We start from the raw sequence: 72,089 nt of genomic DNA on the forward strand, positions 1-72,089 counted from the left end.
TTCTCACCCCCCTAAAAGATTTAGATGCACTATTGTAAAGTGGCTGTTCCACTGGATGTCATAAGGTGAATGCACCAATTTGTAAGTCGCTCTGGATAAGAGCGTCTGCTAAATGACTTAAATGTACATGTAAATGTAAATGTTAATATAGCTGGTTAATAACATGTTAATATAGCAGGTTAATAACATGTTAATATAGCTAGTTAATAACATGTTAATATAGCTGGTCAATAACATGTTAATATAGCTAGTTAGTAACATGTTAACATAGCTGGTTAATTACATTTTAATATAGCTAGTTAATAACATGTTAATATAGCTAGTTAATAACCCTGTAGCCTCCACATTGACTCTGTACCGTAATACCCTGTATATAGCCTCCACATTGACTCTGTACCGTAATACCCTGTATATAGCCTCCACATTGACTCTGTACCGTAATACCCTGTATATAGCCTCTACATTGACTCTGTACCGTAACACCCGGTATATAGCCTCCATGTTGACTCTGTACCGTAATACCCTGTATATAGCCTCCACATTGACTCTGTATCGTAACACCCTGTATATAGCCTCCACATTGACTCTGTACCGTAACACCCTGTATATAGCCTCCACATTGACTCTGTACCGTAACACCCTGTATATAGCCTCCACATTGACTCTGTACCGTAACACCCTGTATATAGCCTCCACATTGACTCTGTACCGTAACACCCTGTATATAGCCTCCACATTGATTCTGTACCGTTACCCCCCTGTATACAGCCTCCACATTGACTCTGTAACGGTACCCCCTGTATATAATAGCCTCCACATTGACTCTGTACCGTAAGAGGTTAAATATTTCTAAGAATATTTTTGCATTCCATGCATCACCGTTCCAGCTGAACGTGGGAGGGGTCGTTCCCAAAAGGTACCCCCGTCAACAGGTTAAATCCCATCATCATGATTTATAATGTTGAATCCCATCATCATGATTTATAATGTTGAATCCCATCATCATGATTTATAATGTTGAATCCCATCATCATGATTTATAATGTTGAATCCCATCATCATGATTTATAATGTTGAATCCCATCATCATGATTTATAATGTTGAATCCCATCATCATGATTTATAATGTTGAATCCCATCATCATGATTTATAATGTTGAATCCCATCATCATGATTTATAATGTTGAATCCCATCATCATGATTTATAATGTTGAATCCCATCATCATGATTTATAATGTTGAATCCCATCATCATGATTTATAATGTTGAATCCCATCATCATGATTTATAATGTTGAATCCTATCATCATGATTTATAATGTTGAATCCCATCATCATGATTTATAATGTTGAATCCCATCATCATGATTTATAATGTTGAATCCCATCATCATGATTTATAATGTTGAATCCCATCATCATGATTTATAATGTTGAATCCCATCATCATGATTTATAATGTTGAATCCCATCATCATGATTTATAATGTTGAATCCCATCATCATGATTTGATCCTGTTGAATCCCATCATCATGATTTATAATGTTGAATCCCATCATCATGATTTGATCCTGTTGAATCCCATCATCATGATTTATAATGTTGAATCCCATCATCATGATTTATAATGTTGAATCCCATCATCATGATTTGATCCTGTTGAATCCCATCATCATGATTTATAATGTTGAATCCCATCATCATGATTTGATCCTGTTGAATCCCATCATCATGATTTATAATGTTGAATCCCATCATCATGATTTATAATGTTGAATCCCATCATCATGATTTATAATGTTGAATCCCATCATCAGGATTTATAATGTTGAATCCCATCATCATGATTTATAATGTTGAATCCCATCATCATGATTTATAATGTTGAATCCCATCATCATGATTTATAATGTTGAATCCCATCATCATGATTTATAATGTTGAATCCCATCATCATGATTTATAATGTTGAATCCCATTATCATGATTTATAATGTTGAATCCCATCATCATGATTTATAATGTTGAATCCCATCATCATGATTTATAATGTTGAATCCCATCATCATGATTTATAATGTTGAATCCCATCATCATGATTTATAATGTTGAATCCCATCATCATGATTTATAATGTTGAATCCTATCATCATGATTTATAATGTTGAATCCCATCATCATGATTTATAATGTTGAATCCCATCATCATGATTTATAATGTTGAATCCCATCATCATGATTTATAATGTTGAATCCCATCATCATGATTTGATCCTGTTGAATCCCATCATCATGATTTATAATGTTGAATCCCATCATCATGATTTATAATGTTGAATCCCATCATCATGATTTATAATGTTGAATCCCATCATCATGATTTGATCCTGTTGAATCCCATCATCATGATTTATAATGTTGAATCCCATCATCATGATTTATAATGTTGAATCCCATCATCATGATTTATAATGTTGAATCCCATCATCATGATTTGATCCTGTTGAATCCCATCATCATGATTTATAATGTTGAATCCCATCATCATGATTTATAATGTTGAATCCCATCATCATGATTTATAATGTTGAATCCCATCATCATGATTTATAATGTTGAATCCCATCATCATGATTTATAATGTTGAATCCCATCATCATGATTTATAATGTTGAATCCCATCATCATGATTTATAATTTGAATCCCATCATCATGATTTGATCCTGTTGAATCCCATCATCATGATTTATAATGTTGAATCCCATCATCATGATTTATAATGTTGAATCCCATCATCATGATTTGATCCTGTTGAATCCCATCATCATGATTTATAATGTTGAATCCCATCATCATGATTTATAATGTTGATTTGATTTATAATGTTGAATCCCATCATCATGATTTATAATGTTGAATCCCATCATCATGATTTATAATGTTGAATCCCATCATCATGATTTGATCCTGTTGAATCCCATCATCATGATTTATAATGTTGAATCCCATCATCATGATTTATAATGTTGAATCCCATCATCATGATTTATAATGTTGAATCCCATCATCATGATTTATAATGTTGAATCCCATCATCATGATTTGATCCTGTTGAATCCCATCATCATGATTTATAATGTTGAATCCCATCATCATGATTTATAATGTTGAATCCCATCATCATGATTTCCCATCATCATGATTTATAATGTTGAATCCCATCATCATGATTTATAATGTTGAATCCCATCATCATGATTTATAATGTTGAATCCCATCATCATTTGATTTGATCATCATGATTTATAATGTTGAATCCCATCATCATGATTTATAATGTTGAATCCCATCATCATGATTTATAATGTTGAATCCCATCATCATGATTTATAATGTTGAATCCCATCATCATGATTTATAATGTTGAATCCCATCATCATGATTTGATTTATAATGTTGAATCCCATCATCATGATTTATAATGTTGAATCCCATCATCATGATTTATAATGTTGAATCCCATCATCATGATTTATAATGTTGAATCCCATCATCATGATTTATAATGTTGAATCCCATCATCATGATTTATAATGTTGAATCCCATCATCATGATTTATAATGTTGAATCCCATCATCATGATTTATAATGTTGAATCCCATCATCATGATTTATAATGTTGAATCCCATCATCATGATTTATAATGTTGAATCCCATCATCATGATTTATAATGTTGAATCCCATCATCATGATTTATAATGTTGAATCCCATCATCATGATTTATAATGTTGAATCCCATCATCATGATTTATAATGTTGAATCCCATCATCATGATTTGATCCTGTTGAATCCCATCATCATGATTTATAATGTTGAATCCCATCATCATGATTTATAATGTTGAATCCCATCATCATGATTTATAATGTTGAATCCCATCATCATGATTTATAATGTTGAATCCCATCATCATGATTTATAATGTTGAATCCCATCATCATGATTTATAATGTTGAATCCCATCATCATGATTTATAATGTTGAATCCCATCATCATGATTTATAATGTTGAATCAAATCATCATGATTTATAATGTTGAATCCTATCATCATGATTTATAATGTTGAATCCCATCATCATGATTTATAATGTTGAATCCCATCATCATGATTTATAATGTTGAATCCCATCATCATGATTTATAATGTTGAATCCCATCATCATGATTTTTGATCATCTGTTGAATCCCATCATCATGATTTATAATGTTGAATCCCATCATCATGATTTATAATGTTGAATCCCATTCATCATGATTTATAATGTTGAATCCCATCATCATGATTTATAATGTTGAATCCCATCATCATGATTTATAATGTTGAATCCCATCATCATGATTTATAATTTGAATCCCATCCTCATCATGATTTGATGTTGAAATCCCATCATCATGATTTATAATGTTGAATCCCATCATCATGATTTATAATGTTGAATCCCATCATCATGATTTATAATGTTGAATCCCATCATCATGATTTATAATGTTGAATCCCATCATCATGATTTATAATGTTGAATCCCATCATCATGATTTATAATGTTGAATCCCATCATCATGATTTGATCCTGTTGAATCCCATCATCATGATTTATAATGTTGAATCCCATCATCATGATTTATAATGTTGAATCCCATCATCATGATTTGATCCTGTTGAATCCCATCATCATGATTTATAATGTTGAATCCCATCATCATGATTTATAATGTTGAATCCCATCATCATGATTTGATCCTGTTGAATCCCATCATCATGATTTATAATGTTGAATCCCATCATCATGATTTATAATGTTGAATCCCATCATCATGATTTATAATGTTGAATCCCATCATCATGATTTATAATGTTGAATCCCATCATCATGATTTATAATGTTGAATCCCATCATCATGATTTATAATGTTGAATCCCATCATCATGATTTATAATGTTGAATCCCATCATCATGATTTGATCCTGTTGAATCCCATCATCATGATTTATAATGTTGAATCCCATCATCATGATTTGATCCTGTTGAATCCCATCATCATGATTTATAATGTTGAATCCCATCATCATGATTTATAATGTTGAATCCTATCATCATGATTTATAATGTTGAATCCTATCATCATGATTTATAATGTTGAATCCCATCATCATGATTTATAATGTTGAATCCCATCATCATGATTTATAATGTTGAATCCCATCATCATGATTTATAATGTTGAATCCCATCATCATGATTTGATCCTGTTGAATCCCATCATCATGATTTATAATGTTGAATCCCATCATCATGATTTATAATGTTGAATCCCATCATCATGATTTATAATGTTGAATCCCATCATCATGATTTATAATGTTGAATCCCATCATCATGATTTATAATGTTGAATCCCATCATCATGATTTATAATGTTGAATCCCATCATCATGATTTATAATGTTGAATCCCATCATCATGATTTATAATGTTGAATCCCATCATCATGATTTATAATGTTGAATCCCATCATCATGATTTATAATGTTGAATCCCATCATCATGATTTATAATGTTGAATCCCATCATCATGATTTGATCCTGTTGAATCCCATCATCATGATTTATAATGTTGAATCCCATCATCATGATTTATAATGTTGAATCCCATCATCATGATTTATAATGTTGAATCCCATCATCATGATTTATAATGTTGAATCCCATCATCATGATTTATAATGTTGAATCCCATCATCATGATTTATAATGTTGAATCCCATCATCATGATTTATAATGTTGAATCCCACAGTCATGATTTGATCATGTTGAATCCAATCCTCATTATTTATTTTGTTGAATCCTCTCATCATGATTTATAACGTTGAATTCCATCATAATGATTTGATCACATTGAATCCTATAATCATGATTTGATCATTTTGAATCTCATCATCATGATTTATAATGTTGAATCTCATCATCATGATTTATAGTGTTGAATTCTATCATCATGAATAATAATGTTGAATCCGATAATCATGATATAATAATGTTGAATTCCATCATCATGATTTGATCACAATGAATTCCACAATCATGATTTGATCACATTAAATGTAAAGGTTCATTAGTGATATAATATGTTGAATCCCATCATCATGATTTATAATAAATTTGAATGCCTTCAACTCCCTACAAAACATTCCAGCCAAATCTTCTTGACGTTTCTCTATCAGCTCCATGGACGAATGCCTCCAACAAGGGCAAGTCTCTGAAGGTAGATTTTTTTATTTTTGATGAAAAGGTTGGCTTTTTAAAATATTTCCATGTCTATAACCAATGAGGAAGCTCCAGGCAATTCAAAAAGCGTCAATCTGATCAAGGTAATATCACTGTTTGGAGTGAGACTGAAGAAAGCCTGGGGAGAATATATGTAACAACATGAAAACAGCAGGTTTCAACCACAATCAGTAGTCCATAGAAACACATCAGTAGTCCATAGCCACATAAACAGCAGAGCTGGAATCATAAAGTGATAAGAGATCAAAGCGTGCGGCTCATTAAAAGGACATTTGTCTTGGTGTCTGTTTCTGATTCTATCTATATGTTTATCCTGACACCACTATCAAAGCGTGACATTTTTAATACATATTTCTGTGTACTAAAATCTTTCTGTGAGAAATCTCTTCCTTAAAATTCAATTAACTGTGTTGATAAATGAAAGTGTGAAGGATATCATCTGAAAGCAGATTTCCACGCTCTGTTTTCTGCTGTTTGGGGGTGAAGAAACATCTGGAACAGGACACTTCCTTACAGGCAGATTCTAATCCACTGTTCAGAATGACGTCTAACATCTGTCTAACATCTGTCTAACGTCTGTCTAACATCTGTCTAACATCTGTCTAACGTCTGTCTAACGTCTGTCTAACGTCTGTCTAACGTCTGTCTAACGTCTGTCTAACGTCTGTCTAACGTCTGTCTAACGTCTGTCTAACGTCTGTCTAACGTCTGTCTAACATCTGTCTAACATCTGTCTAACGTCTGTCTAACGTCTGTCTAACGTCTGTCTAACGTCTGTCTAACATCTGTCTAACGTCTGTCTAACGCCTGTCTAAAATCTGTCTGACATCTGTCTAACATCTGTCTAACTGTCTAACATCTGTCTAACATCTGTCATCTGTCTAACATCTGTCTAACATCTGTCTAACGTCTGTCTAACATCTGTCTAACATCTGTCTAACGTCTGTCTAACATCTGTCTAACGTCTGTCTAACGTCTGTCTAACGTCTGTCTAACGTCTGTCTAACGTCTGTCTAACATCTGTCTAACATCTGTCTAACATCTGTCTAACGTCTGTCTAACGTCTGTCTAACGCCTGTTAACATCTGTCTAACGCCTGTCTAACATCTGTCTAACATCTGTCATCTGTCTAACATCTGTCTAACATCTGTCTAACGTCTGTCTAACATCTGTCTAACATCTGTCTAACGTCTGTCTAACATCTGTCTAACGTCTGTCTAACGTCTGTCTAACATCTGTCTAACATCTGTCTAACGTCTGTCTAACATCTGTCTAACATCTGTCTAACATCTGTCTAACGTCTGTCTAACGTCTGTCTAACGTCTGTCTAACGTCTGTCTAACATCTGTCTCGTTGGAATCAAACTGTAGGTCTCGTTAGTAACAGTAATACACATTACAGGTCTGATCATAGTAATACACATTACAGGTCTGATCACATTACAGGTCTGATCATAGTAATACACATTACAGGTCTGATCACAGTAATACACATTACAGGTCTGATCACATTACAGGTCTGATCACAGTAATACACATTACAGGTCTGATCACATTACAGGTCTGATCACAGTAATACACATTACAGGTCTGATCACATTAATACACATTACAGGTCTGATCACATTACAGGTCTGATCATAGTAATACACATTACAGGTCTGATCACATTAATACACATTACAGGTCTGATCACAGTAATACACATTACAGGTCTGATCATAGTAATACACATTACAGGTCTGATCACAGTAATACACATTACAGGTCTGATCATAGTAATACACATTACAGGTCTGATCACATTAATACACATTACAGGTCTGATCACAGTAATACACATTACAGGTCTGATCACAGTAATACACATTACAGGTCTGATCATAGTAATACACATTACAGGTCTGATCACATTAATACACATTACAGGTCTGATCACATTAATACACATTACAGGTCTGATCATAGTAATACACATTACAGGTCTGATCACATTAATACACATTACAGGTCTGATCATAGTAATACACATTACAGGTCTGATCACAGTAATACACATTACAGGTCTGATCACATTAATACACATTACAGGTCTGATCACAGTAATACACATTACAGGTCTGATCACAGTAATACACATTACAGGTCTGATCACATTAATACACATTACAGGTCTGATCACATTACAGGTCAGATCACATTAATACACATTACAGGTCTGATCATAGTAATACACATTACAGGTCTGATCACATTACAGGTCTGATCACATTAATACACATTACAGGTCTGATCACATTAATACACATTACAGGTCTGATCATAGTAATACACATTACAGGTCTGATCACAGTAATACACATTACAGGTCTGATCACAGTAATACACATTACAGGTCTGATCATAGTAATACACATTACAGGTCTGATCACATTAATACACATTACAGGTCTGATCACAGTAATACACATTACAGGTCTGATCACAGTAATACACATTACAGGTCTGATCATAGTAATACACATTACAGGTCTGATCACATTAATACACATTACAGGTCTGATCACAGTAATACACATTACAGGTCTGATCATAGTAATACACATTACAGGTCTGATCACATTAATACACATTACAGGTCTGATCACAGTAATACACATTACAGGTCTGATCACAGTAATACACATTACAGGTCTGATCACAGTAATACACATTACAGGTCTGATCACAGTAATACACATTACAGGTCTGATCACAGTAATACACATTACAGGTCTGATCACATTAATACACATTACAGGTCTGATCACAGTAATACACATTACAGGTCTGATCATAGTAATACACATTACAGGTCTGATCATAGTAATACACATTACAGGTCTGATCACATTAATACACATTACAGGTCTGATCATAGTAATACACATTACAGGTTTGATCACAGTAATACACATTACAGGTCTGATCACATTACAGGTCTGATCACATTACAGGTCTGATCACAGTAATACACATTACAGGTCTGATCACATTAATACACATTACAGGTCTGATCACATTACAGGTCTGATCACATTAATACACATTACAGGTCTGATCACAGTAATACACATTACAGGTCTGATCACAGTAATACACATTACAGGTCTGATCACATTACAGGTCTGATCATAGTAATACACATTACAGGTCTGATCACATTAATACACATTACAGGTCTGATCATAGTAATACACATTACAGGTCTGATCACATTAATACACATTACAGGTCTGATCACAGTAATACACATTACAGGTCTGATCACATTACAGGTCTGATCACATTACAGGTCTGATCACATTAATACACATTACAGGTCTGATCACATTACAGGTCTGATCACAGTACAGGTCTGATACACATTACAGGTCTGATCATAGTAATACACATTACAGGTCTGATCACATTAATACACATTACAGGTCTGATCACATTAATACACATTACAGGTCTGGTCACAGTAATACACATTACAGGTCTGATCACAGTAATACACATTACAGGTCTGATCACATTACAGGTCTGATCACATTACAAGTCTGATCACATTAATACACATTACAGGTCTGATCACATTACAGGTCTGATCGCAGTAATACACATTACAGGTCTGATCACAGTAATACACATTACAGGTCTGATCACATTACAGGTCTGATCACATTACAAGTCTGATCACATTAATACACATTACAGGTCTGATCACATTACAGGTCTGATCATAGTAATACACATTACAGGTCTGATCACATTAATACACATTACAGGTCTGATCACATTAATACACATTACAGGTCTGATCACATTACAGGTCTGATCACATTACAGGTCTGATCACAGTAATACACATTACAGGTCTGATCACATTAATACACATTACAGGTCTGATCACATTACAGGTCTGATCACATTAATACACATTACAGGTCTGATCACATTACAGGTCTGATCACATTACAGGTCTGATCACAGTAATACACATTACAGGTCTGATCACATTACAGGTCTGATCACATTACAGGTCTGATCACAGTAATACACATTACAGGTCTGATCACATTAATACACATTACAGGTCTGATCACAGTAATACACATTACAGGTCTGATCACATTAATACACATTACAGGTCTGATCACATTACAGGTCTGATCACATTACAGGTCTGATCACATTAATACACATTACAGGTCTGATCACATTAATACACATTACAGGTCTGATCACAGTAATACACATTACAGGTCTGATCACATTAATACACATTACAGGTCTGATCACATTACAGGTCTGATCACATTACAGGTCTGATCACATTAATACACATTACAGGTCTGATCACATTACAGGTCTGATCACATTACAGGTCTGATCACATTAATACACATTACAGGTCTGATCACATTACAGGTCTGATCACAGTAATACACATTACAGGTCTGATCACATTACAGGTCTGATCACATTACAGGTCTGATCACATTAATACACATTACAGGTCTGATCACATTACAGGTCTGATCATAGTAATACACATTACAGGTCTGATCACATTAATACACATTACAGGTCTGATCACAGTAATACACATTACAGGTCTGATCACAGTAATACACATTACAGGTCTGATCACAGTAATACACATTACAGGTCTGATCACAGTAATACACATTACAGGTCTGATCATAGTAATACACATTACAGGTCTGATCACATTACAGGTCTGATCACATTACAGGTCTGATCACATTACAGGTCTGATCACATTACAGGTCTGATCACAGTAATACACATTACAGGTCTGATCACAGTAATACACATTACAGGTCTGATCACATTACAGGTCTGATCACAGTAATACACATTACAGGTCTGATCATAGTAATACACATTACAGGTCTGATCACATTAATACACATTACAGGTCTGATCACATTAATACACATTACAGGTCTGATCACATTACAGGTCTGATCACAGTAATACACATTACAGGTCTGATCACATTACAGGTCTGATCACATTACAGGTCTGATCACATTAATACACATTACAGGTCTGATCACAGTAATACACATTACAGGTCTGATCACATTAATACACATTACAGGTCTGATCACATTACAGGTCTGATCACATTACAGGTCTGATCACATTAATACACATTACAGGTCTGATCACATTACAGGTCTGATCACATTACAGGTCTGATCACATTAATACACATTACAGGTCTGATCACATTACAGGTCTGATCACATTACAGGTCTGATCACATTAATACACATTACAGGTCTGATCACAGTAATACACATTACAGGTCTGATCACATTAATACACATTACAGGTCTGATCACAGTAATACACATTACAGGTCTGATCACAGTAATACACATTACAGGTCTGATCACATTACAGGTCTGATCACATTAATACACATTACAGGTCTGATCACATTACAGGTCTGATCACAGTAATACACATTACAGGTCTGATCACATTAATACACATTACAGGTCTGATCACATTACAGGTCTGATCACAGTAATACACATTACAGGTCTGATCATAGTAATACACATTACAGGTCTGATCACATTAATACACATTACAGGTCTGATCACAGTAATACACATTACAGGTCTGATCACAGTAATACACATTACAGGTCTGATCACATTACAGGTCTGATCACATTAATACACATTACAGGTCTGATCACAGTAATACACATTACAGGTCTGATCACATTAATACACATTACAGGTCTGATCATAGTAATACACATTACAGGTCTGATCATAGTAATACACATTACAGGTCTGATCATAGTAATACACATTACAGGACTGATCACATTACAGGTCTGATCACATTAATACACATTACAGGTCTGATCACATTAATACACATTACAGGTCTGATCATAGTAATACACATTACAGGTCTGATCATAGTAATACACATTACAGGTCTGATCACAGTATTACACATTACAGGTCTGATCATAGTAATACACATTACAGGTCTGATCACAGTAATACACATTACAGGTCTGATCACATTAATACACATTACAGGTCTGGTCACAGTAGTACACATTACAGGTCTGATCACATTACAGGTCTGATCACAGTAATACACATTACAGGTCTGATCACAGTAATACACATTACAGGTCTGATCACATTAATACACATTACAGGTCTGATCACATTACAGGTCTGATCACATTACAGGTCTGATCACATTAATACACATTACAGGTCTGATCACATTACAGGTCTGATCACAGTAATACACATTACAGGTCTGATCACTACAGGTCTGATCACATTACAGGTCTGATCACATTAATACACATTACAGGTCTGATCACAGTAATACACATTACAGGTCTGATCACATTACAGGTCTGATCACATTACAGGTCTGATCACAGTAATACACATTACAGGTCTGATCACATTACAGGTCTGATCACATTACAGGTCTGATCACATTAATACACATTACAGGTCTGATCACATTACAGGTCTGATCACAGTAATACACATTACAGGTCTGATCACATTACAGGTCTGATCACATTAATACACATTACAGGTCTGATCATAGTAATACACATTACAGGTCTGATCACATTACAGGTCTGATCACATTAATACACATTACAGGTCTGATCACAGTAATACACATTACAGGTCTGATCACATTACAGGTCTGATCACATTAATACACATTACAGGTCTGATCACATTACAGGTCTGATCACATTACAGGTCTGATCACATTAATACACATTACAGGTCTGATCACATTAATACACATTACAGGTCTGATCACAGTAATACACATTACAGGTCTGATCACATTAATACACATTACAGGTCTGATCACATTACAGGTCTGATCACATTAATACACATTACAGGTCTGATCACATTACAGGTCTGATCACATTACAGGTCTGATCACATTAATACACATTACAGGTCTGATCACATTACAGGTCTGATCACATTAATACACATTACAGGTCTGATCACATTAATACACATTACAGGTCTGATCACATTAATACACATTACAGGTCTGATCACATTACAGGTCTGATCATAGTAATACACATTACAGGTCTGATCACATTAATACACATTACAGGTCTGATCACATTACAGGTCTGATCACATTACAGGTCTGATCACATTACAGGTCTGATCACATTAATACACATTACAGGTCTGATCACATTACAGGTCTGATCACATTACAGGTCTGATCACAGTAATACACATTACAGGTCTGATCACATTACAGGTCTGATCACAGTAATACACATTACAGGTCTGATCACATTAATACACATTACAGGTCTGATCACATTACAGGTCTGATCACATTAATACACATTACAGGTCTGATCACATTACAGGTCTGATCACAGTAATACACATTACAGGTCTGATCATAGTAATACACATTACAGGTCTGATCACATTAATACACATTACAGGTCTGATCACATTAATACACATTACAGGTCTGATCACATTACAGGTCTGATCACATTACAGGTCTGATCACATTACAGGTCTGATCACATTAATACACATTACAGGTCTGATCACATTACAGGTCTGATCACATTACAGGTCTGATCACATTACAGGTCTGATCATAGTAATACACATTACAGGTCTGATCACATTACAGGTCTGATCACATTACAGGTCTGATCACATTAATACACATTACAGGTCTGATCACATTACAGGTCTGATCACATTACAGGTCTGATCACATTAATACACATTACAGGTCTGATCACATTACAGGTCTGATCACATTACAGGTCTGATCACATTAATACACATTACAGGTCTGATCACATTAATACACATTACAGGTCTGATCACATTAATACACATTACAGGTCTGATCACATTACAGGTCTGATCACATTAATACACATTACAGGTCTGATCACATTACAGGTCTGATCACATTACAGGTCTGATCACATTAATACACATTACAGGTCTGATCACAGTAATACACATTACAGGTCTGATCACAGTAATACACATTACAGGTCTGATCACATTAATACACATTACAGGTCTGATCACAGTAATACACATTACAGGTCTGATCACATTACAGGTCTGATCACATTAATACACATTACAGGTCTGATCACATTACAGGTCTGATCACAGTAATACACATTACAGGTCTGATCACATTACAGGTCTGATCACATTACAGGTCTGATCACATTAATACACATTACAGGTCTGATCACATTACAGGTCTGATCACAGTAATACACATTACAGGTCTGATCACATTAATACACATTACAGGTCTGATCACATTAATACACATTACAGGTCTGATCACATTACAGGTCTGATCACAGTAATACACATTACAGGTCTGATCACATTACAGGTCTGATCACAGTAATACACATTACAGGTCTGATCACATTACAGGTCTGATCACATTACAGGTCTGATCACATTACAGGTCTGATCACATTAATACACATTACAGGTCTGATCACAGTAATACACATTACAGGTCTGATCATAGTAATACACATTACAGGTCTGATCACATTACAGGTCTGATCACATTACAGGTCTGATCACATTACAGGTCTGATCACATTAATACACATTACAGGTCTGATCACATTACAGGTCTGATCACATTACAGGTCTGATCACATTACAGGTCTGATCACATTACAGGTCTGATCACATTACAGGTCTGATCACATTAATACACATTACAGGTCTGATCACAGTAATACACATTACAGGTCTGATCACATTACAGGTCTGATCACATTAATACACATTACAGGTCTGATCACATTACAGGTCTGATCACAGTAATACACATTACAGGTCTGATCACATTACAGGTCTGATCACATTAATACACATTACAGGTCTGATCACATTAATACACATTACAGGTCTGATCACATTACAGGTCTGATCACAGTAATACACATTACAGGTCTGATCACAGTAATACACATTACAGGTCTGATCACATTACAGGTCTGATCACATTAATACACATTACAGGTCTGATCACATTACAGGTCTGATCACATTACAGGTCTGATCACATTAATACACATTACAGGTCTGATCACATTAATACACATTACAGGTCTGATCACATTAATACACATTACAGGTCTGATCACATTACAGGTCTGATCATAGTAATACACATTACAGGTCTGATCACATTAATACACATTACAGGTCTGATCACATTACAGGCTTGATCACATTACAGGTCTGATCACAGTAATACACATTACAGGTCTGATCACAGTAATACACATTACAGGTCTGATCACATTACAGGTCTGATCTGTAATACACATTACAGGTCTGATCACATTAATACACATTACAGGTCTGATCACATTACAGGTCTGATCACATTACAGGTCTGATCACAGTAATACACATTACAGGTCTGATCACATTACAGGTCTGATCACATTACAGGTCTGATCACAGTAATACACATTACAGGTGATATTGGATCTCTCAACCTAAAAATGTTTTCATTACTATTGCCAGACCTGTAATACGTATTAAATTCCCAATCTGGCCCTCAAACCATCACGGTCACCTAATAATCCCCAGTTTACAATTGGCTCTTTCATCCCCCTCCTCTCCCCTGTAACTATTCCCCAGGTTGTTGCTGTACATGAGAACGTGTTCTCAGTCAATTTACCTGGTAAAATAACGCATAATAAAAAAATTATATGAGAGTAATCTAATGAGGTGTACATATTAATCCTGTAAATCACTGGCTAATTTCATCACTCCTCCAGTAACCAGCCACTGGCTAATTTCATCACTCCTCCAGTAACCAGTCACTGGCTAATTTCATCACTCCTCCAGTAACCAGTCACTGGCTAATTTCATCACTCCTCCAGTAACCAGCCACTGGCTAATTTCATCACTCCTCCAGTAACCAGTCACTGGTTTATTTCATCACTCCTCCAGTAACCAGTCACTGGCTAATTTCATCACTCCTCCAGTAACCAGTCACTGGCTAATTTCATCACTCCTCCAGTAACCAGTCACTGGCTAATTTCATCACTCCTCCAGTAACCAGTCACTGGCTAATTTCATCACTCCTCCAGTAACCAGTCACTGGCTTATTTCATCACTCCTCCAGTAAGCAGTCACTGGCTTATTTCATCTCTCCTCCAGTAACCAGTCACTGGCTTATTTCATCACTCCTCCAGTAAGCAGTCACTGGCTTATTTCATCTCTCCTCCAGCAACCAGTCACTGGCTAATTACATCACTCCTCCAGTAACTAGTCACTGGCTTATTTCACCAGAGTACCACTGGTAGCCATCCACTGACAGACCAGAGGACCTCCAGTAACCAGCCCCTGACAGACCAGAGTACTTCCAGTAGCCAGCCTCTGACAGACCAGAGTACCTCCAGTAGCCAACCTCTGACAGACCAGAGGACCAGTCACTGGCTTATTTCATCTCTCCTCCAGTAACCAGCCCCTGACAGACCAGAGTACTTCCAGTAGCCAGCCTCTGACAGACCAGTGTACCTCCAGTAGCCAGCCCCTGACAGACCAGAGGACCTCCTGTAGCCAGCCCCTGACAGACCAGAGGACCAGTCACTGGCTTATTTCATCTCTCCTCCAGTAACCAGCCCCTGACAGACCAGAGTACCTCCAGTAGCCAGCCTCTGACAGACCAGAGTACCTCCAGTAGCCAGCCTCTGACAGACCAGAGTACCTCCAGTAGCCAGCCTCTGACAGACCAGAGTACCTCCAGTAACCAGCCCCTGACAGACCAGAGTACCTCCAGTAACCAGCCTCTGACAGACCAGAGGACCTCCAGCACTCTGCCTTGATGTTCCTTCTCAGGATCTAATGAGATAATCATCAATCAAATCAGCCACTAATCTTATTTGCTCTCCATTTAGATGGGTTGTAGTTTCCAACAAAAACACCTCTCTATCTTTGTATTAGAAGGACACTTTCCAATGTGCAACGAATGTGTTTTATCAAAACAGACACACATTTCGGACCAAAGTAGATCTGTTTGATTATCACAAATGTCCAAAGCAAAGACTTCAGAACAATCCAGAAGAATGTCCCTGTTGGAAAAGGCCTACATAACCCAGCATGCATTTTTGCTCGCCTTCCTTCAATTCAGATGAAAATGTTTCTGTAGACTATGGGTAATGTAGGCTAAATGCAAAGAATTTGGATGGAATGTAGCTTCACAAAATTCTTAACTTACAAATGTTTTCTTATTGTACAACATTGAAATTGTAACAAAGTGAAAGCAGAGGGCAGGATTTATTTCAGTGCAATTCATCCAGATGTGAACCCAGATTAGAACCCAGATGTGAACCAGATGTGAACCCAAATGTGAACACAGATTAGAACCCAGATGTGAACACAGATTAGAACCCAGATGTGAACACAGATTAGAACCCAGATGTGAACACAGATTAGAACCCAGATGTGAACACAGATTAGAACCCAGATGTGAACACAGATTAGAACCCAGATGTGAACACAGATTAGAACCCAGATGTGAACCCAGATGTGAACCCAGATGTGAACCCAGATTAGAACCAGATGTGAACACAGATTAGAACCAGATGTGAACCCAGATGTGAACCCAGATGTGAACACAGATTAGAACCCAAATTTGAACCCAGATGTGAACACAGATTAGAACCAGATGTGAACCCAGATGTGAACCCAGATGTGAACCCAGATGTGAACACAGATTAGAACCCAAATGTGAACCCAGATGTGAACCCAGATGTGAACACAGATGTGAACACAGATGTGAACACAGATGTGAACCCAGATTAGAACCCAGATGTGAACACAGATTAGAACCCAAATGTGAACCCAGATGTGAACCCAGATGTGAACACAGATGTGAACACAGATGTGAACCCAGATGTGAACACAGATGTGAACCCAGTAACCAGATGTGAACACAGATTAGAACCCAGATGTGAACACAGATTAGAACCCAAATGTGAACCCAGATGTGAACCCAGATGTGAACACAGATTTGAACCCAGATGTGAACCCAGATGTGAACACAGATTAGAACCCAGATGTGAACACAGATGTGAACCCAGATGTGAACCCAGATGTGAACCCAGATTAGAACCTCAGATGTGAACACAGATGTGAACACAGATTAGAACCCAGATGTGAACCCAGATGTGAACACAGATTAGAACCCAGATGTGAACCCAGATGTGAACCCAGATGTGAACCCAGATGTGAACCCAGATGTGAACACAGATTAGAACCCAGATGTGAACACAGATGTGAACACAGATTAGAACCCAGATGTGAACCCAGATGTGAACACAGATTAGAACCAGATGTGAACACAGATGTGAACACAGATTAGAACCCAGATGTGAACCCAGATGTGAACACAGATTAGAACCCAGATGTGAACCCAGATGTGAACACAGATTAGAACTCAGATGTGAACACAGATGTGAACACAGATTAGAACCAGATGTGAACCCAGATGTGAACACAGATGTGAACACAGATTAGAACCCAGATGTGAACCCAGATGTGAACCCAGATGTGAACACAGATTAGAACCCAGATGTGAACCCAGATGTGAACCCAGATTAGAACCCAGATGTGAACACAGATGTGAACCCAGATTAGAACCCAGATGTGAACCCAGATGTGAACCCAGATGTGAACACAGATTAGAACCCAAATGTGAACCCAGATGTGAACACAGATTAGAACCCAGATGTGAACACAGATTAGAACCCAGATGTGAACCCAGATGTGAACACAGATTAGAACCCAGATGTGAACCCAGATGTGAACACAGATTAGAACCCAGATGTGAACCCAGATGTGTACCCAGATGTGAACCCAGATGTGAACACAGATTAGAACCCAGATGTGAACCCAGATGTGAACACAGATTAGAACCCAGATGTGAACCCAGATGTGAACACAGATTAGAACCCAGATGTGAACACAGATTAGAACACAGATTAGAACCCAGATGTGAACCCAGATGTGAACCCAGATGTGAACCCAGATGTGAACACAGATTTGAACCCAGATTAGAACCCAGATGTGAACCCAGATGTGAACCCAGATGTGAACCCAGATGTGAACCCAGATGTGAACCCAGATGTGAACACAGATTAGAACCCAGATGTGAACCCAGATGTGAACACAGATGTGAACCCAGATGTGAACCCAGATGTGAACCCAGATGTGAACCCAGATTAGAACCCAGATGTGAACCCAGATGTGAACCCAGATGTGAACACAGATGTGAACACAGATTAGAACCCAGATGTGAACACAGATGTGAACACAGATTAGAACCCAGATGTGAACACAGATGTGAACACAGATGTGAACCCAGATGTGAACACAGATGTGAACACAGATGTGAACCCAGATGTGAACCCAGATGTGAACACAGATTAGAACCCAGATGTGAACCCAGATGTGAACCCAGATGTGAACCCAGATTAGAACCCAGATGTGAACCCAGATGTGAACACAGATTAGAACCCAGATGTGAACACAGATGTGAACCCAGATTAGAACCCAGATGTGAACCCAGATGTGAACCCAGATGTGAACCCAGATGTGAACACAGATTAGAACCCAAATGTGAACCCAGATGTGAACACAGATTAGAACCCAGATGTGAACAAACACAGATTAGAACCCAGATGTGAACCCAGATGTGAACACAGATTAGAACCCAGATGTGAACCCAGATGTGAACACAGATTAGAACCCAGATGTGAACCCAGATGTGAACCCAGATGTGAACCCAGATGTGAACACAGATTAGAACCCAGATGTGAACCCAGATGTGAACACAGATGTGAACCCAGATGTGAACCCAGATGTGAACCCAGATGTGAACACAGATTAGAACCCAGATTAGAACCCAGATGTGAACCCAGATGTGAACCCAGATGTGAACACAGATTAGAACCCAGATTAGAACCCAGATGTGAACCCAGATGTGAACCCAGATGTGAACCCAGATGTGAACCCAGATGTGAACACAGATGTGAACACAGATTAGAACCCAGATGTGAACACAGATGTGAACACAGATGTGAACACAGATTAGAACCCAGATGTGAACCCAGATGTGAACCCAGATGTGAACCCAGATGTGAACCCAGATGTGAACACAGATGTGAACCCAGATTAGAACCCAGATGTGAACCCAGATGTGAACCCAGATGTGAACCCAGATGTGAACACAGATTAGAACCCAGATGTGAACCCAGATGTGAACCCAGATGTGAACCCAGATGTGAACCCAGATGTGAACCCAGATGTGAACACAGATTAGAACCCAGATGTGAACACAGATTAGAACCCAGATGTGAACCCAGATGTGAACCCAGATGTGAACACAGATGTGAACACAGATTAGAACCCAGATGTGAACACAGATTAGAACCCAGATGTGAACACAGATTAGAACCCAGATGTGAACACAGATTAGAACCCAGATGTGAACACAGATGTGAACACAGATTAGAACACAGATTAGAACCCAGATGTGAACCCAGATGTGAACACAGATGTGAACCCAGATGTGAACCCAGATGTGAACACAGATTAGAACCCAGATGTGAACACAGATTAGAACCCAGATGTGAACCCAGATGTGAACACAGATGTGAACCCAGATGTGAACCCAGATGTGAACCCAGATGTGAACCCAGATGTGAACCCAGATGTGAACACAGATGTGAACCCAGATGTGAACACAGATGTAGAACACAGATTAGAACCCAGATGTGAACACAGATGTGAACCCAGATGTGAACACATATTAGAACCCAGATGTGAACACAGATTAGAACTCTAGTGGCCGTAAAATGACCTTCTTTTCAAGTGCTCTCACAATGAAGAAATTGTTCCATGAGTTTATCTTTCAAGTACAGAACATTTTGCCCTTTTGACATCTGGAGACGACCTGATTTATTACCATGGAAACGCCTGTAGAACTAGGTGTGGTTCCTATCAGATGTCTCATATTCAATACTAAGCACACATTTCGAGTCAGCGGTTGTGCTGTGGTTAGGAAGATACAGTATAGAGAACAGTGGGCTGTGGGTAGGAAGATACAGTATAGGAACAGGACAGAGGTCATGTGAGAGAGAACAGTGGGCTGTGGTTAGGAAGATACAGTATAGGAACAGACAGAGGTCATGTAGGAAGAGAGAACAGAACAGTGAGCTGTGGTTAGGAAGATACAGTATAGGAACAGACAGAGGTCATGTGAGAGAGAACAGTGGGCTGTGGTTAGGAAGATACAGTATAGGAACAGACAGAGGTCATGTGAGAGAGAACAGTGGGCTGTGGTTAGGAAGATACAGTATAGGAACAGACAGAGGTCATGTGAGAGAGAACAGTGGGCTGTGGTTAGGAAGATACAGTATAGGAACAGACAGAGGTCATGTGAGAGAGAACAGTGGGCTGTGGTTAGGAAGATACAGTATAGAGAACAGTGGGCTGTGGTTAGGAAGATACAGTATAGGAACAGACAGAGGTCATGTGAGAGAGAACAGTGGGCTGTGGTTAGGAAGATACAGTATAGGAACAGGACAGAGGTCATGTGAGAGAGAACAGTGGGCTGTGGTTAGGAAGATACAGTATAGGAACAGACAGAGGTCATGTGAGAGAGAACAGTGGGCTGTGGTTAGGAAGATACAGTATAGGAACAGACAGAGGTCATGTGAGAGAGAACAGTGGGCTGTGGTTAGGAAGATACAGTATAGGAACAGACAGAGGTCATGTGAGAGAGAACAGTGGGCTGTGGTTAGGAAGATACAGTATAGGAACAGGACAGAGGTCATGTGAGAGAGAACAGTGGCTGTTGGTTAGCTGTGGTTAGGAAGATACAGTATAGGAACAGGACAGAGGTCATGTGAGAGAGAACAGTGGGCTGTGGTTAGGAAGATACAGTATAGGAACAGGACAGAGGTCATGTGAGAGAGAACAGTGGGCTGTGGTTAGGAAGATACAGTATAGGAACAGGACAGAGGTCATGTGAGAGAGAACAGTGGGCTGTGGTTAGGAAGATACAGTATAGGAACAGGACAGAGGTCATGTGAGAGAGAACAGTGGGCTGTGGTTAGGAAGATACAGTATAGGAACAGACAGAGGTCATGTGAGAAGAGAACAGTGGGCTGTGGTTAGGAAGATACAGTATAGAACAGGACAGAGGTCATCTGAGAGAGAACAGTGGGCTTGGAGAAGCAGTATAGGAACAGGACAGAGGTCATGTGAGAGAGAACAGTGGGCTGTGGTTGGTTCAAGATACAGTATAGGAACAGACAAGGTCATGTGAGAGAGAACAGTGGGCTGTGGTTAGGAAGAGTCCAGAGGTCATGTGAGAGAGAACAGTGGGCGGAAGATACAGTATAGGAACAGACAGAGGTCATGTGAGAGAGAACCTGGGTTACGGGAGAAGATACAGTATAGGCAGAGGTCGTCATTGTAAAATAAGAATGTGTTGGTTAGGAAGATTAACTGACAGTGGGCTGAAGATTAGGAACAAAATATATGATATAAACAGTCTGTTATAATGTAAGGTATGTGAGAGAGATATTTATATTCTGCAACAGGACAGAGGTCATCAACATAACCAATAACTAAGGATCTGAAATTATAGGTAGGGATAGATGTGAGAGAGAGGACAGTGCAACATCACAAAGATACAGTATATTTCATGTTAGTACAGTGGGCTGTTTAGGAAGATACAGTAGGAACCTCATCAACAGAATGTATAGTATATTTAATGTAGTACCTGTTTAGTTCAGTATCAACAGAATGAGGTCATGTAATGTAGAACAGTGGGCTGTCAACAGAATTAGGACAGATACAGTATAGGAACAGACAGAGCTCATCAACAGAATTAGTACATTTAATTTAGTACCTTTTAGTTCACCTCAACAGGACAGACATGTAAGAATTAGCCTCTCAACAGAATACATATATTTAATTAGTACCTTTTAGTTCACCTCATCAACAGAATTAGGACATGTAATGTAGTATCTTTCAGATCAGCTCATCAACAGAATGAGTATATTTAATTTAGTATGTTTAGGAGGGAACGAATGTGATCAGCTGCTGGTTCAACAGAATATAGTATATTTCATTTAATATCTTTCAGATCAGCTCATCAACAGAATATAGTATATTTCATTTAATATTTTTCAGATCAGCTCATCAACAGAATGAGTATATTTCATTTAATATCTTTCAGATCAGCTCATCAACAGAATTAGTATATTTCATTTAATATCTTTCAGATCAGCTCATCAACAGAATGAGTATATTTAATTTAGTATCTTTCAGATCAGCTCATCAACAGAATTAGGATATGTAATTTAATATCTTTTAGTTCAGCTCATCAACAGAATGAGTACATGGAATTTAATATTTTTCAGATCAGCTCATCAACAGAATGAGTATATTTCATTTAATATCTTTCAGATCAGCTCATCAACAGAATGAGTATATTTCATTTAATATCTTTCAGATCAGCTCATCAACAGAATGAGTATATTTAATATAGTATGTTTCAGATCAGCTCATCAACAGAATGAGTATATTTCATTTAATATCTTTCAGATCAGCTCATCAACAGAATGAGTATATTTCATTTAATATCTTTCAGATCAGCTCATCAACAGAATGAGTATATTTCATTTAATATTTTTCAGATCAGCTCATCAACAGAATGAGTATATTTCATTTAATATATTTCAGATCAGCTCATCAACAGAATGAGTATATTTCATTTAATATATTTCAGATCAGCTCATCAACAGAATGAGTATATTTCATTTAATATCTTTCAGATCAGCTCATCAACAGAATGAGTATATTTCATTTAATATCTTTCAGATCAGCTCATCAACAGAATGAGTATATTTAATTTAATATCTTTCAGATCAGCTCATCAACAGAATGAGTATATTTCATTTAATATATTTCAGATCAGCTCATCAACAGAATGAGTATATTTCATTTAATATATTTCAGATCAGCTCATCAACAGAATGAGTATATTTCATTTAATATCTTTCAGATCAGCTCATCAACAGAATGAGTATATTTCATTTAATATCTTTCAGATCAGCTCATCAACAGAATGAGTATATTTCATTTAATATCTTTCAGATCAGCTCATCAACAGAATGAGTATATTTCATTTAATATCTTTCAGATCAGCTCATCAACAGAATGAGTATATGTATTAGTATCTTTCAGATCAGCTCATCAACAGATGTGTTATAATAAAGTTGAATATGATCAAGTCAAACAGAATCCATAGAACTCAATGTCACTAGAGAGGCATTGGAGCTGTGATCTCTGACCACTGATTCAGACCGTATAGTTTACTATGGGATTGGAGGATTTATGCTTCTAGTTGTCTGAGGTTTTTACCTCCAAAATTAAAATCAGGTGTTTACCTGTCTGTTGTCTTGCTTGAACTGAACTGAATGAATAACTAGACAATCTCCCTCATAGTAATATTGATCATGCCAAATCAGTGAGTAATGAGGGTAATGAGGGTATATGGATTTCATCTGTAACTGACAAGAGAACACTGTAGTATAGTGTAGTGTAGTGTAGTGTAGTATAGTGTAGTGTAGTGTAGTGTAGTGTAGTGTAGTGTAGTGTAGTGTAGTGTAGTGTTGGGCTGAGGCTGTGAGGATTCCATCCACTGAGAGACTGTGTGATGTGTCCTGGTGACTTTAATAGCATTAGGAGTGGAGACCATAGAGCTATAATCTAAAGAGAAGAGACTCCCACTCTTCTCTTTCATGTTCATCCTGTTGGATTGTTCGAGATGTCAGTCTGGCTGAAAGACTGCCATCAATGCACTGGTTCCCCTGACAGTGACGCAGCGCGGAGCTCACCGCTGTACCTGTCTGCATGAGAACGGTGTGTTGCGCTGGTTAAGGATGCCTTGATTTATCAACTATAAAATACATATAGAAAGTTATTCTGACGGGTTCAATTCAATTAATTAAATCGCTTAAAAATAAATGGGACCAGATGTAGTGATCCGGTGATTAGGGTAGAGCAAAAAAATAGAAAATGGTCAAATATGTCGTTTTTATTTATTTAAAGAAATATTAAGGTTTGTGAGAACGAATTTATTAATAACAGTTAACTTTGGCGACACCTGGAAGACTACTCTGAATCTAATGAACAGAATAAACCCAGAATATATGAGTGTGTGTGTGTGTGTGTGTGTGTGTGTGTGTGTGTGTGTGTGTGTGTGTGTGTGTGTGTGTGTGTGTGTGTGTGTGTGTGTGTGTGTGTGTGTGTGTGTGTGTGTGTGTGTGTGTGTGTGTGTGTGTGTGTGGCACATAAGGTTGGGATTATCGATGAGTGACACCATGCGACATGCGTGTGCGGTAGAAGTCCATCTGTTTCTCGGAACAGTATCCAGAGTGAATACATTATTATGACTGTGGAAGAGGGGCTGCTGCTTTTAGCATTAAGGGGCAAACAGTTTCCGCCTGAACGTGTTAACCTACTATTCTCCCGGTGTGAGCGCGCGCGGCGAAGTGGTAATGAGACTTTAACAAGGCTAATAAATCAGTTAACGGAGAACACGCTTTATTGCCCTGACCACGTGCCATTGTTTGCCAGGAGTCACATTTCCACCAGGTTAAATACACTTTCCATGGTAATACTACATGCAGATATATTATAGACATTGTCATACAACATTTTACAGATTGAGGAGAATATCTCCATTTAAAACATACCTCTGAAACGCATAATGTGAAGGTAACGTTTTAGATAATGTCCTCTGGTTACAGTTATTGCTAATAAAAAAAATACAAAATAAGTATTTAATTATTATTATTATTATTATTATTATTATTATTATTATTATTATAACCAGCTTATTGCTACTACTGTATTTACTATTTATATTATAATTGTTCTTTATTATTTATGATTTATTTTGAGTGATTCTCACCCTTTATATATTTAATTTTAAAATGTATTTTTTCAACGTCTCTGTCATCTCCATCAGGAGATATTCCCCGCGTACAATCTGCTCCATCTCTCGCCAGCACATTTCCAGCAGGTTATCACAATCACCGTTCGTCCTATTTCTGATGTGTTCCGCTGATCACCATCAGTGCCCTCAGATATCCCAGACTGATCATCGCGCTGCAATATCCACTCTGAGCCATCTGGAGCAGATCATATCGCTGACTCCGGCTCAGTCCCCAAGTATTCAATCTACACAACCCTTTCAAGCGCCACGAAGACGAGATGGTTGGTTTCAAACCGAGTAACAGCGACCCCACATAGGTGAGTCCACGTGGTGCTCTGAAAGTGTTCGGTTCGGGCGACAGAAGTGTCATCCTCTGCAGATGGAATGACAACCACGGATGGCCCGTTTAGCGATATCAGCAGGCCAACAGATATTTATTGCAGTCCGAGATTGAAAAGGATGTATTGTTTGTATTTCAGTGTTTTGATTTAAACAGCCTATCCAACGGTACTTGTTCTAGCGCTTATTTAGGCCGAGTTTTGTAAAAAAAAAAAAAGATTTATCTGTGTACACAAAAAAAAACGATGTTTGTGATATGAGTGATAATTCGGCTTTCTCTTTAGTTCTATTATAGTCCCTATTAATCAGTAGGCAGGTTTACATTGACCCAGGTTTATGCGACAAAAGCAACAATAAATATTGTGACATGTGTAAAATGGTAACTGCAGATATAAGATACATTTTCTAAAGATCGACAACATTTGCATCCGTTCAACAGCGGTGGGTTTTTATTTTGAAGAACTTTCCTTATTGCGGCAAATGATGACGGAAACGGTGTTTGTCGAATATGATTGAGGAATCTTTTTTAAGGTACGCGGGGCGCGTGATGTCACCGCATAACTATAAAGTTCCACTCCGCATTTAATTATAAATATCTACTGCTTGCAAAATATTTTTAAACAAATATAAAAAATCATGTTTATTTGCAGGATAATGATTGTCCTGACTTTCAATAATGCCTGAACAACTTCGTCTTGCTTTTCTGGTTGACTGGCAAGTTTCACCTTCCAATTATATCAAATCTTCACGAATGTAAGTTTCACCATGGCGCGGACCGTGGCGATACGTTGGCACATGAGAATTATTAGAATATATGGCAAATATTAGTACATTACGGGATTATTCTAATATTGCTGGCCTTCCCGTTCTGAGATGTTAAACAGACAGGTGGGAAAAGCATACAGGCTGCCGACGATGTAGCTGTGCGCCATTTGCCTAAACGTGTAATGTAAACACTTCAACCACAAAATGTGTATTCGACACTGTAGGTTTCTGCAAAAAAAAAAGTTGTTATATTTTTTATTTTGTAGGTGTGACGTCATTGTGGCCCGCCGTTTTTATCGACACATAATAGTTACATGGAAACGCACCTATCGGGAAATTGTCGCGTCTATTTTCTATGCGAACTTTCTAAATATCGAACAAAAAATACACAGGACAAGTTAATGGAAACATAGCTAGTGACATGTAGTCAAAGTACAGTTTTTGACTTGATAGTTTCCTCTAAAGTGGTGTCCAAGTACATTCAAACCTTTGTTAAAACTTTGTTTACAGTCTTTGAAGATATTATAACATGTATATGAATGCATTGTCTTATTAGCCCAGTGAAACGTATGCCATTTAAAATGCCCAACTGTTAGTAGTGATACAGTTTGTTTCAGTTGTCTTCTGGTTTTTAGGGTCCAACTGAATAATAACTTAGTGGGCTGCAACTACCTATCTGTTACAAACAACTACCTATCTGTTACAAACTACCTATCTGTTACAAACAACTACCTATCTGTTACAAACAACTACCTATCTGTTACAAACAACTACCTATCTGTTACAAACAACTACCTATCTGTTACAAACAACTACCTATCTGTTACAAACAACTACCTATCTGTTACACTCAACTACCTATCTGTTACAAACAACTACCTATCTGTTACAAACAACTACCTATCTGTTACAAACAACTACCTATCTGTTACAAACAACTACCTATCTGTTACACTCAACTACCTATCTGTTACAAACAACTACCTATCTGTTACAAACAACTACCTATCTGTTACAAACAACTACCTATCTGTTACAAACAACTACCTATCTGTTACACTCAACTACCTATCTGTTACAAACAACTACCTATCTGTTACAAACAACTACCTATCTGTTACAAACTACCTATCTGTTACAAACAACTACCTATCTGTTACAAACTACCTATCTGTTACAAACAACTACCTATCTGTTACACTCAACTACCTATCTGTTACAAACAACTACCTATCTGTTACACTCAACTACCTATCTGTTACAAACAACTACCTATCTGTTACAAACTACCTATCTGTTACAAACAACTACCTATCTGTTACACTCAACTACCTATCTGTTACAAACTACCTATCTGTTACAAACAACTACCTATCTGTTACACTCAACTACCTATCTGTTACAAACAACTACCTATCTGTTACACTCAACTACCTATCTGTTACAAACAACTACCTATCTGTTACACTCAACTACCTATCTGTTACAAACAACCACCTATCTGTTACAAACAACTACCTATCTGTTACACTCAACTACCTATCTGTTACAAACAACTACCTATCTGTTACACTCAACTACCTATCTGTTACAAACAACTACCTATCTGTTACAAACAACTACCTCTCTGTTACACTCAACTACCTATCTGTTACAAACAACTACCTATCTGTTACACTCAACTACCTATCTGTTACAAACAACTACCTATATGTTACAAACAATTACCTATCTGTTACAATCAACTACCTATCTGTTACAAACAACTACCTATCTGTTACAAACAACTACCTATCTGTTACACTCAACTACCTATCTGTTACAAACAACTACCTATCTGTTACACTCAACTACCTATCTGTTACAAACAACACCTATCTGTTACAAACAACTACCTATCTGTTACAAACAACTACCTATCTGTTACAAACAACTACCTATCTGTTACAAACAACTACCTATCTGTTACAAACAACTACCTATCTGTTACAAACAACTATCTGTTCTGTTACAAACAACTACCTATCTGTTACACTCAACTACCTATCTGTTACAAACAACTACCTATCTGTTACAAACAACTACCTATCTGTTACAAACAACTACCTATCTGTTACAAACAACTACCTATCTGTTACAAACAACTACCTATCTGTTACACTCAACTACCTATCTGTTACAAACAACTACCTATCTGTTACACTCAACTACCTATCTGTTACAAACAACTACCTATCTGTTACAAACAATTACCTATCTGTTACAATCAACTACCTATCTGTTACAAACAACTACCTATCTGTTACAAACAACTACCTATCTGTTACAAACTACCTATCTGTTACAAACAACTATCTGTTACACTCAACTACCTATCTGTTACAAACAACTACCTATCTGTTACACTCAACTACCTATCTGTTACACTCAACTACCTATCTGTTACAAACAACTACCTATCTGTTACAAACAACTACCTATCTGTTACAAACTACCTATATGTTACAAACAACTACCTATCTGTTACAAACTACCTATCTGTTACAAACAACTACCTATCTGTTACACTCAACTACCTATCTGTTACAAACAACTACCTATCTGTTACAACAACTACCTATCTGTTACACTCAACTACCTATCTGTTACAAACAACTACCTATCTGTTACAAACAACTACCTATCTGTTACAAACAACTACCTATCTGTTACACTCAACTACCTATCTGTTACAAACAACTACCTATCTGTTACACTCAACTACCTATCTGTTACAAACAACTACCTATCTGTTACACTCAACTACCTATCTGTTACAAACAACTACCTATCTGTTACAAACAACTACCTATCTGTTACACTCAACTACCTATCTGTTACACTCAACTACCTATCTGTTACAAACAACTACCTATCTGTTACAAACAACTACCTATCTGTTACAAACAACTACCTATCTGTTACAAACAACTACCTATCTGTTACAAACAATTACCTATCTGTTACAATCAACTACCTATCTGTTACAAACAACTACCTATCTGTTACACTCAACTACCTATCTGTTACACTCAACTACCTATCTGTTACAAACAACTACCTATCTGTTACAAACAACTACCTATCTGTTACAAACAACTACCTATCTGTTACAAACAACTACCTATCTGTACAAACAACTACCTATCTGTTACAAACAACTACCTATCTGTTACACTCAACTACCTATCTGTTACACTCAACTACCTATCTGTTACACTCAACTACCTATCTGTTACAAACAACTACCTATCTGTTACAAACAACTACCTATCTGTTACAAACAACTACCTATATGTTACAAACAACTACCTATCTGTTACAAACAACTACCTATCTGTTACAAACAACTACCTATCTGTTACAAACAACTACCTATCTGTTACAAACTACCTATATGTTACAAACAACTACCTATCTGTTACAAACTACCTATCTGTTACAAACAACTACCTATCTGTTACACTCAACTACCTATCTGTTGCAAACAACTACCTATCTGTTATTATTGTTACAAACAACTACCTATATGTTACAAACAACTACCTATCTGTTACAAACAACTACCTATATGGTACAAACAACTACCTATCTGTTACAAACTACCTCTCTGTTACAAACAACTACCTATCTGTTACACTCAACTACCTATCTGTTACAAACAACTACCTATCTGTTACAAACTACCTATCTGTTACAAACTACCTATCTGTTACAAACTACTACCTATCTGTTACAAACTACCTATCTGTTACAAACTACCTATCTGTTTTACAAACAACTACCTATCTGTTACACTCAACTACCTATCTGTTACAAACAACTACCTATCTGTTACACTCAACTACCTATCTGTTACAAACAACCACCTATCTGTTACAAACAACTACCTATCTGTTACACTCAACTACCTATCTGTTACAAACAACTACCTATCTGTTACACTCAACTACCTATCTGTTACAAACAACTACCTATCTGTTACAAACAACTACCTCTCTGTTACACTCAACTACCTATCTGTTACAAACAACTACCTATCTGTTACACTCAACTACCTATCTGTTACAAACAACTACCTATATGTTACAAACAATTACCTATCTGTTACAATCAACTACCTATCTGTTACAAACAACTACCTATCTGTTACAAACAACTACCTATCTGTTACACTCAACTACCTATCTGTTACAAACAACTACCTATCTGTTACACTCAACTACTTATCTGTTACAAACAACCACCTATCTGTTACAAACAACTACCTATCTGTTACAAACAACTACCTATCTGTTACACTCAACTACCTATCTGTTACACTCAACTACCTATCTGTTACAAACAACTACCTATCTGTTACAAACAACTACCTATCTGTTACAAACTACCTATATGTTACAAACAACTACCTATCTGTTACACTCAACTACCTATCTGTTACAAACAACTACCTATCTGTTACAAACAACTACCTATCTGTTACAAACAACTACCTATCTGTTACAAACAACTACCCATCTGTTACAAACAACTACCTATCTGTTACACTCAACTACCTATCTGTTACAAACAACTACCTATCTGTTACACTCAACTACCTATCTGTTACAAACAACTACCTATCTGTTACAAACAATTACCTATCTGTTACAATCAACTACCTATCTGTTACAAACAACTACCTATCTGTTACAAACAACTACCTATCTGTTACAAACTACCTATCTGTTACAAACAACTACATATCTGTTACACTCAACTACCTATCTGTTACAAACAACTACCTATCTGTTACACTCAACTACCTATCTGTTACACTCAACTACCTATCTGTTACAAACAACTACCTATCTGTTACAAACAACTACCTATCTGTTACAAAACTACCTATATGTTACAAACAACTACCTATCTGTTACAAACTACCTATCTGTTACAAACAACTACCTATCTGTTACACTCAACTACCTATCTGTTACAAACAACTACCTATATGTTACAAACAACTACCTATCTGTTACAAACAACTACCTATCTGTTACAAACAACTACCTATCTGTTACAAACAACTACCTATCTGTTACAAACTACCTATATGTTACAAACAACTACCTATCTGTTACAAACTACCTATCTGTTACAAACAACTACCTATCTGTTACACTCAACTACCTATCTGTTGCAAACAACTACCTATCTGTTATTATTGTTACAAACAACTACCTATATGTTACAAACAACTACCTATCTGTTACAAACAACTACCTATATGGTACAAACAACTACCTATCTGTTACAAACTACCTCTCTGTTACAAACAACTACCTATCTGTTACACTCAACTACCTATCTGTTACAAACAACTACCTATCTGTTACAAACTACCTATCTGTTACAAACTACCTATCTGTTACAAACTACTACCTATCTGTTACAAACTACCTATCTGTTACAAACTACCTATCTGTTTTACAAACAACTACCTATCTGTTACACTCAACTACCTATCTGTTACAAACAACTACCTATCTGTTACACTCAACTACCTATCTGTTACAAACAACCACCTATCTGTTACAAACAACTACCTATCTGTTACACTCAACTACCTATCTGTTACAAACAACTACCTATCTGTTACACTCAACTACCTATCTGTTACAAACAACTACCTATCTGTTACAAACAACTACCTCTCTGTTACACTCAACTACCTATCTGTTACAAACAACTACCTATCTGTTACACTCAACTACCTATCTGTTACAAACAACTACCTATATGTTACAAACAATTACCTATCTGTTACAATCAACTACCTATCTGTTACAAACAACTACCTATCTGTTACAAACAACTACCTATCTGTTACACTCAACTACCTATCTGTTACAAACAACTACCTATCTGTTACACTCAACTACTTATCTGTTACAAACAACCACCTATCTGTTACAAACAACTACCTATCTGTTACAAACAACTACCTATCTGTTACACTCAACTACCTATCTGTTACACTCAACTACCTATCTGTTACAAACAACTACCTATCTGTTACAAACAACTACCTATCTGTTACAAACTACCTATATGTTACAAACAACTACCTATCTGTTACACTCAACTACCTATCTGTTACAAACAACTACCTATCTGTTACAAACAACTACCTATCTGTTACAAACAACTACCTATCTGTTACAAACAACTACCCATCTGTTACAAACAACTACCTATCTGTTACACTCAACTACCTATCTGTTACAAACAACTACCTATCTGTTACACTCAACTACCTATCTGTTACAAACAACTACCTATCTGTTACAAACAATTACCTATCTGTTACAATCAACTACCTATCTGTTACAAACAACTACCTATCTGTTACAAACAACTACCTATCTGTTACACAAACTACCTATCTGTTACAAACAACTACATATCTGTTACACTCAACTACCTATCTGTTACAAACTACCTATATGTTACAAACAACTACCTATCTGTTACAAACAACTACCTATCTGTTACACTCAACTACCTATCTGTTACAAACAACTACCTATCTGTTACACTCAACTACTTATCTGTTACAAACAACCACCTATCTGTTACAAACAACTACCTATCTGTTACAAACAACTACCTATCTGTTACACTCAACTACCTATCTGTTACACTCAACTACCTATCTGTTACAAACAACTACCTATCTGTTACAAACAACTACCTATCTGTTACAAACTACCTATATGTTACAAACAACTACCTATCTGTTACACTCAACTACCTATCTGTTACAAACAACTACCTATCTGTTACAAACAACTACCTATCTGTTACAAACAACTACCTATCTGTTACAAACAACTACCCATCTGTTACAAACAACTACCTATCTGTTACACTCAACTACCTATCTGTTACAAACAACTACCTATCTGTTACACTCAACTACCTATCTGTTACAAACAACTACCTATCTGTTACAAACAATTACCTATCTGTTACAATCAACTACCTATCTGTTACAAACAACTACCTATCTGTTACAAACAACTACCTATCTGTTACAAACTACCTATCTGTTACAAACAACTACATATCTGTTACACTCAACTACCTATCTGTTACAAACAACTACCTATCTGTTACACTCAACTACCTATCTGTTACACTCAACTACCTATCTGTTACAAACAACTACCTATCTGTTACAAACAACTACCTATCTGTTACAAACTACCTATATGTTACAAACAACTACCTATCTGTTACAAACTACCTATCTGTTACAAACAACTACCTATCTGTTACACTCAACTACCTATCTGTTACAAACAACTACCTATCTGTTACACTCAACTACCTATCTGTTACACTCAACTACCTATCTGTTACAAACAACTACCTATCTGTTACAAACAACTACCTATCTGTTACAAACAACTACCTATCTGTTACACTCAACTACCTATCTGTTACAAACAACTACCTATCTGTTACACTCAACTACCTATCTGTTACAAACAACTACCTATCTGTTACACTCAACTACCTATCTGTTACAAACAACTACCTATCTGTTACAAACAACTACCTATCTGTTACACTCAACTACCTATCTGTTACACTCAACTACCTATCTGTTACAAACAACTACCTATCTGTTACAAACAACTACCTATCTGTTACAAACAACTACCTATCTGTTACAAACAACTACCTATCTGTTACAAACAATTACCTATCTGTTACAATCAACTACCTATCTGTTACAAACAACTACCTATCTGTTACACTCAACTACCTATCTGTTACACTCAACTACCTATCTGTTACAAACAACTACCTATCTGTTACAAACAACTACCTATCTGTTACAAACAACTACCTATCTGTTACAAACAACTACCTATCTGTACAAACAACTACCTATCTGTTACAAACAACTACCTATCTGTTACACTCAACTACCTATCTGTTACACTCAACTACCTATCTGTTACACTCAACTACCTATCTGTTACAAACAACTACCTATCTGTTACAAACAACTACCTATCTGTTACAAACAACTACCTATATGTTACAAACAACTACCTATCTGTTACAAACAACTACCTATCTGTTACAAACAACTACCTATCTGTTACAAACAACTACCTATCTGTTACAAACTACCTATGTTACAAACAACTACCTATCTGTTACAAAACTACCTATCTGTTACAAACAACTACCTATCTGTTACACTCAACTACCTATCTGTTGCAAACAACTACCTATCTGTTATTATTGTTACAAACAACTACCTATATGTTACAAACAACTACCTATCTGTTACAAACAACTACCTATATGTTACAAACAACTACCTATCTGTTACAAACTACCTCTGTTACAAACAACTACCTATCTGTTACACTCAACTACCTATCTGTTACAAACAACTACCTATCTGTTACAAACTACCTATCTGTTACAAACTACCTATCTGTTACAAACTACTACCTATCTGTTACAAACTAATCTGTTACAAACTACCTATCTGTTTTACAAACAACTACCTATCTGTTACACTCAACTACCTATCTGTTACAAACAACTACCTATCTGTTACACTCAACTACCTATCTGTTACAAACAACCACCTATCTGTTACAAACAACTACCTATCTGTTACACTCAACTACCTATCTGTTACAAACAACTACCTATCTGTTACACTCAACTACCTATCTGTTACAAACAACTACCTATCTGTTACAAACAACTACCTCTCTGTTACACTCAACTACCTATCTGTTACAAACAACTACCTATCTGTTACACAACTACCTATCTGTTACAAACAACTACCTATATGTTACAAACAATTACCTATCTGTTACAATCAACTACCTATCTGTTACAAACAACTACCTATCTGTTACAAACAACTACCTATCTGTTACACTCAACTACCTATCTGTTACAAACAACTACCTATCTGTTACACTCAACTAATCTGTTACAAACAACCACCTATCTGTTACAAACAACTACCTATCTGTTACAAACAACTACCTATCTGTTACACTCAACTACCTATCTGTTACACTCAACTACCTATCTGTTACAAACAACTACCTATCTGTTACAAACAACTACCTATCTGTTACAAACTACCTATATGTTACAAACAACTACCTATCTGTTACACTCAACTACCTATCTGTTACAAACAACTACCTATCTGTTACAAACAACTACCTATCTGTTACAAACAACTACCTATCTGTTACAAACAACTACCCATCTGTTACAAACAACTACCTATCTGTTACACTCAACTACCTATCTGTTACAAACAACTACCTATCTGTTACACTCAACTACCTATCTGTTACAAACAACTACCTATCTGTTACAAACAATTACCTATCTGTTACAATCAACTACCTATCTGTTACAAACAACTACCTATCTGTTACAAACAACTACCTATCTGTTACAAACTACCTATCTGTTACAAACAACTACATATCTGTTACACTCAACTACCTATCTGTTACAAACAACTACCTATCTGTTACACTCAACTACCTATCTGTTACACTCAACTACCTATCTGTTACAAACAACTACCTATCTGTTACAAACAACTACCTATCTGTTACAAACTACCTATATGTTACAAACAACTAATCTGTTACAAAACTACCTATCTGTTACAAACAACTACCTATCTGTTACACTCAACTACCTATCTGTTACAAACAACTACCTATATGTTACAAACAACTACCTATCTGTTACAAACAACTACCTATCTGTTACAAACAACTACCTATCTGTTACAAACAACTACCTATCTGTTACAAACTACCTATATGTTACAAACAACTACCTATCTGTTACAAACTACCTATCTGTTACAAACAACTACCTATCTGTTACACTCAACTACCTATCTGTTGCAAACAACTACCTATCTGTTATTATTGTTACAAACAACTACCTATATGTTACAAACAACTACCTATCTGTTACAAACAACTACCTATATGGTACAAACAACTACCTATCTGTTACAAACTACCTCTCTGTTACAAACAACTACCTATCTGTTACACTCAACTACCTATCTGTTACAAACAACTACCTATCTGTTACAAACTACCTATCTGTTACAAACTACCTATCTGTTACAAACTACTACCTATCTGTTACAAAACTACCTATCTGTTACAAACTACCTATCTGTTTTACAAACAACTACCTATCTGTTACACTCAACTACCTATCTGTTACAAACAACTACCTATCTGTTACACTCAACTACCTATCTGTTACAAACAACCACCTATCTGTTACAAACAACTACCTATCTGTTACACTCAACTACCTATCTGTTACAAACAACTACCTATCTGTTACACTCAACTACCTATCTGTTACAAACAACTACCTATCTGTTACAAACAACTACCTCTCTGTTACACTCAACTACCTATCTGTTACAAACAACTACCTATCTGTTACACTCAACTACCTATCTGTTACAAACAACTACCTATATGTTACAAACAATTACCTATCTGTTACAATCAACTACCTATCTGTTACAAACAACTACCTATCTGTTACAAACAACTACCTATCTGTTACACTCAACTACCTATCTGTTACAAACAACTACCTATCTGTTACACTCAACTACTTATCTGTTACAAACAACCACCTATCTGTTACAAACAACTACCTATCTGTTACAAACAACTACCTATCTGTTACACTCAACTACCTATCTGTTACACTCAACTACCTATCTGTTACAAACAACTACCTATCTGTTACAAACAACTACCTATCTGTTACAAACTACCTATATGTTACAAACAACTACCTATCTGTTACACTCAACTACCTATCTGTTACAAACAACTACCTATCTGTTACAAACAACTACCTATCTGTTACAAACAACTACCTATCTGTTACAAACAACTACCCATCTGTTACAAACAACTACCTATCTGTTACACTCAACTACCTATCTGTTACAAACAACTACCTATCTGTTACACTCAACTACCTATCTGTTACAAACAACTACCTATCTGTTACAAACAATTACCTATCTGTTACAATCAACTACCTATCTGTTACAAACAACTACCTATCTGTTACAAACAACTACCTATCTGTTACAAACTACCTATCTGTTACAAACAACTACATATCTGTTACACTCAACTACCTATCTGTTACAAACAACTACCTATCTGTTACACTCAACTACCTATCTGTTACACTCAACTACCTATCTGTTACAAACAACTACCTATCTGTTACAAACAACTACCTATCTGTTACAAACTACCTATATGTTACAAACAACTACCTATCTGTTACAAACTACCTATCTGTTACAAACAACTACCTATCTGTTACACTCAACTACCTATCTGTTACAAACAACTACCTATCTGTTACACTCAACTACCTATCTGTTACACTCAACTACCTATCTGTTACAAACAACTACCTATCTGTTACAAACAACTACCTATCTGTTACAAACAACTACCTATCTGTTACACTCAACTACCTATCTGTTACAAACAACTACCTATCTGTTACACTCAACTACCTATCTGTTACAAACAACTACCTATCTGTTACACTCAACTACCTATCTGTTACAAACAACTACCTATCTGTTACAAACAACTACCTATCTGTTACACTCAACTACCTATCTGTTACACTCAACTACCTATCTGTTACAAACAACTACCTATCTGTTACAAACAACTACCTATCTGTTACAAACAACTACCTATCTGTTACAAACAACTACCTATCTGTTACAAACAATTACCTATCTGTTACAATCAACTACCTATCTGTTACAAACAACTACCTATCTGTTACACTCAACTACCTATCTGTTACACTCAACTACCTATCTGTTACAAACAACTACCTATCTGTTACAAACAACTACCTATCTGTTACAAACAACTACCTATCTGTTACAAACAACTACCTATCTGTACAAACAACTACCTATCTGTTACAAACAACTACCTATCTGTTACACTCAACTACCTATCTGTTACACTCAACTACCTATCTGTTACACTCAACTACCTATCTGTTACAAACAACTACCTATCTGTTACAAACAACTACCTATCTGTTACAAAACAACTACCTATATGTTACAAACAACTACCTATCTGTTACAAACAACTACCTATCTGTTACAAACAACTACCTATCTGTTACACTCAACTACCTATCTGTTACACAACTAATCTGTTACAAACAACTACCTATCTGTTACAAACAACTACCTATCTGTTACAAACAACTACCTATCTGTTACAAACAACTACCTATCTGTACAAACAACTACCTATCTGTTACAAACAACTACCTATCTGTTACACTCAACTACCTATCTGTTACACTCAACTACCTATCTGTTACACTCAACTACCTATCTGTTACAAACAACTACCTATCTGTTACAAACAACTACCTATCTGTTACAAACAACTACCTATATGTTACAAACAACTACCTATCTGTTACAAACAACTACCTATCTGTTACAAACAACTACCTATCTGTTACAAACAACTACCTATCTGTTACAAAACTACCTATATGTTACAAACAACTACCTATCTGTTACAAACTACCTATCTGTTACAAACAACTACCTATCTGTTACACTCAACTACCTATCTGTTGCAAACAACTACCTATCTGTTATTATTGTTACAAACAACTACCTATATGTTACAAACAACTACCTATCTGTTACAAACAACTACCTATATGGTACAAACAACTACCTATCTGTTACAAACTACCTCTCTGTTACAAACAACTACCTATCTGTTACACTCAACTACCTATCTGTTACAAACAACTACCTATCTGTTACAAACTACCTATCTGTTACAAACTACCTATCTGTTACAAACTACTACCTATCTGTTACAAACTACCTATCTGTTACAAACTACCTATCTGTTTTACAAACAACTACCTATCTGTTACACTCAACTACCTATCTGTTACAAACAACTACCTATCTGTTACACTCAACTACCTATCTGTTACAAACAACCACCTATCTGTTACAAACAACTACCTATCTGTTACACTCAACTACCTATCTGTTACAAACAACTACCTATCTGTTACACTCAACTACCTATCTGTTACAAACAACTACCTATCTGTTACAAACAACTACCCTCTGTTACACTCAACTACCTATCTGTTACAAACAACTACCTATCTGTTACACTCAACTACCTATCTGTTACAAACAACTACCTATATGTTACAAACAATTACCTATCTGTTACAATCAACTACCTATCTGTTACAAACAACTACCTATCTGTTACAAACAACTACCTATCTGTTACACTCAACTACCTATCTGTTACAAACAACTACCTATCTGTTACACTCAACTACTTATCTGTTACAAACAACCACCTATCTGTTACAAACAACTACCTATCTGTTACAAACAACTACCTATCTGTTACACTCAACTACCTATCTGTTACACTCAACTACCTATCTGTTACAAACAACTACCTATCTGTTACAAACAACTACCTATCTGTTACAAAACTACCTATATGTTACAAACAACTACCTATCTGTTACACTCAACTACCTATCTGTTACAAACAACTACCTATCTGTTACAAACAACTACCTATCTGTTACAAACAACTACCTATCTGTTACAAACAACTACCCATCTGTTACAAACAACTACCTATCTGTTACACTCAACTACCTATCTGTTACAAACAACTACCTATCTGTTACACTCAACTACCTATCTGTTACAAACAACTACCTATCTGTTACACTCAACTACTTATCTGTTACAAACAACCACCTATCTGTTACAAACAACTACCTATCTGTTACAAACAACTACCTATCTGTTACACTCAACTACCTATCTGTTACACTCAACTACCTATCTGTTACAAACAACTACCTATCTGTTACAAACAACTACCTATCTGTTACAAACTACCTATATGTTACAAACAACTACCTATCTGTTACACTCAACTACCTATCTGTTACAAACAACTACCTATCTGTTACAAACAACTACCTATCTGTTACAAACAACTACCTATCTGTTACAAACAACTACCCATCTGTTACAAACAACTACCTATCTGTTACACTCAACTACCTATCTGTTACAAACAACTACCTATCTGTTACACTCAACTACCTATCTGTTACAAACAACTACCTATCTGTTACAAACAATTACCTATCTGTTACAATCAACTACCTATCTGTTACAAACAACTACCTATCTGTTACAAACAACTACCTATCTGTTACAAACTACCTATCTGTTACAAACAACTACATATCTGTTACACTCAACTACCTATCTGTTACAAACAACTACCTATCTGTTACACTCAACTAATCTGTTACACTCAACTACCTATCTGTTACAAACAACTACCTATCTGTTACAAACAACTACCTATCTGTTACAAACTACCATATGTTACAAACAACTACCTATCTGTTACAAACTACCTATCTGTTACAAACAACTACCTATCTGTTACACTCAACTACCTATCTGTTACAAACAACTACCTATCTGTTACACTCAACTACCTATCTGTTACACTCAACTACCTATCTGTTACAAACAACTACCTATCTGTTACAAACAACTACCTATCTGTTACAAACAACTACCTATCTGTTACACTCAACTACCTATCTGTTACAAACAACTACCTATCTGTTACACTCAACTACCTATCTGTTACAAACAACTACCTATCTGTTACACTCAACTACCTATCTGTTACAAACAACTACCTATCTGTTACAAACAACTACCTATCTGTTACACTCAACTACCTATCTGTTACACTCAACTACCTATCTGTTACAAACAACTACCTATCTGTTACAAACAACTACCTATCTGTTACAAACAACTACCTATCTGTTACAAACAACTACCTATCTGTTACAAACAATTACCTATCTGTTACAATCAACTACCTATCTGTTACAAACAACTACCTATCTGTTACACTCAACTACCTATCTGTTACACTCAACTACCTATCTGTTACAAACAACTACCTATCTGTTACAAACAACTACCTATCTGTTACAAACAACTACCTATCTGTTACAAACAACTACCTATCTGTACAAACAACTACCTATCTGTTACAAACAACTACCTATCTGTTACACTCAACTACCTATCTGTTACACTCAACTACCTATCTGTTACACTCAACTACCTATCTGTTACAAACAACTACCTATCTGTTACAAACAACTACCTATCTGTTACAAACAACTACCTATATGTTACAAACAACTACCTATCTGTTACAAACAACTACCTATCTGTTACAAACAACTACCTATCTGTTACAAACAACTACCTATCTGTTACAAACTACCTATATGTTACAAACAACTACCTATCTGTTACAAACTACCTATCTGTTACAAACAACTACCTATCTGTTACACTCAACTACCTATCTGTTGCAAACAACTACCTATCTGTTATTATTGTTACAAACAACTACCTATATGTTACAAACAACTACCTATCTGTTACAAACAACTACCTATATGGTACAAACAACTACCTATCTGTTACAAACTACCCTCTGTTACAAACAACTACCTATCTGTTACACTCAACTACCTATCTGTTACAAACAACTACCTATCTGTTACAAACTACCTATCTGTTACAAACTACCTATCTGTTACAAACTACTACCTATCTGTTACAAACTACCTATCTGTTACAAACTACCTATCTGTTTTACAAACAACTACCTATCTGTTACACTCAACTACCTATCTGTTACAAACAACTACCTATCTGTTACACTCAACTACCTATCTGTTACAAACAACCACCTATCTGTTACAAACAACTACCTATCTGTTACACTCAACTACCTATCTGTTACAAACAACTACCTATCTGTTACACTCAACTACCTATCTGTTACAAACAACTACCTATCTGTTACAAACAACTACCTCTCTGTTACACTCAACTACCTATCTGTTACAAACAACTACCTATCTGTTACACTCAACTACCTATCTGTTACAAACAACTACCTATATGTTACAAACAATTACCTATCTGTTACAATCAACTACCTATCTGTTACAAACAACTACCTATCTGTTACAAACAACTACCTATCTGTTACACTCAACTACCTATCTGTTACAAACAACTACCTATCTGTTACACTCAACTACTTATCTGTTACAAACAACCACCTATCTGTTACAAACAACTACCTATCTGTTACAAACAACTACCTATCTGTTACACTCAACTACCTATCTGTTACACTCAACTACCTATCTGTTACAAACAACTACCTATCTGTTACAAACAACTACCTATCTGTTACAAAACTACCTATATGTTACAAACAACTACCTATCTGTTACACTCAACTACCTATCTGTTACAAACAACTACCTATCTGTTACAAACAACTACCTATCTGTTACAAACAACTACCTATCTGTTACAAACAACTACCCATCTGTTACAAACAACTACCTATCTGTTACACTCAACTACCTATCTGTTACAAACAACTACCTATCTGTTACACTCAACTACCTATCTGTTACAAACAACTACCTATCTGTTACAAACAATTACCTATCTGTTACAATCAACTACCTATCTGTTACAAACAACTACCTATCTGTTACAAACAACTACCTATCTGTTACAAACTACCTATCTGTTACAAACAACTACATATCTGTTACACTCAACTACCTATCTGTTACAAACAACTACCTATCTGTTACACTCAACTACCTATCTGTTACACTCAACTACCTATCTGTTACAAACAACTACCTATCTGTTACAAACAACTACCTATCTGTTACAAACTACCTATATGTTACAAACAACTACCTATCTGTTACAAACTACCTATCTGTTACAAACAACTACCTATCTGTTACACTCAACTACCTATCTGTTACAAACAACTACCTATCTGTTACACTCAACTACCTATCTGTTACACTCAACTACCTATCTGTTACAAACAACTACCTATCTGTTACAAACAACTACCTATCTGTTACAAACAACTACCTATCTGTTACACTCAACTACCTATCTGTTACAAACAACTACCTATCTGTTACACTCAACTACCTATCTGTTACAAACAACTACCTATCTGTTACACTCAACTACCTATCTGTTACAAACAACTACCTATCTGTTACAAACAACTACCTATCTGTTACACTCAACTACCTATCTGTTACACTCAACTACCTATCTGTTACAAACAACTACCTATCTGTTACAAACAACTACCTATCTGTTACAAACAACTACCTATCTGTTACAAACAACTACCTATCTGTTACAAACAATTACCTATCTGTTACAATCAACTACCTATCTGTTACAAACAACTACCTATCTGTTACACTCAACTACCTATCTGTTACACTCAACTACCTATCTGTTACAAACAACTACCTATCTGTTACAAACAACTACCTATCTGTTACAAACAACTACCTATCTGTTACAAACAACTACCTATCTGTACAAACAACTACCTATCTGTTACAAACAACTACCTATCTGTTACACTCAACTACCTATCTGTTACACTCAACTACCTATCTGTTACACTCAACTACCTATCTGTTACAAACAACTACCTATCTGTTACAAACAACTACCTATCTGTTACAAACAACTACCTATATGTTACAAACAACTACCTATCTGTTACAAACAACTACCTATCTGTTACAAACAACTACCTATCTGTTACAAACAACTACCTATCTGTTACAAAACTACCATATGTTACAAACAACTACCTATCTGTTACAAACTACCTATCTGTTACAAACAACTACCTATCTGTTACACTCAACTACCTATCTGTTGCAAACAACTACCTATCTGTTATTATTGTTACAAACAACTACCTATATGTTACAAACAACTACCTATCTGTTACAAACAACTACCTATATGGTACAAACAACTACCTATCTGTTACAAACTACCTCCTCTGTTACAAACAACTACCTATCTGTTACACTCAACTACCTATCTGTTACAAACAACTACCTATCTGTTACAAACTACCTATCTGTTACAAACTACCTATCTGTTACAAACTACTACCTATCTGTTACAAACTACCTATCTGTTACAAACTACCTATCTGTTTTACAAACAACTACCTATCTGTTACACTCAACTACCTATCTGTTACAAACAACTACCTATCTGCTTTAAGTTGGTCTGATAGAAAACACTAAGCCCCCATCACCACACAGGCAGAGAAGCACACACACAAAAATAACGTGAAGGGGGTGGGATGGGGTGGCTAAGAACAGAATGAAGGTTAAGCATTTTCTATAAGCACCAGCAGGGCTGAATTTCAATTAGTGACAACATTTACAAGCTTGCGTAAGATGACACTATGTCTCAATCCACTTCGCTATAGCCTAACAAAGTTCATGTTCTTCATCCATCCCAAAGCTATATAATAATACTACCATGACATGACACACTATCATAACGCCTTGGGGAATTGTACCTGTGGCCGACTGACCGTTATGTCAATCAACTTGTGATTTTAGGTTTTATTCTAAATGATCGACAACATCCCCGTTCCATGTCTCATGTCATTTTCCACGTTCGTCAATTCGGAGATTGGACAGAATAATAACATAATATAAATAACAAATAGAAAATAGAATATAAACTCAATAAAATTGCATACTCCCAAAATAGCCTATAGACAGACTTTGTAAAAAATGTCTAAATGAGAGAGTAAATGTCCTGAATAAGTCCTATAGAACAAGTCCACCATTTCCCTCCTGTACTGTTCTGTGTTAATAATATAATAATATATGCCATTTAGCAGAAGCTTTTATCCAAAGCGACTTACAGTCATGTCTGCATACATTCTACGTATGGGTGGTCCCGGGAATCGAACCCACTACCCTGGCGTTACAAGCGCCATGCTCTACCAACTGAGCTACAGAAGGACCATGGCAGTTGAACTTATTCAGGAAGTTCCCTGCTCCTTGTGCTCTTTATCCCACTATGTCGGACAGCTGTAAAACTCGTGTAGACAGGTTGTCATACAACAATCAAAGCTTCAGTGAATGGACTGTAATGCTAAACATTTTAACATACAATACTCCCAACACTGGGACAGCGGCCCAGCCAATGCTCTAGCCACATGCTCCGGCGAGGAGGAGCTTGCAGCTCAAGTGGGATGCCAATCAAAGCATAAACTTCAGAAATTGTATCTGAGAGATCAGGCTGAGACCTGGGGGCAGAGGCACATCAGTTGGAGCTCAATAGTTGACGTGATCACATCCAACGGTATTACAGCGAAAGAGAGCAGCTGAGATTGAAAGAATATAACAGAAGAACCATTGTGACCTATTGCTGCTGTGCTTCCTGGACACTTTTCTCTTTGACTCCTTTACCCTTCGCGTCTCGTGTTCCGACGTGTTTTTGGCATACGACTCGGCGGAGAGGATGTCTTTCCCCCAGTTGGGCTACCCTCAGTACTTAAGTGCCTCCCAAGCGGTGTACGGCGGGGATCGCCCGGGGGTCCTGACTCCGTCGTCCCGGGGAGGGAGCTCTGAGTTAGCGGGAAACCAGTCGGCTGCTGCGGCTGCAGTCACCTCGGTGTTGGGCATGTACGCAAACCCCTACACTGCACACAACTACAGCGCATTCCTTCCTTACAGCAGCGCTGACCTGGCTCTGTTCTCTCAAATGGTAAGGGCTGTTTCTATACTTCTGGTGTTGTATTATAGTGGTCTGTATGGTTGCTTTACGTCAAAGTGTGTCACTTATTTTGCCTGGGAAACAAAAGCACGTGAAAAGACGGCTGAGAACTATTCATTCTGCGCTTTCTTTGCAAGTTGCATATACTCGCGCTCTCCGAAAGTTTGTTGATAAGAAATGACAATGCATCTCTAACTTTTATCTACACGTCTTAAATATTGGAGCAATGTTCATTGTATTCATTATCACTTTGGAAGTGTATTAGTCGTTTGAAGTGGGAGTTTGTTCCAGCTGCATTCAAATCAGTGTTGATCTACAAGACGAGACGAAAACCTGTGTGCCGTTCGGTTTGAGGGAGACGTTATTTACTATAAAAGAGCGTTTAGTCGAGACAATGGTGCTTGTGACACAAATGATATAGTTTAGTTGATTTTAATTATTATAGCATTGGTCATCGGCTTCTGAAATTTCACTAAAGACAGCTATTCGTTTTGGTGAATCGAAACAACAAAGGCCTTTGAATGAATTTGTCACGCACACAAATCATTTAACTGTTAGGATAATAATAATAATAGTAGCTATATAAACAAAACCATTACGTCAAAACATAGTCCAGGCCTCGACAATGACCTAGACATTATATTATCATTCTGTCTCGCAACATAGTTCTACTTTCTTGTATTCATTTCGAGGAAAATTATTTGAGGGTAAGACGTACGTATTTATGAAATATATATTTTTAAGGTTTATAGCCTGACATGTAAAAATAACCATTTACACATACTTCCCAAAAGAATGCAGTTCATCGCTACAGCACCCGGCAGCGTGTCCAGGCCTTCTTTAATTAACAGACGTCACAGTTTCTCCTTCTGCGTCAAATAAATCATTTACAATCATGTTGACATTGACATTTTATACTGTCCTACAAAATACACTTCATTTAACAATTGCAATACTTACTTCCATCTGTATTTGATACAGAAATAGTATTTCTTAAATAACAATAGGAACAGACTAGGCCGCAGTGGCAACTGACACCATTTCGGTCAAACGCATTAAAAGTAGTTCTACTCACCTCAGTAATTAAAACGCCAAAACGTATCATGAATATATGTGTGTGTATAGCTATACTCTATATGAAGGCTTAATTATAATACATCAGTTATGAGTATTATAGTTTTCGGAACTTTTGGACGTTATTGAAGGACATTAATCCCAAACTGTAATTCACATAAACGAGTGGCATAAACGAGTTACAGGGATATCCAAGCGAGTAGGCCCATTTTTAAATACTATTCATGTCGAAATATATGCGTGGTATTAGGAATTTATAGAAATTCACGTGTTTCTAAGCAACATATTAACCAATCCTGTGGCGTTGTTCATCCTTCCAGGGCTCCCAGTACGAGCTGAAGGACAGTCCTGGCGTCCACCCCGGCAGCTTCGCGGCCCACACCTCGCCAGCTTTCTACCCTTACGGTCAGTTCCAGTACGGGGACCCGGCCAGGCCCAAGAACGCGACCCGGGAGAGTACCAGCACGCTGAAGGCCTGGCTCAATGAGCACAGGAAGAACCCCTACCCCACCAAGGGAGAGAAGATCATGTTGGCCATCATTACTAAGATGACCCTGACGCAGGTGTCCACCTGGTTCGCTAACGCCAGGAGGAGGTTGAAGAAGGAGAACAAGGTGACGTGGGGAGCCAGGAGTAAAGAGGACGAGGATGGAAACATCTTCGGCTCCGACAACGAGGGAGACGCGGAGAAGAACGATGACGAGGAGGAGATCGATCTAGAGAGCATCGATATAGACAAGATAGACGACAACGATGGAGATCAGAGCAATGAGGAGGACGATGATAAACCGGAGGGCAGAGCGCGAAACCGAGAACTGGACAGTCTAGAGAAACGGCGGGCCTTCGCTCTGCAGCACGAGGCCTTCGACAAATCTAAGAACTCAATTTCCTCCGGGAAGGAACTTTCTGATAGCAACAGCAACACCAGAGTTGTGTCCCCGGACAGACAGGGAGGTTTTCAGCTCCCAGTGAACAATAAGCCTAAAATCTGGTCGTTAGCTGAGACGGCTACCAGTCCTGATAGTTCTGTCAAGTCCACGTCTCCCTCCGGCCCTACCGGTCACACCCCGCCTCAGATGCAACACCCAGCCTTCCTGCCCTCTCACGGACTATACACCTGTCAGATAGGCAAGTTCCACAACTGGACCAACGGAGCTTTCCTGGGGCAGAACTCTCTGCTCAATGTCCGGTCGTTTCTAGGAGTTAATCAGCACCATCATCATAACCTCCACTTACAGACCCAGCTGCAGCAGCAGGCCTCGGTGTTGGTGTCGCCCGGAGCCTCGCCACAACTCAGCCCCAAGCACATAGGTAGGTCTGCACCAGTTAGGATCGTCTGCCCAAAAGCTTTATTTACTGTTATATTTGGGAAGCAAAAATCATAGAAGATACTGTTAATGCAGAATGCATAGCCTATCAATTGTATTTTGTCCAAAAGTACTTTTTTAAAACGATTAAAAATGTCTACTCACACACACACACACACACACACACACACACACACACACACACACACACACACACACACACACACACACACACACACACACACACACACACACACACACACACACACACACACACACACCCACATTATTTGTTATAATAATGATCATTATAATAATAACAATGACACAGCAGCATTAAGTTATTACTTGGGTATTTAATAAAAATAAAATATATGTTTTTGGTAATTTTGTAATGAGTTAAATCCTTTTATTTCAGACCGTGAAAACGTTGTAAGAAGTGTCTCTCCTCCAACGCAATCTCTGAAGTCCTCATTCAGACCCCTTCATGATGGGTAAGACGCTGTTTGAATCATTGGCTAAACGCAGTTTAAATTATAACAGTAAGACTGATATTCTAATATTGTAATATCAAATGATTTCCTCCAAAATGGTGCCATTCTGCGGTGTGTTGTGGTTAGGCTGTTAGAAGGTATAGGGACTGGTTTCTTGGTGGACAGACGTGAGAGATGGGTCTGGCTTCTAAAAAAGAGTTGTTCTCCCCCGGGTGACACGGGGTTTCGGCTCCAGCCGCCCCCCCCCCCTCTCCTAATTCCCTCCCTCTGGAGGCTGACTACTTATCAAGTCCCCCGTAAAACGGGACCTGTCTGGGGCTCGGCTTCCCTAAAGACCCCGGGGAGCAGCCCGGCCCTGGGGAGCGTTCTAGCAGAAGACTTCTCCCCGTCTGGAGTGCTAACATTTACACAGACCCTCTTTCTTCCCACTGTTAGCACTAGGCCGCTGCTGGCAGTACCATCCTCAAATGACGGCCTGTTTGTGTGTGTGGTTTGGCATGTATTATACACACGTGGGATCAATCATTCGTGTCATAAATGATATGCTTTAAATACAAGTTCCTGATATAGGTAAAAACGCGTCGCAGGAACACTTGAAGAGATATAGAATCCTAGATGACATGTTCTGTATGTTGACCCAGTGACTAGGCTACTTGAAAATACTATTCTATTGTATAGAAAAACGGTTCTGTCTTTTCATTGTTCTCTTCGTCCTCCTCTGTGCTCTTTCAGCCCCAGGACTCAGCAAGAAGCCCCGCAGCTGGTTCTAACGGCCCTCTCCTCGGCTTGATCAAGACATTCTGCCCTGGGGAAAAAAATACTGTACGCACTCAGAAAAGGACAATGAGAAATAACTTAATTCACCATAGCATTCAAGAGCAAATGGCTCATTTGATATAAACTCCTGTGGCAGGATCTTGTCTATTGTTGTAAATAATGGCGCCTGTTATTCCCTGCTCTTTACCCCGGGACGTTTGGTAGTCTTTTCCTTCTGTCTTTCTTCTGCTCTGTACATACACTGATTTACATGTGTAAATAGTGCGTTGACGACATTTGTCCAGATCGTATATTTTGTCTAATAAACTAAATGAAATTATTGAGAAATCAGAATATAGATCTTTTTGGTTTTTTTCTGTATTTTCTGGATCAAACAGCTCTGACACGGTGACATATTTAGAGAACAGGGGACGCTCTCTGTTGCACAATATTATTCAACAATTTGATTCAACCTAGTAGATTATTATGAGTATAATTATTATTACTAATAATAACACTAACAATAATAATAATAACAATAATAATATTGTCATTATTATTATTGTTAGTGTTATTATTATTATTGCTATTATTATTATTAGTAGCAGTAGTAGTATTACTACACACATCCGTCAGGGTAAATGTCTTATCATAACTAACGCTAAGACGTTTCATTCCAATGTAATCATTAGCAGCTGAGAGGAACCCGCCTCGCACCTCGTCCCCTGTGAGAGAGAGGGTCGAGCGGGTAAAGCAGCGGATAATACCGACCCTCTCATCTAATGTTATTCCACTTTCTCCAGTTAAATGGGGAGGGAGCGTCGACGCATTGAGGTGCTAATAACCGGCCAGATGGTTGCTGGTGCCGGGAAATGGACAGAAGCAGCTGGGAGCATCATTAAGTAATAATGTGGGAACGCCCTGCCCAAACAAAATCAAATGGTTAAAATCTAATCTGTCAGAAAGAGAAGTCGATTCGGTAATATATTATTAATAGTGAGAGGTTAGCGGTCAGGTGACGTTGTTAGCAGGGTTACTAACTGTGTTGGGGTCCGGCCAGCTACATGTGATCGGAAAAGTTATTGGGACTGAAGGAAGCTCATTCTATGCAATCACTTTAATAATAGTTTCACGGTGAGGAACAACTGCAAGGATTATAGTGATGTCATTTGAAGTGTAACATTGTTTTGGTTATTGGAATGAACGGTGGTAATGTGGATCCACAACGATCAGACTTCACTGCAGAATCAGAACGATATCTTAGGCCGACATTAAACACGATAATATTAACAGGTTTCATTCAAATTAAAACTACTATTATACAAATATAAACCAATAATAGCCACCTAAAACTGGTTTTATAACAATTACATTTCCTGTTACATATTTTGTGGGGATAACGCAATGTCAACATCCCTACTGAAAATGGTTCAATTGAATATTTTATTGTAGTATTTGCAATAGACGAATATATGTTGTATTCGCTGTTTGGAGGTATGGCAGGCTGAACGTATCGGCTGGCTCGGTGCCTGTCTATTGTTGTATCACAGCGACCTCTATAGGCTTCAGTACATTTACAGATAAATAATATAGACCAAGTCAAAATATTTTCACTTTAAACTCTAGAAACACTTGACAACTTGGAACTTTTTACAACTTCGAATAAGCAACCAAAGTTAGCCAATAATATGAGTCAAAAGATTATATGTTATCAACGTTTTATTTGCTCCGAAGTGGCGGAGCGGTTTACGGCACTGCGTCTCAGTGCTTGTGTCATACACTACAGACACATTGGTTCGATTCCAGGCTGTATCACAACCGGCCGTGATTAGGAGTCCCATAGTGTAGCGCACAATTGGCCCAGCGTCGTCCGGGTTCGGGTTTGCCCGGGGTAGGGCCTCATTGTAAATAAGAATGTATTTTCTTAACTGACTTTCCTAGTTAAATAAAGGTTAAATAAAATAAACTATCTCACAGTGTGTGTGGTCAGATAAAGTTTAGAATATAATTACTCTTAGAAGATTGGAAACATATGTTCTATATAGACTTTAAACCATAACCGTTTTCCCTTGCCCCGTTGCTTGTGAGGGTCAAATCATTTCCATTCAGCGTTCAGGCTATTTAAAATACTTGTTTTCGAATCATTTTACAAAGACTAAAGATTGGTGTTGTCCTATATTAGTAAACTTGAGAGATTATTTCGCAATGAAAACTTATTTGAGTATTTTTTTCCAAAGAGCAAGGCAGAGTGACGGAGGTCTAACAGAATTGAATTAATCAAATGAAGATCTAGGCCACCTCAGTGCGCACTGCAGCAGTCTCCACCGTGTTAATTCCGGGGTCAAAGTGGCTTTATTTTTCAGTAAACGTTGACTTCTCTCAAGGAGAGGAACATTTATGCGCATAAATTTGTGACATTTTGATGGCAGTTCGCTAAACAGTTACGCCGTTAAAAGCCTGTTATAAAATTAACCAGGTCAGGGGTGGTAAAGGCAGGACAGGGTCAGATGTGTTTGTTGTGCCTTCTGTCAAAAACACAATTCATTATATTATCAGCAACTTTGTTTAGCTATACACCGAGCTCAGCCATCTCTCAGATCTCCGTCGGTAGGTTAATTCATGTATGGATTTGGGGATGATGATTACTTCTGTAAGATCACGCGCCATGAAGTTTCAATCGCCCTTGTAAATTACTATGAAGGATAAAAAGGAAAATCAACCCAGTCAAGACGCAACACGAAACGCAGAAATAAAAAAAGTACTTATAATATAATGAACCAGATAATGTCTGAATAAACAACACGCCTCCGTGTTTAAATGCGCTGATATATTCAGATGGACAAAAGACAGCCCTTCCCGGAAGTCAAGGCATGGAATGTCCATCTTTTACTCGACATTCGCACGTCACATCTTCTCACGAGCCTTTTGTAGTTGAAATGAAATAACCCCCCCGGTGTCTGGTTTCTGGGTTTTGTAGCGAAGCACCTTGAGGTTTGCAGCGCCGCTATAGCTGCAGCCTGCCATTATATTACGTTTCCCTAATATATACAACAACACAAATCATTTAGCGGTGGATGTACAGTTGATTGTTTAATGAGTAATAAAGCGGCTAGGAGCCTATAATTAGTCTGTCACTGTGAGCTGGTCCTCCCAGCGCCCCGGGCCACAGCGGAGAGAGACGCCATTAACACGCCAAACAAATACATTTAAGACAGCGTAGAGATACACTGGAGAGGTGGTCCGATGTTAATAATGCTAAGGAAAGTTATCTAATGTTTACCGCCTGTTATTTAGTGGCCAACAAGTGTAAACGACAAAACACAAAAACAACAGCCCATGGCGTAATAAAGTAACAACAATTATTATTAGTTTAATGACAGAAATTATTATAATAATGAGCAGTAGGGGCCTTTTCCAATGAATTAAAGTGAAATACAGTTTAATATATTATTGATTTAATGGTTGCTCATGTGATAAAACACAGAAATATAGAAAAAAAATTACATGTATTAAAAGATTTCAAATTAATTAGACTTTTAATCATTCCTATTAACAAAATAGAAGTTACATACATTTTAATAATGAATACATAAACATTGGATGCCAATGACTAAATTGCTGCTATTTTGAGGAAGAACATTGGACATATGGGAATCCAGAAAGTGTACAATATCCTAATATAATAATATATGCCATTTAGCAGACGCTTTTATCCAAAGCGACTTACAGTCATGTGTGCATACATTCTACGTATGGGTGGTCCATATTATTATTTAACTAGGATCGAACCCACAACCCTGGCGTTACAAGCGCCATGCTCTACCAACTGAGCTACAGAAGGACCATCCTAACACAATATGTTGTTGACACTCATGTTATTATTTACCCAGGCCTAACCCGGTCTAACCCTAACCCAGGCCTAACCCAGTCTAACCCTAACCCTAACCTGGTCTAACCCGGTCTAATCCTAACCCTAACCCGATCTAGCACTAACCCGATCTAACCCTAACCCTGTTAACTCTCATATTATTATTTAACTAGGCAAGTTAGTTCAGAACACGCCTTATTTACTGGCTTGTCCCGGCCTAACCCAGTCTAACCCTAACCTAACCCGTTCTAACCCGGTCTAACCCGGTCTAACCCGGTCTAACCCTAAACCTAACCCGGTCTAACCCGGTCTAACCCGGACCCTAACCCTAACCCGGTCTAACCCTAACCCTAACCCGGCCTAACCCGGCCTAACCCTAACCCGGACCCTAACCCTAACCCACCCTAACCCGGCCAAACCCTAACCCGGCCTAATCCAGCCTAACCCGGTCTAACCCGGTCTAACCCGGACCCTAACCCTAACCCGGACAGCGCTGGGACACATATTTTCCATGTGGTCTCGGGCCGTGGTCTCGGGCCGTGGTCTCGGGCCGTGGTCTCGGGCCGTGGTCCCACACCATACTGTGCCTTTTGTTGCTGAACACCAACAGTAACCCTTTGCTGCCTGAAATCTGACACAATGTAGCGATCCATTTACTTTGCTGTAGAGTTGTGTCTTGTGTGTGAGTGTGGGTGAGCAGAGAGGTGACACCGCGGAGGGAAAGTTTATCACTGGCTTGTCTTTTGGCAGGAGCAGCCTATTCACCCAACCCTCTGCTTTACAACACAGTCGTCTCTGCCTCTTTCATCCAGAGATGTCTGTTGTCTTTCTGAAGATGCCTTAATCCAATCATCTCCATAGTGAGAGAGCTGGCTGAATACCTCCTGTAGTTTGGGCCCAGCTGGGAGCGACAAGTCAGTCAGTAGCAACACTACAACAATGTCCCAACACCGTGTTCAGCTGACTACTCTGCTGCTCCTTGTTTCAGGAACACAATGGGTTGAATGGGACGGGGCATGGTCGCAGGCCTTTCTTTCCAAGAGGAACAGGTCAGTATCAAACACGCCACAGGAAGAGACAGGGTTGGTGGGGGCTGGATGAGACTGGGTTGGTGGGGGCTGGATGGGACTGGGTTGAATGGGACGGATGGCATGGTCGCAGGCCTTTCTTTCCAAGAGGAACAGGTCAGTATCAAACACGCCACAGGAAGAGACTGGGCTGGTGGGGGTGGGGGCTGGATGGGACTGGGTTGAATGGGACGGATGGCATGGTCGCAGGCCTTTCTTTCCAAGAGGAACAGGTCAGTATCAAACACGCCACAGGAAGAGACTGGGTTTGGATGGGGCTGGATGAGACTGGGTTGGTGGGGGTTGGATGGGACTGGGTTGGTGGGGGCTGGATGGGACAGGGTTGGTGGGGGCTGGATAGGACAGGGTTGGTGGGGGCTGGATGGGACAGGGTTGGTGGGGGTTGGATGGGACAGGGTTGGTGGGGGCTGGATGGGACTGGGTTGGGACTGGGTTGGGGGGCTGGATGGGACTGGGTTGAATGGGACGGATGGCATGGTCTGGGCAGGCTCCAAGAGGAACAGGTCAGTTCAAACACGCCACAGGAAGAGACTGGGTTGGTGGGGGCTGGATGGGACTGGGTTGGTGGGGGCTGGATGGGACAGGGTTGGTGGGGGCTGGATGGGACTGGGTTGGTGGGGCTGGATGGGACTGGGTTGGTCACAGGAAGCTGGATGGGACAGGGTTGGTGGGGGCTGGATGGGACTGGGTTGGTGGGGGCTGGATGGGACTGGGTTGAATGGGACGGATGGCATGGTCACAGGCCTTTCTTTCCAAGGAACAGGTCAGTTGGTGGGGGCCGCCACAGGAGACTGGGTTGGTGGGGGCTGGATGGGACTGGGTTGGTGGGGGCTGGACGCATGGTCACAGGAAGAGACTGGGTTGGTGGGGGCTGGATGGGACTGGGTTGGTGGGGGCTGGATGGGATGGGACTGAACATGTTGAACTGGGTTGGTGGGGCTGGATGGGATGGGTTGGTGGGGGCTGGATGGGACTGGGTTGGTGGGGGCCAAGGGACTGGGTTGGTGGGGCTGGAAGAGACTGGGTTGGTGGGGGCTGGATGGGACAGGGTTGGTGGGGGCTGGATGGGACTGGGGGTTGGTGGGGGCTGGATGGGACAGGGTTGGTGGGGGCTGGATGGGACTGGGTTGGTGGGGGCTGGATGGGACAGGGTTGGTGGGGGCTGGATGGGACTGGGGGTTGGTGGGGGCTGGATGGGACTGGGTTGGACAGGGGGGCTGGATGGGACAGGGTTGGTGGGGGCTGGATGGGACTGGGTTGGTGGGGGCTGGATGGGACTGGGTTGGTGGGGGCTGGATGGGACTGGGTTGGTGGGGGCTGGATGGGACAGGGTTGGTGGGGGGCTGGATGGGACTGGGTTGGTGGGGGCTGGATGGGACTGGGTTGGTGGGGGGGGCTGGATGGGACAGGGTTGGTGGGGGCTGGATGGGACTGGGTTGGTGGGGGCTGGATGGGACTGGGTTGAATGGGACGGGGCTGGGCCTTTCTTTCAAGAGGAACAGGGAGACAGGGTTGGTGGGGGCTGGATGGGACTGGGTTGGTGGGGGCTGGATGGGACTGGGTTGGGGGGGGCTGGATGGGACAGGGTTGGTGGGGGCTGGATGAGACTGGGTTGGTGGGGGCTGGATGGGACTGGGTTGAATGGGGCTGGATGAGACAGGGTTGGTGGGGGCTGGATGGGACTGGGTTGGTGGGGGCTGGATGGGACTGGGTTGGTGGGGGATGGATGGAGACTGGGTTGGTGGGGGCTGGATGGGACTGGGTTGGTGGGGGCTGGGGGACTGTTGATGGGTGGATGGGGATGGGGACTGGGTTGGTGGGGGCTGGATGGGACAGGGTTGGTGGGGGCTGGACTGGGTTGGGACTGGGTTGGTGGGGGATGGATGAGGGGCTGGATGGGTTGGTGGGGGGCTGGATGGGACTGGGTTGGTGGGGGCTGGATGGGACTGGGTTGGTGGGGGCTGGATGAGACTGGGTTGGTGGGGGCTGCTGGATGAGACTGGGTTGGTGGGGGCTGGATGGGACTGGGTTGGTGGGGGCTGGATGGGACAGGGTTGGTGGGGGCTGGATGAGACTGGGTTGGTGGGGGCTGGATGAGACTGGGTTGGTGGGGGCTGGATGGGACAGGGTTGGTGGGGGCTGGATGAGACTGGGTTGGACTGGATGGGTTGGTGGGGGCTGGATGGGACTGGGGGCTGGATGAGATGGGACGGATGGCATGGTCACAGGCTTTCTTTGGAGGAACAGGTCAGTTCAAACACGCCACAGGAAGAGACTGGGTTGGTGGGGGGGGCTGCTGGATGGGACTGGGTTGGTGGGGGCTGGATGGGACTGGGTTGGTGGGGGCTGGGGGACTGGGTTGGTGGGGGCTGGGACTGGGTTGGTGGGGCTGGATGGGACTGGGTTGGTGGGGGCTGGATGGGACTGGGTTGGTGGGGGCTGGATGGGACTGGGTTGGTGGGGGCTGGATGGGACTGGGTTGGTGGGGGCTGGATGGGACTGGATGGGGGTTGGTGGGGGCTGGATGGGACAGGGTTGGTGGGGGCTGGTTGGGTGGTGGGGCTGGATGGGACTGGGTTGGTGGGGGCTGGATGGGACTGGGTTGGTGGGGGCTGGGGCTGGATGGATGGGACTGGGTTGGGACTGGGTGGTGGGGCTGGATGGGACTGGGTTGGTGGGGGCTGGATGGGACTGGGTTGGTGGGGGCTGGATAGACTGGGTTGGTGGGGGCTGGATGGAGACTGGGTTGGTGGGGGCTGGATGGGACTGGGTTGGTGGGGGCTGGATGAGACTGGGTTGGTGGGGGCTGGATGAGACTGGGTTGGTGGGGGCTGGATGGGACTGGGTTGGGAGTGGGGGCTGGATGGGACTGGGGGCTTGGTTGGGGGGCTGGATAGACTGGGTTGGTGGGGGCTGGAGACTGGGTTGGTGGGGGCTGGAATGGAGACTGGGTTGGTGGGGGCTGGATGGGACTGGGTTGGTGGGGGCTGGATGGGACTGGGTTGGTGGGGGCTGGATGGGACTGGGTTGGTGGGGGCTGGAATAGACTGGGTTGGTGGGGGCTGGGGACTGGTTGGTGGGGGCTGGATGAGACTGGGTTGGTGGGGGCTGGATGGGACTGGGTTGGTGGGGGCTGGATGGGACTGGGTTTGGGGGCTGGGGGACTGGATGGGATATGGCCATTTGGTGGGGGCTGGATCCAAAGGACAGTCATGGGTTGGTGGGGGCTGGATGGGACTGGGTTGGTGGGGGCTGGATGGGACTGGGTTGAGCCACAGAAGGACTGGGTTGGTGGGGGCTGGGGACTGGGTTGGTGGGGGCTGGATGAGACTGGGTTGGTGGGGGCTGGAATGGACTGGGTTGGTGGGGGCTGGATGGGACTGGGTTGGTGGGGGCTGGATGGGACTGGGTTGGTGGGGGCTGGATGGGACTGGGTTGGTGGGGGCTGGATGGGACTGGGTTGGTGGGGGCTGGATGAGACTGGGTTGGTGGGGGCTGGATGAGACTGGGTTGGTGGGGGCTGGATGGGACTGGGTTGGTGAGGACTGGATAGCTGTGTTGGAGGGGCTTAGTTGTTTGGTTAGTTGAAGGGGGCTGCATGGTTCTTGTGGAGGGGGGAGGGGGCTGGATAGCTGGGTTAGAGGGGGCTGAGAATAGGTTGGGGCCTGAGACACATGGCTCTCTCACAAATAGCAACAACGACTTGGCAGCTGCTGATGATTCGCTCTCAAGCCCTGCTGACCAGGCCAGAACTGGCCAGAGTAGGCCAGAACAGGACAGAACAGGCCAGAACTGGCCAGAGTAGGCCAGAGGAGACCAGAACTGGCCAGAGTAGGCCAGAGGAGACCAGAACTGGCCAGAGTAGGCCAGAGGAGACCAGAACTGGCCAGAGTAGGCCAGAGCAGGCCAGAGGAGACCAGAACTGGCCAGAGTAGGCCAGAACAGACCAGAACAGACCAGAACTGGCCAGAGTAGGCCAGAACAGACCAGAACTGGCCAGAGTAGGCCAGAACAGGCCAGAACAGACCAGAACTGGCCAGAGTAGGCCAGAACAGACCAGAACAGACCAGAACTGGCCAGAGTAGGCCAGAACAGACCAGATCTGGCCAGAGCAGGCCAGAACAGACCAGAACTGGCCAGAGTAGGCCAGAGCAGGCCAGAACAGACCAGAACTGGCCAGAGTAGGCCAGAACAGGCCAGAACAGGACAGAGGAGAACGTGGAGGTAGACACTTTCTGGCTAATAAACAGCTCTGTGTTTTGATCAGCAGAGAGCAGAATAGCAGGACCATTCCCTGTGTGTCTGAGAGCAGATCAGAGATCCTCAGAGGTAACGGACCAGAGAAGCAACAAAACACTACTAGAGCCTTGTGGACAACATGTTGCTCTGCACCTTGGTCAAAACATACCCCAGATATACTGGGGGCTCATTAGGGTCAAAACAGCCCCAAATATACTGAGGCTTCATTAGGGTCAGATCACCCCCCAAATATACTGAGGGCTCATTAGAGTCAAAACACCCCCCAAATATACTGAGGGCTCATTAGGGCCAAAACACAAAACACGGCCAGACATACTGGGTGCTCATTAAGTTCAACTCATACTGCCAGATATACTGAGTGCTCATTAAAATGAAAACACAGCCCAGATATACTGGGGACTCATTAGGGTCAAAACACACTTGAGATATACTGAGGGCTCATTACGGTCAAAACAGCCTTCAAATATACTGAGGGCTCATTAGGGTCAAAACATGCAGTCAGGTATACTGACGGATCATTAGGGTCAAGACACACCCCAGATATACTGAGGCCTCATTTGGGCAAAAAACATGCGGTCAGGTATACTGACGGATCATTAGGGTCAAACCCCCTCCCAATATACTTGGAACTCATTAAGGTCAAAACACACAGCTGTAAATACCTGAGGGCTCATTAGGGTCAAAACACAACCAAGATATACAGGTGGCTCATTAGGGTCAAAACACACAGCCAGATATACTGAGGGCTCATTAGGTATAAAACAGCCCCCAGATATACTGAAGGCTCATTAGTGTCAAAACACACCCCAGATATACTGAGGGCTCATTAGGGTCAAAACATATCCCAAGATATACTGAGGGCTCATTAAGATCAAAACACACCCCAGATATACTGAGGGCTCGTTAAGATCAAAACACACCCCAGATATACTGAGGGCTCATTAGGGTCAAAACACACCCCAAGAAATACTGAAGGCTCATTAGGGTCAAAACATGCACCCCAGATATACTGAAGGCTCATTAGGGTCAAAACATACCCCAAGATATACTGAGGCTCATTTGGGTCAGGGTCAGAAATACTGAAGGCTCATTAGGTCAAAACAACCCCCCAATATACTGAAGGCTCATTAGTGTCAAAACACCCCCCAGATATACTGAAGGCTCATTAGTGTCAAAACACACCCCAGATATACTGAAGGCTCATTAGGGTCAAAACACACCCCAGATATACTGAAGGCTCATTAGTGTCAAAACACACCCCAGATATACTGAGGGCTCATTAGGGTCAAAACACACCCCAGATATACTGAAGGCTCATTAGGGTCAAAACATACCCCAAGATATACTGAGGGCTCGTTAAGATCAAAACACACCCCAGATATACTGAAGGCTCATTAGAATAAAAACATCCCCCCAAATATACTAAGGGCTCATTAGAATCAAAACATCCCCCCCAAATATACTAAGGGCTCATTAGAATCAAAACATCCCCCCAAATATACTAAGGGCTCATTAGAATCAAAACATCCCAAACCTATTAAGGATCCGCCTATTTTTTTTCTCAATATTCCCCTAAAATGACAAACCCAATGATATGCATATTATTGGTACCATTTGAAAGGAAACATTTGGAAGTTTATGTAAATGTGAAATGAATGTAGGAGAATATAACACATTAAATCTGGTAAAAGATAATACATAGAAAAAAACAAGCTGTTTCTTTGTACCATAATCTTTGAAATGCAAGAGAAAGGCCGTAATGTATTATTCCAGCCCAGGCGCAATGTAGATTTTGGCCACTAGATGGCAGCAGTGTACGTGCAATGTTTTAGACTGATCCAATGAACCATTGCATTACTGTTCAAAATGTTGCATCAAATCTGCCCAGATGTGCCTAATTGGTTTATTGATACATTTTCATGTTCATAATTGTGCCACTCTCCTCAAACAATAGCATGGTATTATTTCACTGTAATAGCTACTGTAAAGTGGACAGTGCAGTTAGATTAACAAGAATTTAAGCTTTCTGCCCATATTGATATGTCTGTGTTCTACTCCCTTCACAGAACAGCGCAAATTGGCTCTAACCAGAATAGAAAGAGAAGTAGGAGGCCCCGGTGCACACCTGAGCAAGAGGACAAGTACATTTCAGTGTTTAGTTTGAGTAAAACAGACGCCTCACAAGTCCCAAATGGCAGCTTCATTAAAAAGCGCCCGCAAAAACACCAGTCTCAAAGTCAACAGTGAAAAGGTGACTCTAGGATACTGGCCTATTTTCTGAACTCTATTTCTTGACCTACACTGTTGGTTAAGGGCTTGTAAGTAAGCATTTAATGGTAAGGTCTACACTGCATCAAATTGGTTAATTGGGGCTTGTAAGTAAGCATTTAATGGTTCATAATTGTGCCACTCTCCTCAAACAATAGCATGGTATTATTTCACTGGTTAATAGCTACTGTAAAGTGGAAGTGCATTTAATGGTAAGGTCTACACTGCCCATATTGGATATGTCTGTGGTTAAGGGCTTGTACAGTAAGCATTTAATGGTAAGGTCTACACTGTTGGTTAAGGGCTTGTAGGACAAGTACATTTCAGTATTTAATGGTAAGGTCTACACTGTTGGTTAAGGGGCTTGTAAGTAAGCATTTAATGGTAAGGTCTACACCAGTCTCAAAGTAAGCATTTAATGGTAAGGTCTACACTGTTGGTTACTGGCTTGTAAGTAAGCATTTAATGGTAAGGTCTACACTGTTGGTTAGGGGCTTGTAAGTAAGCATTTAATGGTAAGGTCTACACTGTTGGTTAAGGGCTTGTAAGTAAGCATTTAATGGTAAGGTCTACACTGTTGGTTAGGGGCTTGTAAGTAAGCATTTAATGGTAAGGTCTACACTGTTGGTTAAGGGCTTGTAAGTAAGCATTTAATGGTAAGGTCTACACTGTTGGTTAGGGGCTTGTAAGTAAGCATTTAATGGTAAGGTCTACACTGTTGGTTAAGGGCTTGTAAGTAAGCATTTAATGGTAAGGTCTACACTGTTGGTTAGGGGCTTGTAAGTAAGCATTTAATGGTAAGGTCTACACTGTTGGTTAGGGGCTTGTAAGTAAGCATTTAATGGTAAGGTCTACTGTTGGTTACTGCATTTAATTGGTTACACTGTTGGGGCTTGTAAGTAAGCATTTAATGGTAAGGTCTACACTGTTGGTTTGGGGCTTGTAAGTAAGCATTTAATGGTAAGTCTACACTGTTGGTTAATGTAAGCATTTAATGGTAAGGTCTACACTGTTGGTTAGGGGCTTGTAAGTAAGCATTTAATGGTAAGGTCTACACTGTTGGTTAAGGGCTTGTAAGTAAGCATTTAATGGTAAGGTCTACACTGTTGGTTAGGGGCTTGTAAGTAAGCATTTAATGGTAAGGTCTACACTGTTGGTTAGGGGCTTGTAAGTAAGCATTTAATGGTAAGGTCTACACTGTTGGTTAGGGGCTTGTAAGTAAGCATTTAATGGTAAGGTCTACACATGTTGTATTTGGCACATGTAACAGATACAATTTCATATGAGTTCAGTTGATGTGACAGTATTTAATAATCCTCTATACGGCTGACTGTATTTATTATTCCTCTATACGGCTGACTGTATTTATTATTCCTCTATACGGCTGACTGTATTTAATAATCCTCTATACGGCTGACAGTATTTATTATTCCTCTATACGGCTGACTGTATTTATTATTCCTCTATACGGCTGACTGTATTTATTATTCCTCTATACGGCTGACAGTATTTAATAATCCTCTATACGGCTGACTGTATTTATTATTCCTCTATACGGCTGACAGTATTTAATAATCCTCTATACGGCTGACAGTATTTATTATTCCTCTATACGGCTAACAGTATTTATTATTCCTCTATACGGCTAACAGTATTTAATAATCCTCTATACGGCTGACTGTATTTATTATTATCTATACGGCTAACTGTATTTAATAATCCTCTACCTCATCACACAATGTAACACTACCTCATCACACAATGACACAATGTAACACTACCTCATCACACAATGTAACACTACCTCATCACACAATGTAACACTACCTCATCACACAATGTAACACTACCTCATCACACAATGTAACACTATCTCAACACACAATGTAACACTACCTCATCACACAATGTAACACTACCTCATCACACAATGTAACACTACCTCAACACACAATGTAACACTACCTCATCACACAATGTAACACTACCTCATCACACAATGTAACACCACCTCATCACACAATGTAACACTACCTCATCACACAATGTAACACTACCTCATCACACAATGTAACACTACCTCATCACACAATGTAACACTACCTCATCACACAATGTAACACTACCTCATCACACAATGTAACACTACCTCATCACACAATGTAACACTACCTCATCACACAATGTAACACTACCTCATCACACAATGTAACACTACCTCATCACACAATGTAACACTACCTCATCACACAATGTAACACTACCTCATCACACAATGTAACACTACCTCATCACACAATGTAACACTACCTCATCACACAATGTAACACTACCTCATCACACAATGTAACACTACCTCATCACACAATGTAACACTACCTCATCACACAATGTAACACTACCTCATCACACAATGTAACACTACCTCATCACACAATGTAACACTACCTCATCACACAATGTAACACTACCTCATCACACAATGTAACACTACCTCATCACACAATGTAACACTACCTCATCACACAATGTAACACTACCTCATCACACAATGTAACACTACCTCATCACACAATGTAACACTACCTCATCACACAATGTAACACTACCTCATCACACAATGTAACACTACCTCATCACACAATGTAACACTACCTCATCACACAATGTAACACTACCTCATCACACAATGTAACACTACCTCATCACACAATGTAACACTACCTCAACAAACAATGTAACACTACCTCATCACACAATGTAACACTACCTCATCACAAAATGTAACACTACCTGCTCACACACTGCAAAACACATCACCTCATCACACAGTTAACACTTTCACCTCAATTCCGAAACGTCAATCTTTTTAGTAAGGGTAGGTACCTCAGCACCTGCTGTAGAACGGAGTTTGGTCACCAGTTTGGTCAATAACAGTTCTACCCACAGGGTTCCAGTCTCAATCTCTGCACCAATAACATAACTACACCCAGGGTTTCAGTCTCTATCTCTGCACCAATAACAGAACTACCCTCAGGGTTCTAGGCTCAATCTCTGCACCAATAACACAATTACACTCAGGGTTCTAGGCTCTATCTCTGCACCAATAACATAACTACACCCAGGGTTTCAGTCTCTATCTCTGCACCAATAACAGAACTACCCCCAGGGTTCTAGGCTCTATCTCTGCACCAATAACACAATTACACTCAGGGTTCTAGGCTCTATCTCTGCACCAATAACATAACTACCCTCAGGGTTCTAGGCTCTATCTCTGCACCAATAACATAACTACACCCAGGGTTTCAGTCTCTATCTCTACACCAATGACAGAACTATACTCCACAACGCTGAGTGTTTCAGACTGTTCGATAGGAGAGAGATAGAGAAGCCATTTTAAATGTCAGTGATTTATGATCTCAGAATAGTTATATGTTTATCTATCTGTCTTACAAAATGACAGATATGTGACAGATATGTCTTTTTGCATTAAAATATATTTTTTAATCTGACCGCTTGTCCTATTCAAACTCGGGTGAAAGTTCACCTCAAGATCAGCCCGTAAACTGAAGACTTTTCAAACAATCTAGTGTATTGGTGTATTTCTTCACATTTAACATGTCAGAAGTCACTAGGCCACCGTACTGATGTCTGTGTACAGTGCCTTGCCTTTTAACTATGATTAGGGCAGTCGTGATGCACTGCAGCCTTTCAAATATGGAGGAAAGCAGCTGACATGCCAGCAGTTGGTGCGAGGCAGGCAGGGGAGCACAGGATTGGACGATGAAGTTATCCCAACCTCCAAGTCCTCCGCAGGGTCTCCCAGCCTGTTGTTCCCAGACACACCGTCAGACCCACCGGCCCCAATCAGTGGCTTCAATGGCACCCTATTCCCTACATAGTGCACTACTTTGGACCAGAGGCCTATGGAACCCTATTCCCTATATAGTGCACTACTTTGGACCAGAGGCCTATGGCACCCTATTCCCTATATAGTGCACTATTTTGGACCAGAGGCCTATAGAACCCTATTCCCTATATAGTGCACTACTTTAGACCAGAGGCCTATAGAACCCTATTCCCTATATAGTGCACTACTTTAGACCAGAGTCCTATAGAACCCTATTCCCTATATAGTGCACTACTTTGGACCAGAGGCCTATAGAACCCTATTCCCTACATAGTGCACTACTTTGGACCAGAGGCCTATGGAACCCTATTCCCTATATAGTGCACTACTTTGGACCAGAGGCCTATAGAACCCTATTCCCTATATAGTGCACTATTTTGGACCAGAGGCCTATAGAACCCTATTCCCTATATAGTGCACTACTTTAGACCAGAGGCCTATAGAACCCTATTCCCTATATAGTGCACTACTTTAGACCAGAGTCCTATAGAACCCTATTCCCTATATAGTGCACTACTTTGGACCAGAGGCCTATAGAACCCTATTCCCTACATAGTGCTCTACTTTGGACCAGAGGCCTATGGGTTTTGGCCATTTGGGGCACAGGCAGAAATATAGAAGGGGGAGCAGGGTGGTGTAATCTGGTGCTATCTACCGTGTCAGTGCAGGAAGGTCTGGCACATTGATGTGTGCCTCTCCATCTCTCCTCAGGAAGCGCTGCTGAGAGTCTCTTTTTGAACTCCTGGGCTCGTCTGCTTCAGGAGCTGCTTCAAACCCTGACAGTTTAACAGCTGTGTGGAGCGACGCCGGGATGAAGGGCTTGTAGTGTATTACTTACACCATAATGTGATATTAACACTGGAGAGTATATACTGTAGTTTACACTATAGAGTGATATTAACACTGGAGAGTATATACTGTAGTTTACACTATAGAGTGATATTAACACTGGAAAGTATATACTGTAGTTTACACTATAGAGTGATATTAACACTGGAGAAGTATATACTATAGATTACACTATAGAGTGATATTAACACTGGAGACTATATACTGTAGATTACACTATAGAGTGATATTAACACTGGAGAAGTATATACTGTAGATTACACTATAGAGTGATATTAACACTGGAGTATATACTATAGTATATACTATAGTTTAACACAGTATATAGTAGTTTACACTATAGAGTGATATTAACACTGGATAGTATATACTGTAGTTTACACTATAGAGTGATATTAACACTGGTATATAGTAGTTTACTATAGAGTGATATTAACACTGGATAGTATATACTGTAGTTTACACTATAGAGTGATATTAACACTGGAGAAGTATATACTGCAGTTTACACTATAGAGTGATATTAACACTGGAGAGTATATACTGTAGTTTACACTATAGAGTGATATTAACACTGGAGACTATATACTGTAGTTTACACTATAGAGTGATATTAACACTGGAGAGTATATACTATAGATTACACTATAGAGTGATATTAACACTGGAGACTATATACTGTAGTTTACACTATAGAGTGATATTAACACTGGAGAAGTATATAATGTAGTTTACACTATAGAGTGATATTAACACTGGAGAATATATACTGTAGTTTACACTATAGAGTGATATTAACACTGGAGAAGTATATACTGTAGTTTACACTATAGAGTGATATTAACACTGGAGACTATATACTGTAGTTTACACTATAGAGTGATATTAACACTGGAGACTATATACTGTAGTTTACACTATAGAGTGATATTAACACTGGAGACTATATACTGTAGATTACACTATAGAGTGATATTAACACTGGAGAAGTATATACTGCAGTTTACACTATAGAGTGATATTAACACTGGAGAAGTATATACTGTAGTTTACACTATAGAGTGATATTAACACTGGAGAAGTATATACTGTAGTTTACACTATAGAGTGATATTAACACTGGATAGTATATACTGTAGTTTACACTATAGAGTGATATTAACACTGGAGAAGTATATACTATAGATTACACTATAGAGTGATATTAACACTGGAGACTATATACTGTAGTTTACACTATAGAGTGATATTACACACTGTAGATAGAGTATATAACACTATATACTGAGTTTACACTATAGAGTGATATTAACACTGTAGAGAGATATATACTATAGAGTTTACACTATAGAGTGATATTAACACTGGAGAGTATATACTGTAGTTTACACTATAGAGTGATATTAACACTGGAGACTATATACTATAGTTTACACTATAGAGTGATATTAACACTGGAGAGTATATACTGTAGTTTACACTATAGAGTGATATTAACACTGGAGAGTATATACTGTAGTTTACACTATAGAGTGATATTAACACTGGAGTGATATTAACACTGGAGAGTATATACTGTAGATTACACTATAGAGTGATATTAACACTGGAGACTATATACTGTAGATTACACTATAGAGTGATATTAACACTGGAGAAGTATATACTGTAGTTTACACTATAGAGTGATATTAACACTGGAGAAGTATATACTATAGATTACACTATAGAGTGATATTAACACTGGAGAAGTATATACTGTAGTTTACACTATAGAGTGATATTAACACTGGAGAGTATATACTATAGATTACACTATAGAGTGATATTAACACTGGAGAGTATATACTGTAGTTTACACTATAGAGTGATATTAACACTGGAGAAGTATATACTGTAGTTTACACTATAGAGTGATATTAACACTGGAGAGTATATACTGTAGTTTACACTATAGAGTGATATTAACACTGGAGTGTAGTTTACACTATAGAGTGATATTAACACTGGAGAGTATATACTGTAGTTTACTATAGAGTGATATTAACACTAGTTTACACTATAGAGTGATATTAACACTGGAGAATATATACTGTAGTTTACACTATAGAGTGATATTAACACTGGACTATATACTGTAGTTTACACTATAGAGTGATATTAACACTGAGAAGTATATACTGTAGTTTACACTATAGAGTGATATTAACACTGGAGACTATATACTGTAGTTTACACTATAGAGTGATATTAACACTGGAGAGTATATACTGTAGTTTACACTATAGAGTGATATTAACACTGGAGTATATACTATATACTGTAGTTTACACTATAGAGTGATATTAACACTGGAGAAGTATATACTGTAGTTTACACTATAGAGTGATATTAACACTGGAGAAGTATATACTGTAGTTTACACTATAGAGTGATATTAACACTGGAGAAGTATATACTGTAGTTTACACTATAGAGTGATATTAACACTGGAGACTATATACTGTAGTTTACACTATAGAGTGATATTAACACTGGAGACTATATACTGTAGATTACACTATAGAGTGATATTAACACTGGAGAAGTATATACTGCAGTTTACACTATAGAGTGATATTAACACTGGAGAAGTATATACTGTAGTTTACACTATAGAGTGATATTAACACTGGAGAAGTATATACTGTAGTTTACACTATAGAGTGATATTAACACTGGATAGTATATACTGTAGTTTACACTATAGAGTGATATTAACACTGGAGAAGTATATACTATATATTACACTATAGAGTGATATTAACACTGGTGACTATATACTGTAGTTTACACTATAGAGTGATATTAACACTGGAGAGTATATACTATAGATTACACTATAGAGTGATATTAACACTGGAGAGTATATACTATAGATTACACTATAGAGTGATATTAACACTGGAGAGTATATACTGTAGTTTACACTATAGAGTGATATTAACACTGGAGAAGTATATACTGTAGTTTACACTATAGAGTGATATTAACACTGGAGAAGTATATACTATAGATTACACTATAGAGTGATATTAACACTGGAGACTATATACTGTAGTTTACACTATAGAGTGATATTAACACTGGAGAGTATATACTATAGATTACACTATAGAGTGATATTAACACTGGAGACTATATACTATAGTTTACACTATAGAGTGATATTAACACTGGAGAGTATATACTGTAGATTACACTATAGAGTGATATTAACACTGGATAGTATATACTGTAGTTTACACTATAGAGTGATATTAACACTGGAGAGTATATACTGTAGATTACACTATAGAGTGATATTAACACTGGAGACTATATACTGTAGATTACACTATAGAGTGATATTAACACTGGAGAGTATATACTGTAGATTACACTATAGAGTGATATTAACACTGGAGAAGTATATACTGTAGTTTACACTATAGAGTGATATTAACACTGGAGAAGTATATACTATAGATTACACTATAGAGTGATATTAACACTGGAGAAGTATATACTGTAGTTTACACTATAGAGTGATATTAACACTGGAGAGTATATACTATAGATTACACTATAGAGTGATATTAACACTGGAGAGTATATACTGTAATTTACACTATAGAGTGATATTAACACTGGAGAAGTATATACTGTAGTTTACACTATAGAGTGATATTAACACTGGAGAATATATACTGTAGTTTACACTATAGAGTGATATTAACACTGGAGTGTAGTTTACACTATAGAGTGATATTAACACTGGTGACTATATACTGTAGTTTACACTATAGAGTGATATTAACACTGGAGTGTAGTTTACACTATAGAGTGATATTAACACTGGAGAATATATACTGTAGTTTACACTATAGTGATATTAACAGTGAGTATATACTAGTTTACACTATAGAGTGATATTAGTATATACTGTAGTTTACACTATAGAGTGATATTAACACTGAGACTATATATTAACACTGGTGATATTAACAGAATATATACTGTAGTTTACACTATAGAGTGATATTAACACTGGAGAGTATATACTGTAGTTTACACTATAGAGTGATATTAACACTGGAGAGTATATACTGTAGATTACACTATAGAGTGATATTAACACTGGAGAAGTATATACTGTAGTTTACACTATAGAGTGATATTAACACTGGAGAAGTATATACTGTAGTTTACACTATAGAGTGATATTAACACTGGAGAAGTATATACTGTAGTTTACACTATAGAGTGATATTAACACTGGAGAAGTATATACTGTAGTTTACACTATAGAGTGATATTAACACTGGAGAATATATACTGTAGTTTACACTATAGAGTGATATTAACACTGGAGTGTAGTTTACACTATAGAGTGGTATTAACACTGGAGAATATATACTGTAGTTTACACTATAGAGTGATATTAACACTGGAGAATATATACTGTAGTTTACACTATAGAGTGATATTAACACTGGAGTGTAGTTTACACTATAGAGTGGTATTAACACTGGAGAATATATACTGTAGTTTACACTATAGAGTGATATTAACACTGGAGACTATATACTGTAGTTTACACTATAGAGTGATAT

At 38.9% G+C, this 72,089-nt stretch overlaps 1 protein-coding gene across 1 annotated transcript; it reads left to right on the forward strand.

The window, feature by feature from the left end:
* Nucleotides 1-47,097: 47,097 nt before the first annotated feature.
* On the forward strand, nt 47,098-51,560 carry LOC118380709 (iroquois-class homeodomain protein irx-1-like). The gene is made up of 4 exons (XM_035767690.2): nt 47,098-47,572; nt 48,976-49,966; nt 50,381-50,456; nt 51,189-51,560. The coding sequence occupies exons 1-4, from the start codon at nt 47,327-47,329 to the stop codon at nt 51,244-51,246; spliced, it is 1,371 nt and encodes a 456-aa protein (XP_035623583.2). The 5' UTR covers nt 47,098-47,326; the 3' UTR covers nt 51,247-51,560.
* Nucleotides 51,561-72,089: the final 20,529 nt, after the last annotated feature.

Source organism: Oncorhynchus keta, unplaced genomic scaffold, assembly GCF_023373465.1.
Source record: "Oncorhynchus keta strain PuntledgeMale-10-30-2019 unplaced genomic scaffold, Oket_V2 Un_contig_5161_pilon_pilon, whole genome shotgun sequence".
NCBI lineage: Eukaryota > Metazoa > Chordata > Actinopteri > Salmoniformes > Salmonidae > Oncorhynchus > Oncorhynchus keta.

Coding starts and splice junctions, on each gene's coding strand:
- LOC118380709 (XM_035767690.2), top strand. CDS start 47,327: ATGTCTTTCCCCCAGTTGGGCTACCCTCAGTACTTAAGTGCCTCCCAA. Junction 47,573..48,975: donor TGGCTCTGTTCTCTCAAATG/GTAAGGGCTGTT, acceptor TCATCCTTCCAG/GGCTCCCAGTACGAGCTGAA. Junction 49,967..50,380: donor ACTCAGCCCCAAGCACATAG/GTAGGTCTGCAC, acceptor CTTTTATTTCAG/ACCGTGAAAACGTTGTAAGA.